At 32.3% G+C, this 72089-nt stretch overlaps 3 protein-coding genes and 1 long non-coding RNA gene across 4 annotated transcripts; 2 read left to right on the forward strand and 2 right to left on the reverse strand.

Moving 5' to 3' along the window:
- Window positions 1-705: 705 nt before the first annotated feature.
- Window positions 706-3729, reverse strand: LOC107962249 (transmembrane protein 33 homolog). The gene is made up of 9 exons (XM_016898567.2): window positions 3477-3729; window positions 2754-2874; window positions 2525-2625; window positions 2164-2289; window positions 1964-2084; window positions 1782-1866; window positions 1259-1372; window positions 1123-1162; window positions 706-1001 (listed from the first exon to the last, which is right to left on the reverse strand). The coding sequence occupies exons 1-9, from the start codon at window positions 3651-3653 to the stop codon at window positions 849-851; spliced, it is 1038 nt and encodes a 345-aa protein (XP_016754056.2). The 5' UTR covers window positions 3654-3729; the 3' UTR covers window positions 706-848.
- A 25018-nt stretch (window positions 3730-28747) lies between these two features.
- On the forward strand, window positions 28748-35514 carry LOC107962248 (probable inactive ATP-dependent zinc metalloprotease FTSHI 3, chloroplastic). The gene is made up of 5 exons (XM_016898565.2): window positions 28748-30116; window positions 30924-31247; window positions 31565-31865; window positions 32492-34549; window positions 35071-35514. Exons 1-4 carry the CDS (start codon window positions 29016-29018, stop codon window positions 32683-32685), a joined length of 1920 nt encoding a protein of 639 aa, XP_016754054.1. The 5' UTR covers window positions 28748-29015; the 3' UTR covers window positions 32686-34549; window positions 35071-35514.
- Window positions 35515-36004: 490 nt separating this feature from the next.
- LOC107962246 (proline dehydrogenase 2, mitochondrial) lies at window positions 36005-39314 on the reverse strand. The gene is made up of 4 exons (XM_016898564.2): window positions 38690-39314; window positions 36671-37316; window positions 36337-36577; window positions 36005-36228 (listed from the first exon to the last, which is right to left on the reverse strand). Exons 1-4 carry the CDS (start codon window positions 39251-39253, stop codon window positions 36135-36137), a joined length of 1545 nt encoding a protein of 514 aa, XP_016754053.1. The 5' UTR covers window positions 39254-39314; the 3' UTR covers window positions 36005-36134.
- A 15703-nt stretch (window positions 39315-55017) lies between these two features.
- Window positions 55018-56111, forward strand: LOC107963483 (uncharacterized). Its single transcript, XR_001701935.2, has 2 exons — window positions 55018-55250; window positions 55656-56111. It is a non-coding gene; the product is annotated as an uncharacterized lncRNA (long non-coding RNA).
- The last annotated feature ends 15978 nt before the right edge of the window (window positions 56112-72089 follow it).

A 72089-nucleotide genomic window follows, 5' to 3' on the forward strand; every position in this document is an offset into this window, starting at 1 on the left:
GTTTTAAAATTTAAAATTTTAGGATCGAAAAAGAACAGAAATTTAGAATTTTTGCAATAGATAAACAAGTACAATTTGACAAATTTTTAATGCATTATTTTAGTTGTTACATCTTTTTACTTTAATCCTTATCTTTTTTACTCGGATCAAGATTTAAAATTTTTTCTTGTGACCAAAATGAAAGTGTAAACATGATGTAAACATGTTTAGCGCGAATAACTAGCCTCTATTAAAGATTTAATGCTTGAGTGATTAAAATTAAAGTGCCCTAAAAGTTTATTGACGAAATTGTAAGGATTTCTTTTTAGGTGGCAAAAAGGAAAGTGCTCTAACAGTTGAGTGGCCAATTGGGTAGTTTACCCTATTTATATTTTTTTTATAATTTACCCTATTTATATTTTTTTATAAAAGTAAATATTATTTTTTAAAAGATGGTTTATTTTTTTAATTTTAGTCTTATTAATATAAGATTTTATATCATTTTGGATAATTTTTTATAAAAAATAAATATGATAATTTAAATACCTATTTTTTTGAAAAAGAAAAACTAATTTATTTCAATGTTTAATAAAATAAAAATATTTAAAATATTAAATAATACTCGTTAATGCACAAAAATAATATATTTCAATATTTGAGAAGCACCCTCCCCGCCAAAAGAAAAACAGAAACGAAAATTTGCGTATAAGGTGGAGAAGAGAAGAATGAGAAAAGACTAATTAGTTGAATTAATGTATCCATCCATCCACACTCAAGACTGTTACTTCATCTATATCCCCAATCAGTAGTCTTCTATAACAAAAGCAAATGTAGAATGATTCATGTTTACGATATATATATTTTTATTACTATCTGAACCACCATCGTTGAATTGCAGAAACCGGAGAATTCAAAAATGGTGCATAACGCTGGACAAGAGGATTAACTGTCCTCCCAATCTTCACCCAAACACTTTGGTGGTAACCGGCACTAACCGGCGCATGGTACATTAGCTTCAATAGCTGCCACAGAAGGACAAAACACAGAAGGATTTTTCACCACTTGTCAGTAACTTCCAGATGACTGCTGAACAAAAAACTAATTAATGAAAGAAAAATAATGGGAGAAAGAAGCATCACAGACCTGCCAGTACATGAAAGTTTGTATGATATTGCGTTGCCACCTACAAAAGTTGATACCAAATTTCAGAAAATTAAAAAGGCCAGACTGGCGACGAAAATAAACCAAAATAGGAGAATTATATCAGTTAGCAACTGACGAGAACAAGGAAACAATTAGAAGGAAGCCGAGTCCAATCTCAGTATGTGAAGAGAGTATGTTAATGGTAGTCGTGTTTGACTCTACCCACACACAAGGATCTTCCAAATACTTCCTGTATAAAACAAAGGGAGTTAGTATTAACAGGGAAGGGATGAATAGACCTTCAAGCATCGCCATCTACATGCATATGCAAACAAGAATTTCATCACCCAGGTTTGAGGTGACATCAAAGAACGTTGTAGATCAAATTGAACTACTGTGTTGCTAGAAATTGATTAAGATGAAAGAAGAACAGGGTAAGTATGAATATTACCTATTGTTAATTATTAACATTCACGAAGAGACCGGAAGGTTTAAGCCATTTCATATTAACTGACTTTCTTTTAGTGAACATTAATGGTGTGATGGTATAACTAATTCAAAAGAACAGCCACAGACAACCATGCCAATCAAGTAAATTTAAAACTGAACTGGCACATTGTAGTAAAGCTGATGGTTTATGTATCTCAGTAAGGATCTACCTATACAAGGTGGAATGATTGAAATTACGCCTCAAGAACTTTGCGATGTGTTCAAGTGTTCGGCATAAAACAGGAATCAAAGCAACTACAATGAAGATCCAAATCAGTTCATCGTACTACATAGTAAAAAGAATTTAGTAACAAAATGGTTAAAAATATTAGGGGCGGAAACAAATGCTCACATTTAAGGAAAAGATGTGAAGTGACAAATGTAAGGCAGTAGATTAAGTATATAAAATCTTTAGTTGCAATAATTGACTGAAAATACACTTGAAGTGCCTGCAAATTCCACGCCCTTGGTCTCTGCATAACACATAGAACAGATTCAACAAAAGAACCCGGTATATTAAATCAAATGGATGATAAGTGGAATACGGTTTACCCCATATAGTGCATACAAAGAGTATAGAGAGGAACAAGCAGTGCCCACAAATGACAGCCGGTAAGCCCTGTACGAAAGACTTCTAGGAACAAGTGGAAAGATGGCTAGCACAGCAACAATAAACACCTGCAAGAAATAACATAAGCAAATAACCTAACAAAAAATATAGGCAGGAAGATTGACCTAAGCTACTAGATGTTGCAACTGATAAAATATTTCATAATGTAATTTATTAATTAGGCATTAACTGTCAATCCCCTCAACTCTTGTATCTATCTGGCAGAATGCAAGAATAAAGGACATAAAATACACAGCTTTCTCATTTAAGAAACATGATTAGAAATCAAGAATCACTTTATACCCAAGCATTGACAGAAAATTGTAGTGTTTGTCGATCCCAATGCATAGAAGTTCTATTTGAACCAGCAGCTGCTGATGCCCCTGAACTTATAGAGGCCGAACCTACACGAAAATTTTAGTTGAGTTCAATGAAGGAAACATCTCCTTAATAAGGAAGAGCAATTAGAAAAATGGACTACAATATTTAGTTTCTTTTTCCAGCCTCAGTTGCATTAGCAGTTATCTTTTACCTGCATTGCGAGGTCGAACCCCATTATTTACTGCAGACGATGAAGTTGAGGATGAAGCAGAAGACTTTGCTGATTGCGATGGTTTGTTTGATGGCATGGACTCTACCACAAGATCATGATCCTGTTCAAGAAACATGTTACATAAATCTTCAGATATAGATTGAACATGTTACTAGAAGATGTTGAAAGAGAAACATATTGAAGTGCGATAGACATTAAGCAGCTGTAAGTGTAAATAATTACAAGAACATGCATGTAAGCAACATTAACAGATAAAACAAATTCCATCCAAGAGAAGTGAATGATATTAAGAGTGAACAGGTTAGTAGACAAAATAAATAAATAAAACTCCCAAATCATTGATGAAACCGATTTTAATGGTTTTCAACCATCAGGGAACTAAAATTCCTCAGACAAAATTAAATTTAGTTAAAGGAAAAGCAATTCCAGATTTCTTTGTCTATTTTTTTTCCTTTTCTGTTTACTTGAGTAGCAAATGGCCCTTAAAAAATCCATAACTAACAAAAATTCATATAGAAATTCACATATCCTGAAATAACAAATAAGATACAAAAAAAATCAGATGGGAATTTCAATCAACTGCAATTTGCAGCGTAAAAGCACATAAGAGAAAAAAAAAACCAGATTGCAAATTCGTAAAGAAAAAAAACGAAAAAGTAAAATCTGAAATACCCAAAGCTGAAAAGAGAGGGAGAAACGTACGATATAGCGCTGGTAGAACTTGCGCTTGAAGTGATCAACAACATCAGAGCGAGAAGCCAAGTGAGGAGGAATCAAGATATTTGACCAATAATCTGCCCATCGGGGATCGTTCTCGTAGTCGTAGGCTGCCGCCGCTATTCTCTTAAGTTTCTGCGGATCTTCTCTTTCTTCTCTCATTCCTTCTTTTTTTGTTTCCAAGCGGTCGCTTTTCTTCTTCTGGTACGGTTGAGAAAGCAACAGACCAAGGTAGAAAAAGAATAGGTGGTTTTAACTTTCCCTTTAAGTTTAACCGTCATCTATCAGTCAAAAGTACTGAAAAATAAAAATTAAAGGCTAAACTCTGTCATTAATCCCTGTACTTTGCGAAAGTTTTGTATGTAGTCCTTGTAGTTCCCTGTACTTTTCAAATTTTAAAATTTCAGTCCTCACCAAACCATAATTATTAAATTCATTCAATTAAATTTTTCTATTTCTAAAATCTGATAAGATAAACATATTATGATATGTGTAGTGCCATGTTAGTTTTTTTTTCACATATTACTCACTAAAAATTCAGTTAATATATTAACGACATCTTTTGCTTCGAGATTAAAATTTCAATATTTAAAAGGTATGGGGACTTCGTTTGTCCAATTAGAGAATATAAACTAAATCTGCAATTGTACGCATAGTACATGACTAGTAATTGAATTTAGTCGAATGAATTTTGCTGCTACTATTTGGATTAGGATTCAAATTTTAAAATTCAAAAAGTATAGAGACTAATATTGACCAATTTGATAAGTGCAAGGATTGATTGATCAAATTAAAGTATAAGGATCAAATCCATAATATTTTTATAGTGTAGGGACTAATAATAGAATTTAACCAAAATTAAAAGGGTAAACTAGTTAGTTTGTTCCCAAAAAGATTTCATTTTAAACACCAACAAAAAAAGTTTGCATTTTAGTACTGTCATTAAAAACCTAATCACTCGCTTTAGTCACCAACTTTAGTAAATTTTTATTTTGGTAATGTATTTTAACTTTTAATTTCTTTCTATAGAATTAATTTTAGTTTTTCCGTAAAAGTGAAAAGACTTTGTTAATGATTTATCCCCTAAACTATACCACTTTTCTCACTTTGATATCTAAATTGTTTTAACACACTTTAGTACTTAAACTTTACTTTTGTTAACCGCTTTAGCCCTTGGGATGAAAAAATAATTTAACTAATTTAATTTTAATAAATATATTTAATTCCATGTAAATAAATATTTGGACAAAAAAAATGTGGAACATTTTTATTGGTCCATATGTTGACTTTTTTTTTAATTACGTTAGCTCCTAAGGGCTAAACGTGTTGATGGAAGTAAAGTTTAAATATCAAAGTAGAAAAAGTGATAGTGTTTAGAGGCCAAATCATAAATAATGCCAAAAAAAGAATATGGATTTGACAGGAAATCTCATTTTCTCTTTTTTTAATTTTATTTATATTTTCCTTTTTTAGAATTAATTTGAATTTTTTTCCTAATAAAAGAAAAAAATAGGGTTTTACTCGAAATTATATGCATTTTTATAAAGCAAAATCATTTCATCTTGTTAATTTCCTTTTCTTTCCCTTCTTTTAGATTAAATTTTATTAATTTAGTAAAAACAAAAAAAAACCTAGGTTTTTCAGGTGAACTATCTAGGTTTTTATCAAAAAAAAAATCTTTTTATAAGGCATTGAGTTATAAGGAAAAATTTTGTTTCATCTCCACAACTGAATAACTCAATTTCCAAATTAAACCCAGTTTTTTTTTCCTTTTTTGAAAAAAATTTAAATGAAACTAGTGATCAAAATTAAAATTTATTAAAGTTGGGTGATTAAAATAAGTGCAAAATAACATTGAATTAACGACGGATGACCAAAATGAAAACGATTTTTAATGGTAGTGTGATGTGAGCATCAAGGCCTAAACAGGAGATCATAAATGTAATGAGATTACTCTATCGCAAGGCCCAGTTACAAGGTCGAAAGCTGACAATGCAAAAGTTCATGAAGAAAGGCCCTACAAGCTCATTAAGGAAAAAGAAGATCAAATTTTACTTTCTTGGTTTCAAAAAAAATTAAAAAACCAAATCTTGGCCCAATTCCATCATATATAAAGATTTCAAGAATCAAGAAAATTAAGATTCCAAATATTAGAATTCTTAGTTCAAGATACCAAATCTTGGAGTTGGAACGCATTCGATCACACTGACGAGATTAAATGAGCCCAATCTTGCAATGAACGAATCAAGAATCCAAATCTTGAAAATCAACTCATTGGGATGTCCTCAAGTCCATCTTGGAGAATTAGCACTTAGTTGAATATTCGGCCAAATGTGTGAAATTGGCCATTTTAAAGATTGTTTTAATTTTTAGCTCGTTTTGAATTCAATAAGTGGATCAACATGGAAAATTCAGCCCAAGCAACCCATATTCATGCCTTGGTTGAATTCTCCTTTAATCCACACTTATGAATATTTATTTCATCTTTTTATCAAGTTAGTTAATTAGTTTCAAGTTTTAGTTGGCATATATAAGTTGTTAATTGGTTGGCGCTTAGTTGCCAATGAGTTGACATGCTTACCTTTACCTAGATTTACTCTATTCATACTTATCATTGGTAACCTTTTTGTAGCATGATCGGCCATCCCTTGTTGATTATGCATTATTGAATTAAAATACTCATTGATTTTTTTCTTTGCAAGAATTCTTCTTGTTTTGTTTTAGAAGTTATTTATTACAATCTTTTAGATTGTTGGGCATTGTCTTCAACTTTTGACTTGCCAAATTTCTCTCTTGGAGGGGAAATTAGAACTGTTTGAAGGTGTTTTTGAATATTTTCATTCAAAGGCTTCTTAGGGTGTCACATTTATTCCATCTTCATATTTCTATATTTTTCCATTTGACCACAATCATTCTTCCATCTTTGTTTTCTTTCTCATCAATTTTGTTCGGTTTCCTTAATTGATTATCTAATTGGTTTGCTTTCTCTGTTCGATTTTCAGATCAAGAATCTATCAAGGAGATTCGATGCTTATTGTTTCCATCAAGAACACCTCAACTTGAAAAGATCACTCTTAGTCTTAATCTAATTGTTTCTTTTCACCTTAATTGATTGTTCTTGCTTCAACTTCTCTTATTAACAATCTATTTTGGTGTCTTTTTTAAAATTTGTATTCGACCCCTTTTTTGTGGTTCAAGATTGGTTTCTTTTACTTCAAGAAACCCTAGTTCCACCCAATCTTGGACTCTTTTTTTTCCAATCGGTCCTTATTCTTTATTTCCCTTTTGTTTTTCATTTGATTTAAATGCTTGTCTAATATGTTTTGTTTCATTTGTCTCAAATCTGATTCGACAGCTACCTTCTCCATCAAGAATCGATTTTAGGGTTCTCTAGATCATTAGTTCTTGTGTTTCTTTGTTGGTTGAACCTTACTTTTAAGCCTTTTCTCATTTTTATTAAGTTCTTGTTTCTCTTTTTTTGAATCTATTTTTAATCATTCGTTTAATTTTCAACAACCTCGACTTTATCAACATCTTCTTAAGAGTGAACCTTCATTCAAGTGTAGCACCTCAAACCCGGCCTAGACGTTATGGTGGAATCTGGGTGTGTTACGATGAAGGGTTTTAAAACACGTCTTTTATGTTAAAATTAATTGTATTTCTTGATACCAAACATAGTCCATATTTTTGGAAAAACTTGTTTTTATTATCCTTATTGAAATCGTTATAAGTTATCCTTTATAGTTACAAAAAATTCACAGCGGAAGTTTGAAGATCGTTTAAATTGAAACCACACTCGTGTTTTAAAAATATTTGTTCACGTAAAACTGAAATTTTGTCAATCACAAAGTTTAAAAATCATAAATGCAACCAAACTAAAAATCCAAATCGAATAGTCCCAAAAAGTTCAGAGAGTCCAAAAATTACAAAACTCTCTTGAAAACCAGAAATTAAGTAAAACTGGTGAATAAGAATAAGAAAAACAACAGTTTTCCGACAAGTGGTCACCGCTGAGTCTCAGTCGCACTGACCCACCTATGTTTGAGGATTACCTTTACAGAACAGACAAATAGATGTTAGTTTTCGTAAACTCAGTGTGTAACCCAACAGGGATAGACATACAAATGTACACAGTAGTCTCACATGTAGAACAGATACAAATATAGACTTAAGTCCTTAGCAGAAATATATATTAGAATTAGATAATCAAGATAGATATACAAAATCCTACCTCCATCCTCTACACACCATCTCTGACCATCCCATCACACCATATGGGGTTAAAAACACCTACCCATCCTTACACACCATATAGGGTCGATGCAACATATAAAAGAATAATATGCGGTCAAGCTGCCATAAAATAGACGAAAAGGTCACCATATAGTTCACTTCCTCCACATATACAAATCTAACCCCAAACACAGACACAGAATATAGATACAGAAATAACAAAGTTGACATGTTCAATATGCTCGTATACAAATGGCATACATACTTATACAAAACAGTCAGACATACATATCAGTTTCCTACTCAGATTAGACTATCAGAATACCAAATCACATATAATAGGGTTTGGTTAGCTCTTATCGACCCTAGATAGGCCTACAGTCAATCGGAACAACCCATGCGAATCTAGGGAAAATTTTAGAATTTTGGGCCTACACATCCGTGTGGCCCACACTCCCAAATTAGCCTTGCCCGTGTGGCCCACACAGTCTGGCCCAAAACCTACACGCTCGTGTGGGCCCACACACCTAATTTGGCCTAACCCGTGTGGCCCACAAGGCCACACTTTTGCTGTCACACGGTCGTGTCTGGCACACGGTTAATCATACAGTCGGCCACATACCCGTGTGGTGTCGATATTCTCATTTTTTAACTTTTGCTAAACCTCGATTTCTCATGTTATCATCACACACCTGGTACGATTTTGATGCTACTGCAATCCCGAGCCCACCAAAACCTAGAAATAATATTTCAACGATCAATTCTAAATACCAAAACACCAATTATCAAAACCCCAATCGACAACTTAAACGTAGAACACAAACGAAAAGTTCAATCACTTATCATAATAGCTACAATAGCCCTAACACATTACACGATAGACGATGAATTTTGATCCCCTTGATTAGCACCTACTATCAAAATTCACATCATTAACATATCCAAAAACAACCAACAATTGCACATAACTTCAAGAACACTTACCAACCACAATCCAAGCAGGGGTCACAAAACCAACACACAGAAATTTGACGACAATTTGTGAACAATATAGGAGGAGGTAGCAAAAAAAGAGAAGAAACGAAAGTGTAGAGAAAGGGAAGAACAAAACTAACGTCAGATTTTTGGGAAGAGAGAAGAAATTTTGAAAAAAAATAAAATAAAATAAAATAAAAAAGATAATCAATTTGATTTTGATTAATATCTCCACTCCCCACTTACAACCACATCCTATGATATCATCCCCACTAACCACAGCCAACTACTACAGACTCCTAACTACCCCAAAATTCTAACTCCACGCAAACTCTCTCAGACAACCGGAGCAAAATTAATATTTACGCTTGCATAGAGAATCGAACACAAGACTTTAGGGTAAGCTAACACCTTACCACTTAAACTAGCAGACTCATTCTGATATTAGTTTACTAACAAGAAAATATAACCTAACCCACCAAGGATAAGGCTAGGGTCTAATAACAAAATTTGCCAAAAGTGGGACTTGAACCCAAGACCTCATACACACACCCAAATCACTTAACCCCTGAAGCAAATACATATTTTATGTCAGATATCACAAAAATAGGATTACATTAATCAGGGCATTACATCAAGGACCAAACCTTGCTCATTCAGAGTTCAACAAGATCTTGGTTCATTTATTCTTTATTTTTATCTTGTGATTATTGTTAACTTACTATTAAATCCAATATTCCTCACTTGGTTCTTGTTTGTTTCAGGTTGATTTCACACCAAATTCTTTCAATTCAATTTAGAGCCTTAGGTTAAATCCGTAACTTGGAAACTTTCTAATCCTACTCCGTTTGCCTTATATATAGTGCTTAAAATGTAAAAAAAATCGGTTCCTAAAATGAAAGCTTACGAAAGGTGGGTGACCAACAATGTGGTTTACCCAAACTTGAAAAGAAACTTCAAAGAAGAGAAAAAGTTATTTAATGATTTTAATTAAAAAGCTTATTGGTACAACAAACCCTCAAACATTTTCAAAAGAATCAATTAAGCCCATCAGAACCTTTTACACCTAATTGAGCCTTTGAACTAAAAAATTGGCGAAATAAGTCTTTTGACTAACGTTAGCTATTAGTATTTAATTATGGACTCAATAGTCTGCCGGGATAGTGAACCTCCAAGAGGTTTTGGGTGTAAGTCGGGATAGTAAACACGGGTAGTCTGTTGGGACTGGAAAAAAAAAGGGTAGTCTGCCAGGACATTAAATGTGGAGTCATACTGCGTAAAACCATAGCTCAGCTGTGGTAGCATAAGAGAGTTGGTGAATAATCAGGACAGTAATAGTGGGAAATCCCAAAGACAAGGAAGAAAGGTTAGAAGGAAAATGAAAGTGTGGACACACAATAGTTAGCCAAAGGGTCGAAAAAATCCATCAATGAATGGGAAACATAATAGAAGAGGGAAAATAATACTAGAATATTAGTTGTGAAAGCCAGTTGTTGGTAAAACAGGTTTGGAAAACGCAACGGAAAATAAATTTAGAGAAAAAACAGAGTTTTAAAATTTTTTTCAAAATAAGTAATATCTAAAGTAATAAACACTTAATCAAAATTGTACCTTTTCGATTTGTCTAGGATGAGCACTTCGACCGAGTAGTCTTCTCTGCTATCCTCAAGCTCACGTCTATCAAGTGTAGGCTCACTTTGAATCAGAAAATTTTTCATAAAATTACCAGTGGGGTACTTTCTTAATTTCTCTAAAATTTTGAGTCAAGTTGTAAATTAGAAAATTATCTCTAGAAATTTTCTGAAATAATCTCTTCAGAGAATTTTCTTTCTATAATTTTCTCTTGAATTCAAGTTTGTGTTAAATAATGACCCAATGCTCTCTTTATATAGGGAGAGTTTAGAAAGTTCAACTATGATTAAACTTAATCACTTTAATATTAAATTAATATAATATTTAATAAATATTATATTAATTTAATATTAAACCTTATTAAAATAATAGAGTGTTTATCTACAAGATAAACATTAAATTAAATTTAATATTAAGATAATCACTTTAATATTAAATTAATAAAATACTATTAAGATAAATATTAAAGTTAAATTTAATAATAAACTATTAAAATAATATTATTTTTAGAATAGTTAATCTGAAATCAAATTCTATGGTAGAGTCCTAGTAGGAGTGTAACTCTACCACTACTCAACCATCGAAGACCAAATATCGTCGGCCACCGAGACGCCGCCAGCACCGCCATGTCCGGTGATGCAAGTGCGACACTCTTACGGTACCCCGAACCGGTTCGACTACTACCGATTTGGTCCGGGTCATTGACGACCTGATCAATCCGGTCTAGCCACCGATTGGACCGTCGATTCAGTTTCACATACCAGACCTGATTTGACCAGTTTTTGGGTATTTGTCTCGGTTTTGGGCTCCTATACCCAATTTATGATCTCAAGTCCAAGTTTCAAGTTCAATTACCCATTAGGCCAATTGTCTGACTTGAACCCATTGGGCCAATTGTTTGACTTGAAAATTAATTTCCAAAAATATCATATTAGTTTTAATTAATTTGATTATTTTAATTTTACTTTGATGAAAATTAATTTTTCTAAAAATCACTTACATTTTCCAAATTAATGTTTCAAGAAAATTCTTTAATCAAATTCCCTAGTTGAACAATTTTCACGACCGCCTAATTTAATTACATATCGAATAATCGACTCAATTAAATTATTTCCAAAGTCATAGAATTTTCTTCTGATTCAAATGCAGTCCGATTGAGCTTTTGTTGAGCTAGCAGAGGGACCAATCAGATATATACAATTAGGCTCTAGCAATTGCAATTATGTCTAGAAGTATCGTTCATATAAGTCACAATTACTTAATCATAAAGTCAGTCCATAAGTACCATGATTAAAAACTCCTTATTGTATACTATTTATGAAAGCAATTCATCGAATTGCTTTGTCTAATGACCTCGTCACGTGTGTGTTACCCTCATATAATATCCTTGATTCCTTCGAGTTAAATCCGTTCACTCAATACAATCCTATTTTTTCTTTTTGTCACCATTGTGTCTTCTCAACGATTAATATGATCATTGTCAACAAATGACTATGATAATTTACTCTTTTAAGAACAAGTAACCTGCGGTCACGTTTCATATTTATCAACCCACACAATGCCAATAAGAAGATATCATTAACTCTTTAATTAAGCTATGAATTCCACTATTGCTAGTAAAGCCATGCCATACACAAGTCATGTACCTAATATACTAGTTACGGGTTCGATCATCTTTAGAGCATAAGGTTCCACTTATATCAAAGCACATGAGTTGCATACGCATGGTTAGCGACTAACTCAAGATTTAGGTAAATCACACCATGAACGTCACAAGTGAATTAATTCACAAATGGATTCAGAATTAATTCATCTTAGGTCTAGTCTAATGTATCATTCTACCAATGAATACATCTATATCTCTACTCATGAAGTTAACTGCTGTGATATCCAAGACTAGCCATCTCTCCAATTGGAATTGTAGACAACATAATAATCATTCTCAGTATTTGAATCAATGCTCACTTCGATTCTTTTATGAGATTGTGAACTTATTTAGATTATCTACTGAAGTAAGTTGTATTTCTCTCAATGTAAACGTTCTTACAATGTTATTAATTTTCAGTTAGAACTCAAACAATTAATGAACTAATATTTGTTTGTCACAATTTTGCTATGCATACAAAATATAAAAGACAGAAATACAAAAGACATAATAGTGAAATGTAAAATTCACTTTATTTATTTATTCATCATTCACATAAATAGAAAACAATTACATGTTTACTACAATATGGGCACATTTCCTAACACCAAGTGGGCATTTGGGTGGTAACCCAACAAGAAACAATAATTGGAGATAACTGTAACACCCCTTACCCGTGTCTGATGCCGGGACAGGGTTCGAGGCATTACCATACTTAAACATGAGCATTCATACAAATTCAGATCATAAAATTTTTCATTCAAATTGATTTCATTCATACTATACATATTGTCCCTTATAAGGGCCTACGAGACCCAAAACACACATCGGGAGCGGTTCGAGACTAAACCGAGAACTTCCAGAACTTCAGAATAACTTAGAAAATTTTTCCAATTTTAGAGAGTCACAAGCCTGTGTGGGAAGGCCTTGTGGTCACACACATCCGTGTCGCCTGGGATGCGCCTGTGTCTTCAACCCGTGTAACTCTCTGACTATGATGTCATCAACAAAATAAGGTCACACAGCAAAGTCACACGCCCGTGTGCTTAGACCATGTGGCGAATTAAATTCCAAAAATTAAGTGCAGACTTCACACGACCTGGGCACACGCCATGTCCTAAGGCTGTGTCCTTCACATGGCTGAGACATACGGTCGTGTCTCTGCCCGTGTGTTTACTACTGGGCATTTTGTTTTGCATAATTAGGGTGCAGGGGACACACAGCTGGATCACACGCCCATGAGGTAGACCGTGTGTCACACATGGCCAAGACACATGCCCGTGTGGACAACTTTTAGGCTTTTTTCCAAGCCATTTTCCACCCTCAAACACTCACATATAGACACTCACTTCATAGGATGCAACATGGCACATTTGCTCACTCAAACATTCATAATCATGATTAAATTGTAGCTTGATAATGTCAACATTTCACCTATTCAACTATCATGCTTTCATATGGCATTCCACACCAATTTAATATTTTTCTATCATCCTTGTTAACCTATTCTCAAGTTATACATTTGCACCACATTTATTGTATACACATTAATCATATTATATACTCTAAACACACATGCCATCCATCCACTCATCAACCATAATCAACCATAACCACATTCAAGCATAAACACATTTGTATATATGCATCGATAAATAGGGTTACAACCCGAAATAATTAATATGAGCCACCTCTCATGGCCATATACAAAATAATCATAATACCATCATAAGCCACACATTTGGCTAATCAATATGACACTTAACAAAAAGACCAAGTCCCTTTACAAGCCATACTCAAAATGATAAAACTAGCTATACCCAAATGTTCAATTGATAGTGTGATCGAGTCTCCGATCCGATCCCTGAGCTACTTGGTGACATTATAAGAAAAAGAAAGGAAGGGGGGTGAGCTTTAAAGCTTAGTAAGTTCACATGCAAATAAAATGCAACTTAAACAAACATTAATCATGCATTTAACATAACAAACACAATCTTGCATTTTATCAAATCTCATAACTTATTCTTCATGTATATATATACACATGTTCTTACCATGAGCTCGTAGTATTTCATGTCATTCACATGAGTTCGATGTACATATCTGTGCCCACTTGCACAAAATAACTTACTTTCTTGTTTTGATGCCACCATTAAGATTACTCATTGAACTTCTCTTGAACTACTCATTGAACACTCGGAATGCTATTGGATACATCAGAAGCTTGCACCTAAGTGCCTCATATGTAGCCAATGCTACTTCATATCTTAGACCACATGTTGCTCGTTTACGAGCTACTCACGGGATTACTCATACAGGTCGTCAGGTATCCGCAACACATGCCGGACTACCTCGCCATTAATAGAATATACGAGACCAGTACCTGAACGCCAAAACATGAGTCATACATATCACGAACTCAGACCACAACTCAATAAGTTTGGATGTCACATATATCATGAACTTAAACACAACTCAATGAGTTCAGATTACATAATTCCTAGTGACATGTCACTTGTATCCTAAACTACCCTAAGGTTCAAATGGGATTCTTCTATACCACATTTCTGTTGAGCTTGTTCGTAGTGTCGATTTCATTACTCATTGTTCTAATCACGTACTCATGGAATAATTAAGGCATCATTCATGATAAAAATATAAGCATTTAAACATTGGTACAACATCTCATTAATTATATATACTTACCATACATTCAATATCAAGCATTTAAAGAATGGTATATGTTGCATCATTTGCAAATGAACTTACCTCAGTACAAAATGATAGAATCGAGCTTAATTTTCGTAAACTTCGTTTTTCCTTTAATCAAGACCCGAATCACATTTTTCTTGATCTATAATGCCAAATTTAACTCATTCAATACACACATTACTCATATCGACTCATAACACATACTTTGGTAAAATTACCTTTTTAACCCTAACTTTTTACTTATTTACACTTTAGTCCCTAGGCTCGTAAAATGAAATACATGCAATTTCTTGGTTATCCAAGCCTAGTCGATTCATATTACATCTTACATCAGCCCATATTTTCCTTTATTCCATATTTCTACTACTCATTTTTACACATTTTACAAACAAGTCCTTTTTAGGTGTTTTCACTAAAAATCACGTAGCAAAATATGTTTATCACACATCAAACATTCATATTCCTCCATTAAACATCAAAATACAACCATGTTAGACATGGTTCAAATTTCATACATGAACCATAGCTCAAAATAATGGTAGAAATGGATAGATCATGCTTCAAAGACTTAAAAAATGCAAAAAACATCAAAAAGGGGACTAGAAAGCACTTACAATCAAGCTTGAAAAGTTAAAAACCCTAGCTATAGAACCCTTGTAAAATTCAACTATGTCTTAAAGAAGATGGACAAGATTTTCACTTCATTTTCCCTTTTTATTCTTTTATTTACCAAATGACAAAAATACCCTTAAGGCATTTCTTTCAAATTTTTCCTATTCATACCCATTTTTGTCCAATTTTTTAGAACTTGGTCTAATTACTATTTAAGGACCTCTAATTAATGATCCAATGCAATTTCATGCTTAAAGATTCTAGAACACAAGTTTTACAACTTATTCAAATTAGTCCTAAAGTCAAATTGGACATATTAGGCATAGAGTTTCCTCATGAAAATTTCACACAAGTATGAAATCATATCATAGACCATCAAATAATCATAAAATAATTATTTCTATTTCAGATTTGTGGTCTCAAAACCACTTTCCGACTAGACCCTAATTCGGGATGTTACAATAACGCACCAGAGAGGTTTGGAGTAGAGGTGAATGAAAGATGATTTAACCGATGATCGTAGATTTGGAACTGTAGAGGGTTCTTAGAGAAACCCTGTAAGATAGGGATTGAACATAAAGCACGTTGGTTAGTATATAAGGAAAAGAAGGGTTTGTCGAAACTCATTGACAAATGGGGATGTACCGAGTAATAGATATGTCTATCAAGACTACTCATATTCAATGGGAAGATTATTGAGAAAGTACTAGCCAAATGGCTTGTTCCATAAAGAACCAACTTAAGGGAGAAATCGTGAACACAAATGATCACTCTAACACTAGTTTACCAGGTACTGAAGGCCAAAACGGTCCACAGCGAACGGACATGTCACTTTTACGATCGTGGCAACCCGGATAAGGTGGGTTACAAGAAATTAATCAAATCGCTATTTTTCCCAAGTAAGGCTTAATTTTCCAGAGTGCCGGGGGAGCTCGATAGTTATCTCAACATATAGGATGTCTGCAAGTCATTCAGAACCACAGTAAGATGATGAGTCTGCCATAGACTAAACAGGTTTGGAATGATCACCAAGAGGGCCACATCCAAGGACCATTAGGAGGTTAGGCCTAAGGGACTACCTTATAAAGATATGTGAAAAGAAGAATTCACACTGGGATTAAATGAAAGAAAGTATACACGTAGAGGAAGGTTAGAGTCTGCAAGATGGCAAGATATTTGAGAAATCGTCAAGACTGTTTGAAGGTCGATAGGATTGACTAGGGGAAGATCACTTAATGATCTATTCACCAATAGACAGGTTCAAAAACACAATAGAGTCTTCATTTCAGGTTGAGAGAAATTTTCCAAAAACTAGTAGGGAGTAAATTGTATTTAGTTATTTTCTTTTACCGCCCCTGTGAGATTGGGGTTCATGTATGGGTAATCTAATTAAGAAACTCACTAAGTTCTTTTGGAACTTATAGAATTTTGAAAGGTAGTTACAGAAATTTTTGGGATAAGGAGCTTGATGAGGGACCAAGCCAGACCAAGTGGGATCAAGGAGCACCGTTAGTATAGTATCATGCACACAGGGATGGGGTACCTTAGAGGCTCTACCTTATGGGCCTAACATATTGTAATTGTATAGTCCCTTTGAGAGTAGGATTGTTGAGTTAGTAAACTCTTATTTTTAATTTAAGGTTTTTTTTTGGTAAGAACCAATATAAAAAGGTAATATAGTTTGTCTTTAAAATAGTTCAATTTAAATTAGTGGTTAGGATCAATCCGATTCAGTTGTGACACTCCATACCCAAATTCAACGTACAGTTCGGGTATAGGTGTTACAGATTTAATTGTATCAGAGCACGATTTAGTCTACCATTTGGACATAGGAATTGGAAGGAGTACCCCTTATGCACACAGTGTTTGAACCAGCTAAGTTCCTTGAGTTCTTATTTCATTAAGTTATTACGTGTCGAGTGTAGATATAATTACCTAAATTGGCAGATAGAAACAGAAGTAAAAACCAGAACAAATCAGGAAAAAGATACAAAACAAGTATAATTAAGTAACTACAATAATTGAAAGTACAATTCTTGTAAAAAATTTCCATTAGGGAAGAGATACAAAAGGGATTAAGCATTTTTATTCGCCAAATGAGTTACCGCCTCTATGGTGACTTTGCCTCATTCTTTTCTAATCTCTAGGAAGGAGTAGAAATGAATACGCCAGATTCTTAGAAATGAGAAATTCATGGGATCCTTTCTATCAACTTCTTTTTAGAACAAGAGGAATTGTTAGATTCGCATTAAAAGGACCTATAGTAGCAGGAAAACTTAGTCGCAAATTTGAAACCTGATGAGGAAGATCCTCGTGTTAAGTTCAAATGGGGTTTAAACATTATGGGTGAAGAGAAAGGTAAGTATGGGTGCCAAATGTGGTAGCCATTAGGGCTGGGTAACTCCCCCTATTGCAACTGCACCTTTTTGTCAGGATGTAGTTCCCACCCCTGCCTTATTCGTAAGTTATCAAAAGCTTGAATTTGAACAACCAAGAGGGGGAGGTGAGCGATATTGACATGGTCTCCCAATGACATTACAATAAGAATAGTAATAAACTGATCTTGGGGAGGAATAAAGAAGTTGAGGAAAAAGACTTCTCTAGTTTTTGAAGCAAAACGTTGCCTTTGTTCTGGATTGACTAGAAACGGAGATGTATAGTTCTCTGTGATAAAACAACTCCTAAGGGAAGAAAGAGGTAACTATTAACGTGCCTAGCCAAAACTTCCTTTAATTTACCCTAAGAATAGAGGCAATGTAAGGAAAACAGATTTCCCGAGGTAGTAAGTAAACCACTATGTCAAGTTCGGTAGATGTATTCTTGAAAATCAAGAACTATCGTCTTGTTTGTACCTATTAATGAGGATTTAACCAATGTGCAGGTAAGAAAGACAGAGAATAAAATATTTATTTTTAAGATTTTAACAATAGAAGTAGCCGGGGAACTGCATTCGAAAAAATTAAATAGATAAGAAAACAAAGATAGGGAGAAGATAGGTGAAAGATAATAAGATTGGTCTAGCCAAGGGATTTTAGGCTTATGAAATTCCCTCTCAATATTCTGGTCTATTTATACTCAAAAGTGTGTATTGAAAGTTGTGGAAAATTTAAGAATGATAGAGGAATCGTTTGAGCTCATCAATGCATATAGTACACTTGTTGGCATCAAGAAAAGGAATAATCCTTTAGTATTCCCAAGGCAAGAATAGTTTCCAACTATTACCCACTAGGGTGTAGCCCTTATGAAGGTAGAATTAGTTATAGGGCTGTTCTATGATAGCCTTTTTCGAGTAAGACTAACAAGCTATTGTTACTGTTGGAGCAGAACTCCGAAATCAGAGCAGTAGTTCTGGTACCCCGCCAAAGTAAAAGAGAATATGTTTTGAGGGTGAGCCTAGTTGCCCTATAACAGAGAGGAATTAAACCATTAGATAGGAAGAGTTAACGTACAAATTAATCTAGGATTCACAAGACTATTCGACAAAATTAAGGATAAAAAAATGACAGTCAAGCAGTGCTTACTTCAAAGCATTCTCCAAAATTTAGATTTAAAGGAAATTATAGACTAGAATACGACTAACGCTGAAATGATCAAGTACTCGCCAATGAGTCAGTATCTATAATTCGCTAAGTGTTGAGGGGATTCACAAAATTGGGCGAGGCAAGAAAAACACAAATGAACAAAAGGGGAACCAAGTTAAAGGTTTTAGTAAAAATGAAGGGTGGTTACTTCTATAAGCCATAAAAATGCAAAGATAATGAATAGTTTCTCTAAGTTTGCTTCTAGGGATGAGCGAGGAAATTTCAAGGATGGAATTTTTTTAAGATGTGAGAGTTGTCAAACTCGATTCCCTTTAAGTCTAGAAATTTAGGAATAACTAAGGGGTTAAATTGAAAGAAGCCATAAACTGGCGGCCTCTATTAAAAATTTAGGAAAACTTAGTGACTAAATTAGACATGGTTGAAATCCAGTTCCGGTTTGGTTGGATTGAAATCAGTTGGTTTGTTAGTGAGAGACAAAATTTATTATCAAATGGATGGTTTGTAAACGGTTGAAGGTCGTCTAAGAAGGGTTATAAATTGTTAAAAAATGACTTCTCAAAGAGAATTCTTCTCACATTTGTTTTATTTTCTTCTTTTCTTCATCTTCTTCCTTGGTTGCTCCAAAGAATAGATAGTTATGAGAGGCTCTACATGGAGGGGTGATCGTAATAGTTGAGTTAGAAAAGTAGAGAATCGAGTAAATTGATAAGGCATTAAGACCTTCGGTGTTTGTAAGTTTAAGAAATAAAGTTAATGACTTCCAGAACCATTTTAGGGGATCTATATATTTCTGGAAAAATTAATTTTTTACGTTGAAAAATGCTAAATTTAATTTATGGTCTTGGTTGTAATGCTTAGTTGTCAAGAGAATGGAAGCTCTAACATCCGAAAAAGCTAAGTAGAGGAAGAGGCAAAGAAGTATTAGGTGAGTTTCTGTACTCCATTTCCTGGAATGCTTAGCAATTGGCTTGATTCAACGTTAAGTTCTGTCATGATGAATGAACTCTGCTGATTGTAAATAATAAGCCTATATGAAACTTGTTTGATATATAGGTATTCGCTAAAGTAGTTCAATATACATGAAATATTTAGGATATCATTTTTAAAAGAATAGCGTACTCCATGATGATATGTAAGTGAAATGTATATATTGCATGATTATAACGGTGGGAATACACTTGACAAGTTAGATGAAGTTAAGATTTGGAATAAGAATTTTTGTTAGATACCGTCATACGATATTGTTGTATGAAAATCGTGATAAGTGAAGCTCCAGGCCTTATTGAGCTGACACTGTAGTGTTTGAGCATCAATGTTAGGGATGACGAAATGGAGGAATGAGTTTAGGAATAGAGAAATTGGAATTCTGTTAAGATTCCTCTATCTGGGATTGCTGGAAGCAAACCGTGAGTGCAAAACTTCGGACCTTGCAGGGGGAACACTTCGGTGTTCGAGCATCTCGTGAACAAAATATTGCTAGAAAAAATTTGGTTCGAAAACGGTTTTCTTGCACAGTGGAAAAATAAAAATTTTAAAAATCAAGTCAGTTTGTGATATTTATAGTTATAAACTTTTTCTTGAAATAATATTTGTGCTTTAAGCGAGATAGATTCTAAACGTTGTTGGCTTTCAACTGAGTGGCCTTCTCCACTATTCTCATATCATGAACTGCTTTGAATGTTGACTTAAACAATTACGAATCAAACACAAAACCAAAAATAATTTTCCTTACTTTCAGTAGGAAAGTAAATCTCTTTTTTATATCACCCGGTAGAATTGTTATTCCCAAAAAATAGAATTTATACTTAGAAATAAATTCTCACTATTTTCTAGTAGAATAACAATATCTCAAAAGTTTTATGTAACTTATTGTATTTTTAACCCTACCAATGCCATCTATTTATAGGGAAAGGAAGTGAAACCCTAGTTAAATTAGTAGAATGCATTTAATGTATATTTAATAGAAAAAACTCATCCTCTTGTTGAACTAGGAGAGAGAGGCAGCTAATTGGGTGTGCCTCCCCTCATATGTATTATAATGAGAGTTCGGGCCTCTCCTATATTAGGTTCAATTATATGTGATTCTTGAACTTTTAACCCAACACTTTATAATTTAATCCAACTCAGTACATGTTTTTCTATTTCTCAAAATAGGTAATATTTATTTAATTAATTTTAATTAATAAATTTTTATAATTAATAATTTTTTAAACTCGATTCTAATTTCATTAAAATCATAACAATTTTATTGTAAAAGAATCTATGAAAAATATATCTAATTTCTACATTCAACGGATTCACAATAACCAATTAATTTAATTCTATTTTGGAACTTCAATTAATTAAATAATAATTCAAAGAACCTAAATTAATTCTCATGCCATTTCCATACTTAGTGAGAAACCACGTTCATTTCTGAACGTAACTCGTTTCTCTATCATTTTTATCCATTTATATTCATTTGATTCAGCATTCAATTCATTTTTGGTTTCAACAAGCTAGCAAAGGGATCGATTGAACATATGTGATTAGAGATCAAATGATTTATAATTAAATTCCAGCTTTTCGCCTATTAATTATAAGCTTATTTAATCATGAAGTCATTCCACTATAGTATCGTGACTGAGCTTTCACCAATTACATACCATTACGAAAGCTACTTGATCAATGCTCATTCAATGACATTGTCATAAGTGTGTTACCCTCATAAGATATCATTGATCTTTTTGAGATAAATTTGTTCTCCCAATATGATCCTATTTTATCTCGTTGTAGTCATTACATCTTCTTTCAAGAAAAATCAACTACTATCAAATAGTAATTAAGTCAATCATCACAAAGAAAAACAACCTGTGGTCACGTTTACTTTTCATCTATCATGTAATGTTAATGAGAGGATGCCATTTACTCATGTCTTGGGTTATGAATTCCACTATTGTGAATGATGTTACATATTGCAGAAGTTGTATGTAACACCCTTAACTGGTCTCCGTCGCTGGATTAGGGTTACAGAGCATTACTGTACAATTGGAAACTTTTAAACTTTAAATCATTCAATAACTTACCACATTATAATCCATTCACATACATGTATACAATCCCTAAATCGAGCCTTTAGGGCCCTAAAAATAAATTAGAAACAAATCGGGACCAATTTGAAACAAAATAGGAAGTTTAGGAAAAAGATGCAAAATTTGCAAAACAGGGGTCACACGGCGTTGAGCCTCACACGGTTGAGACACACGCCCATGTCTCAGGCCGTGTAACCTTTGAACTAGGGACACACGGCTGTGTCCCAGCCCATCTCCTCACTCGTATAACTCTCTGTGTAGGGTCATTCGGTCATGTCAAACGCCTGTGTACCAAGTCGTGTAACTCTCTAGGTTGCGCCACACGCCCATGTACCAGGCTGTGTGTTAGGCCATGTAACTCACTGACTTGAACCTTTTGAAAATCACGGATGACACACGGTCGTGCTGCCAGGCCATGTGCCTCACACGGCTAAGTCACATGCCCGTGTCTCAGGCTGTGTGGACCCAAAAATTTACCTAAAATTAAGTCAATTCAACTCATTTCATGAATAACCTTTCAACCCATTTAAGCACACTTTAAAGGGACCTAAACATCAATCAAACATACATCAAAATGTCATTTTCCGAATTTAATCAATCAATATGTCATTCAAAGGCACCACAATTATATCAAAACAACATATACCAAAACATGTTAACATACCTAAATCCATGCATAAAGACCTCATTCTATATTATGCCTAAAACACATTATAAATGACCATTTCAAGCTAACATTTTTGTACCAAAATGCCATATACATCTATTATAAAAAAGTGACCCCAAAGGACTTACCTAAACAAGCATTAAAAGTTCATCAACCATGCATTAACATCAAAGTATAAACATACTAAATTTTACCATTTACATATTCACCAAAACATCATAACATCAAAGAATTCTCCTATTACATGACACTTTAACCAACTTCAAACAAGTACAAAATGACTACCAATGTGTAGATGATAGTGTGTGAGCTTCCAAGCTGATCCAATCGATGCAATGATTCTAAGAGTCCTACTAGATCAAATCAAATGAATAAGCACGAAGAAACTTAGTAAGTTCTATAAGTAAACTCATTTTCTATAAAATACCAAATTTTCAGAGGATGTTAAGCTTTATTACACCGGCAATAAGCCTGTTAGGTACTAAACCTGGATAACACCGGCACTAAGCCTACTAGGCACTAAGCCTGAATAGCAATACGGTTCAACACTTAAACATCATTACATAACAGAGTTTAAAGATTAAATCACTAACTAGGAGTTTAATTCAAGTATACATAAACATAAAACGAACTTACAAGACTAGTTTACAATAATCGCAAAAACACAAGAACTACTCCGAAATATTTCCTTTTCCATGATCGTTAACACGTTCATGATCTAAAACAATAGTTTCATTCAATTAAGTACTTCTAAACTTAAATTAATCCATAATTAATTTTATGAAAAATTATGAAATTACCCCTAACATTTTAATTTTCACGATTTAGTCCTTAAGCTCATAACTTGAAAATTAATTGTTTCAACAAAAATCCAAATTAACCAATGTTACAAAGAACCTTAAAATAATCCATATTTACCATCATTTCACAATAAAACCTATAGATTTTCACCTTTAATAATTTAATCTCTAATTCCACAATTCATCAAAAATCACTTAACAAACTTGTTTATTTTTCAAAAAGGATTCATAATCTATCAACTAATATCAAAACTAATTCAAAAACATTCATGGCAAGTCCCTCAACTTTTAACAGTTTTGCAAATTAATCTTCGGACTAACTAGTCTAAGCTAAAATGATCTCAAAAACATAAAAATCATTAAAAACAAGACAATTATATATACCATGCATATTCACAAGGTTAGTCGAATGCTTCAAGCTCCTTTAATGGTGGTTTTAGGTTTTTGAATGGAAGCATGAGAAAGATGATTCTTGTTTCATCTTTTCTTTATTATTTTCGTTTAATTCAATTACTATATTAACCTTTAAAATCTAACAAAATTTCATTAAAACCTTTCCCATGCACATCCACTAACACATTAAATGGTATATTTACCACTAATGTCCTTTAGTTTAAGGTTTCATAACCATTTAACCCCTTTAGCTAAGAGAACTCAACTTTTACATTTTTTACGATTTAGTCCTCTTTACTTAATTAATCATGCAAACAAAAAAATTTCTTAATAAAATTTTAATACGACCCTAGTATAATCCCGTAGATGCTAAATAAATAATAAAATAATAATTCACTCATCAGAATTATGGTCCTGAAACTATTATTTTCAACACCACTGAAAATAGGCTATTACAACTATACCTAGCATACCAGCTTTTGGTTCCTTATCTATTTGAACTCAAACTTTTAATTACATCAAAGGATACGAGTCATGCATGCATAGTCTATCATCCATTCAAGATTAAGGTATGTCGCACAATGAACGTCACAAGTGAATAATTCATAAGCAGATTCATGATTTATCCCGCTTGAGTCCAATTTGATATACTGTCAATCTAGCCTATCACATCCATGTCTCTATCTTCTAAAAGTCATCTACTTCGATGCTCAAGAAAAAAACATCTCCCCAATTAAACTTGATAGATGATATATTAATCTTTCAATCGGTTTGCTCATTTCCGATTAGACTAAGGACATGCTTAGAACCCGTTTAATAATATAAGTTGTCTTTCTGTATTATGATCTGACCATAATATCACTTAGTATTAGTTAAACATTAGGCAACCAGTGAGTTAATAGTTGCTTCTATTTTGCTTTACATGTAAAAATCACATAAGAACAATATACAAAGGGTATTAAGGTAATTCATGAATAATTTTATTAACCAATTTGTTTGAAAAAATTACAAGTGTACATAGATGAAAATACTACAATTAGAGCACTAGTCCAACAAATATTTCCTTAGAGGAGCAAATACAAACATTGAAGAGAGAACTATTGTAAGAATTCAAAGGGGTTAAACCTAATGAGGCCTTATGGAGTTAACGTTTTGGAATTAAATAAAAATTACTTTTTAAAGTTAATGATTTTATTTTAAAGTGGGATTATATGTATTAAATGCGAGAAAATTTGAGTTACTTATAATTGATTTTGAAATTTCTTTTAAAAAAAAGAGTAAAATTCTCTTTTGTGTTTACTAAATAAGTAATTTATTTATTTTTTGCAAAATTTAAAACCTTGATTTATTTATTTTGGAATAATATTCGATGTATTAATGCATAAGTTTTATGTCGTATCAATGAGTAATAACACAACAATTCATTATTGGAGTAAAAAAAATAGTAGAAGATTTATAAATAAATACTACTAATTTTTAAGCATATTTAAATATTAATTATAACTTTTATATTTTTATCGAGTTAAGATTTTATATCAAACTAGAAATCCTATCACAACTTATGTGCATGGGTGGAAACCACAGATTTAGAATATAGATATGTATTTGAAAATAAGGCAAACTATATAAATAGTTACCCAAGTATAAACAATTTTCATTTTAGGCACAAAAAAAAAGTTTGCAATTTAGACATCTATGTTACATAATTAAATCATTTTGGTCACTCTCATTAAAATCTCAAACAAAAATAAATTTTTTTGTACATAATAATATTGTTTTAAAACTTACACCTTTGGTTTCTTTGTTTCATCATCATTATCATCATCATGTTCATTATCACCATCCTTTACCATAAAAAAGGGGTTCTACGAGTATTCTCATTGACATCATTATGCAAACTTTCATTTGATTGATCCAAATTTTCATTAAAAACTAATTTTTTAAAAACAAATTTATCAATAGTACCTTACTGTAATTTTTTAAAACTCTTTAGCACATTTTCTCTTTTTCCTTTTTCACTTCCAAATAAATGCTTTTTAGGTAATATTATATATAAAAGATAAATCAAATACTCAAGTAATAGTAAAAAATAAAACAATAACACCTGATAGAAGAATTCCAAGTTAAGTATTTGCTTTCACATTTGCTAATTCCAAAAGTCAAATCGAATCACTGAAATTCTATAAATGTAAATATAATAATAAATTACAAATAGACACTGTAATTAACAATATCCAATTATTTGTGAGGAAAATACAACTAAAAAAAATTAAATGAGTAACAAAAACAATTAAAATTTCAATTGCATAAAGTTATAAAGAAAGGGTATGTAGTAGTATATTGTACTATGGTTCACCAAAAAATGAATTGTATATTGTACTATGGTTCACCAAAAAATGAATTAAGGGGAGAAACTAAATATAATGATGACTTAATGACTTTTTTAGTTAAAGCCCAAAAAATGTCATCAAGTTGAGAATGAAAAGATTACAAGAAACAAGAGGAAGGAGGGAGAATTATACTTGCAACAATGGTAGATCTAGTAGACTACATATGGGAGGCTTTCAATCTCTCAAATATAATGTAAAAATTAATAATTTCAATTGATTGATGCTAATGATTGATGAATGATGTATTACTCAAATCAATGATGTATTACTCAAATCAAGTTTGGCTTTATTTAATTTGTAGAAACTTTCTCTCGTTATCATGATTGTAGGAAAATAAAGAAGGTTGAATGCTAGTAACGGTTGATTTTTTGGGGAAAATTGAAATTTTTTTTTAACTTTAATGACAAGAGTTGAAATTTAGGAATTAGAGAAGGTTTGGAAAAGCTAAGGAGTTGAAAATGAAGTATTTATGGCTAAGAATTGAAACTTTTAGACATTTAATTAATTTATTTTAGTTTAAAGATTTTTTTATCATATTAAAAGCTGAATAAATAATTTTTTTGTCCCTTTTAGATTTGGACTTTGAGCGGCTACACTTCAAAATAACCCCAAGGTCAACCTGTTTATATATATATATGCATTTCCATTGATTTGTTTGATGTTTGTTTATATATAATTTAATCCATGTGTTCAATACATATTCTTGAAATAGTTTCTAGCTTTCCTTGTTGAATTATTAATTGGATTAACTGCCACTCTTATCAATCTCGTTATTGAAAGCATTACTGATTATAAATTTCTTGACATTGTTAACTTCATCAAGGAAGAAAGGTAAAGGCTTCCACATCCATAACATAAAATCTAAAATGGATGAATGATTTGATGATTATAGGTATAGGGTTGATTTTTCTAATTGGTGTCAATTTTGTGTTCACCTTGGTTGCTTGCAGTTTTGTGGGTGTTTTTCACCCTAACTGTAATTGCTCCTAGAATCTCTGAAATCAAGGCTTATTTTAATGGAGTTGACGCTTCTGACATATTTGGTGCTACACCATTGCTTGCTAACGTTGGTGAGTGGGAATCAAAATAAACTTATGAGAAATTAACAAAGGCTTCAAGGTATGTGTCAATGCTATTTTCTTTAAGGTTCTATTTGCCCCCACCTATATTATGGTGTGCAAAAAAATTACTGACAAATAAACCCCGAGGATATAATGAAACTCAATGACTGTTTACGTTTTTCACTGACGTAAACAACCCACTGAGCACTGAGTAGAGCATAGCAAGGATATTAATTTCTATAAAAAATTTCTATAATAATTCTTTATAGAACAATTTAAAAATATAAAAAAATGGTGGGAGATCAGAAAGAAAATTTTTTCAATTTTTTTTTTGTTGTTATGGAAATGAAACTTCACTCCTATTTATAAAAGGCCTCATGTCTCTTTATAGAGACATAACTACTCAAATGAATAGTCATGTCTAGCAATAAATATAGTTATTCAATAAATATCTACTTGAATAATTATACCTATTTTTTAATAACCAAGTGACATAACTTTTGATTACTTATAATGTTTCATTTGCAATTATTGAAACACTATATATATACATTTTAAAAATGTTCCAAAGATAACTACATTTATTTGTATACATAAGAAATGAGAGGAGGATGGATGGAGAGGTGGAGAGATTCTGGCATGGTGATGAAATAAAGAAATTAAATGTGTAAATTTTAAAATAATAATATTATTTAACAGTTCAATTTAGGATTTTATTGAAAATTTTTTATAGTTAAGTGGCCACTTATGTATTTATCTTTAAGCTAACATACAATAAACAATGAAAGATATGTTTTTAAAATTAATTAACTATAATAACAAATAAAAAAATTAGATTAAATTATGAGTAAAATGATATTTAAACATATAAATATATCAAATAAATAATATTAAATACACTACAATTTACTTATAATGGTTTTGTCATCAATTTTGAGTTAGTGTTGAATTCTCTTATGATACTAACTGAATTAACAACATTATTAATATATACAACTGGTAGAGATAATAAATAATGCATATTAAAAATGTATAAAAATATCAAAATAGAGTTTTGATTGAGTGGTAAATTTAAGGTTTTACTGAACTAATTTGGCATGGGTTTAAATTGCACCATATGTATATTTTTCTTGATTTTTATTAAAATAAAAAGTATAAAATACACTTGAATAATATAACTTATTTTAATTATGGTAAGACATTTTTATAATTTACTAATTAAGTTGGTACCCAGTTGATGCATGATATATTTAATCAAAGATTTTATTAATAGAATAAAAATATAAAAGATTACAAAATTCTAAATTCTAAATTTATATTTAAATAAAATTATTAATATTTATTTGTAAATTTATTATTATTATTATTTGATTTATATACTTGGAAGTGTAAATAGAATTGAGAAGTATCATCTATTCGAATTTTTATTAGGCCGGAGCCCTTGAACCGTTGCAAGTTTTTTGGGCCACAGATACACCGTGTTTATCTGATCAATTCATCCAACACTTGAGGACCGTTAGATCTTTTGCAAAAGAGTGTTCAATCTTTGCTCAAAAAAAAAAAAAATCCCACATAGAAATATATCTAATTTAAATGAAAACAAATGAAGATAAAGTTTCCTTCCTCCTGTTCATTTCATTCCTCAGTTCCATCCCATGTATAATTTAGAAGCTCATCCATCCAGGTAATAAGTAAAGCCCTTCTTTGACTCCAAGCTACCTAGTTTCTGATATCTATGTACCTTTGGTTGGTTTTCTCTCTCAAATTTGCTGTTGTTGATGTACAAAACACATGGCTTGTTTCAGTGTTGTGTGCAATAATGGGGTTTTTGTTAGTAAAGAAAACTTGGTGATTGATAGTGGAAAACCCAAGTCTATCTGGAGAAATATTAGCTTTTCTGATACTTCATTTTGCTTTCCTTCACTTGGAATATATAGATATAACCATTGCAAAACCCAGAATTTGTTCTTTTCTGGTCATAATAGCTTTAGGTTAATTAGAAATGGAAGAAGAAATGAGGTTCCTTCTTTGGGTTTTCAAGTTTGTTGCAAGGCACCCAATGGGTTATTGATGAGGGGAAATAGTGGAGATAAGGAAACCCAATTTGGAAGAAGAGGAAGTAGTAATGTAAGAAAGAGATTTTCACTAAGGCTGCGTCCAAGGTTGCGGTTGTTAGCAATAAGAATGAAGAGAGTTTCGCTTAGGTCGATGTTAAATGGTATTGCTGTCTTTCTAAGAAAGAATATAAGAAGAGTTAGTCTATACAGTATAATATCTCTAGCGTTGGGAATGTGCTATTTGTTCTTGAAATTAACTGCAGTGCCATCTCCTAAGATTGTTCCGTACTCGGAGTTTATAACTAGCCTGCAGAGTAGTTCTGTGACCAAAGTTTTGCTTGAAGAGGGTTCCCGTTGTATATATTTCAATATGAATTCTAAAAGTGCTGAAAATACACAATCTGAAGAAGAATCATCAGCTGGGAATGATTCAATAGAAAACCTAACTGGTATGGCTGCAAGAGAGGATAGTGTGGTGGATGGTAGACAATTGCAAAAACAAGGTCTATTTAAGAAAATTTCAAGACCTAAAACTTCTACTTCTGCATGGATGTATTTGACAAGAAAAATTGATCATGACGAAAAGTATCTTCTTAGTTTGATGCGAGAAAAGGGAACAACTTATAGCTCAGCTCCTCAGTCAGTTCTAATGTCAATGAGGAATACTTTAATAACTATAATATCCTTGTGGATTCCTTTAACTCCTTTGATGTGGCTGCTGTACCGTCAACTTTCTGCTGCTAATAGCCCTGCAAGGAAGCGGCGACCAAATAATCAGGTTGTTGGGTTTGATGATGTGGAGGGAGTTGATACTGCTAAGGTGGAGCTTATGGAGGTAAGCACTTCTCTATTTCCACAAAATGGATATCATTTTTCCGCCTTCTCTTCTTTTAATATTTAATGTCAATGTATTCATGTGCTGGCCACATTATGGAATTCATGATAGGGATGCAGTTTTGCTTCTTTTCTAGAATTCATTCAAATTTGTTCTGAGTATTATATAGTCTACAGAAGGTAGAAAACCTGCCGGGATGTTCCCATAGTTTTCATTTGTGATTTCCTTTAGGACTGTCAATGATGTCAGTTATTGATTACTCTCTTTGTATTATAAATATGTCTGAGAATATGGCATCTACCTTGCTGCCAATTTTTGTCCTTTAATGGTTTAAAACTCATATCCTCACATATTTATATTTCTTATTAAAAAATATGTTAAATGCACCTAGACATGAAAGAAGTTGAAGAGCATCCCCTTTTGATGCATCTGGATGATCAAAGTCTTTTTTCTGGGTATTGACACAGGAAAATAGTACATGGAGATCTCCTTTTTATTACTATGATCTCCTCGCCTTGGTTTTATTTGCTTTGGAACGCATTTGAGAATTCTTTGATGATACTGATAAGAATTATTTGATGATATTTTTGGTTAGCACAAAATCATTTTTTTTTTGGTTTAACAAGTTCTATATATCTTCTGATCATTTCGCTCTCTGTAGTGCAACTACTATTTTTCTGGGGTATTGTTGTCTATTGTCTGATGTTCCTTGTAGCTATTATTATTACAAACTAGGTTTACTGAATCTCTGATGAATAATGAAGTAAATTTCTGCTGGCTATTTTCATTGACACATTCTTTTTGTAGGTAGTTTCATGCCTTCACGGTTCTGTAAACTACCAAAAACTGGGAGCAAAATTACCTAGAGGTGTGTTGCTAGTGGGTCCACCAGGAACAGGAAAGACATTACTGGCTCGTGCAGTTGCTGGAGAAGCTGGAGTTCCTTTCTTCAGTGTATCAGCAAGTGAATTTGTGGAATTATTTGTTGGTAGAGGAGCAGCTCGATTCAGAGATCTTTTCAATGTTGCAAGGAAATCTGCACCATCGATTATCTTTATTGATGAGCTTGATGCAGTTGGAGGGAAGCGTGGTAGAAGTTTCAATGATGAACGAGACCAAACATTGAACCAGGCAATTTAACATTCAACTCTATTTCCATTGCTTATGTGTATTCACTTCTATTATTAAATTCTTTATTATTCTGATCATATTGGGACTTCAATAATCAATTTTATCACTTCTGTGTAAATATTGCACTTTAGAATCAAACTATCTTTTCTAAAAAAATAAAAAAATAAATTTGTCCAATGAGTATTATTTAATCTGAGGAGCTGTCCTTGGATTTCTTTAAGTTTCATTTTTGAACTTATAATAGAATTTTACATAAAATTTGGAATTTTGGATCTCCAGCTATTAATGGGCTTTTAAATTTCATTTTGCTGCTGCAGTTGCTGACTGAAATGGATGGATTTGAGTCAGACATGAAAGTAGTTGTAATTGGAGCAACTAATAGGCCAGAAGCACTGGATCCAGCCCTCTGTCGCCCTGGTCGCTTCTCAAGGAAAGTGTTGGTAGGGGAACCAAATGAGGAAGGACGGAAAAAGATTTTGGCTGTACATTTGAGAGGAGTTCCTCTAGAAGAAGACCCACAACTTATTTCTGAGTTAGTGGCTTCACTGACCCCAGGTTTTGTAGGTGCTGATCTCGCGAACATTGTCAATGAAGCTGCTTTACTTGCTGCTCGTCGAGGTGAGAAGCTGATACATAGCTTTATCTGATTTCAGAGTGTGGTGCCTCCGCTGCCAGTTACATTTTGAACTTTCCTTTTTGTCGTTTTCGTTGAGCATCATAGAATCAGACCCCCTACAATCATTCCCAAAATGTTTTAATAACCATACCAGTCATCAAACCTGCAAGGGGCCAAGATTTTGGTTTAATTGGTTGAACTGGTTTGACTTTTGATTCGAATAAAACATTTATTATTATTTTTATGTTTCAGTACTTGGTAAGTAATAAAAACGGTGATAATGTAACTAAAAATGCAACTGGCTCAATTGTTAAGGCTTAAATGTCTGAGGAAGTGGTCTTGAGTTAAAGATCATCACTTAAATAAGTTTTACAACATATAGAATAAGAAAAACCTGTTCAATAACCTGTTTAATCTAAAGCCAGGAATCCTAGATGGGGCAGACCACTAGTTTTCAGTTGAACCGGTCCAGTCTCTGGTACCCCACCTCACAACCTGGCAGTGTGCACAGACCTTTTATCTTATTTATTTATTCTTTTTTATGCAAATAATATTTATGATTGTGCTATAAACTCACTTTCTAGACAACAAGGATGAACTTTTTGTATCACTGTGCTTGCTTCTGTAGGTGGTGAAACTGTGACAAGGGAAGATATAATGGAAGCTGTTGAGAGAGCTAAATTTGGGATTAATGATCGACAGCCTAGTACCATAGGCAAGGAGCTTGGGAAACTTTTTCCATGGGTGCCCTCCTTAATGGGAAAGAGTGATCCAAGACAGGATGGCTTGCAAGGGCCTTTGGGCTATCAAACTCTAAGCTGATAAGTGCTATTTTTTTAGTGCTTGTACTGTAATTCGTCGGTTATATGATTCTTCAGATGCTTTTTAGATATGAATCTGAAAACAGTTTTGTTTTATTTAAAATATTTTTGGAAGAGATCTGTATTGGAAACGATGGAATAGCTGCTTTGCCTCTTATGATTCAGGTATTAGCGTCCAGATGTCCTAACAATGGCCTCATAACCCATCAGCAATCCATCTTATTGATGTTTACTAGGTAAATGGCTATGATCACACTGATCATTAGCCTGTAGAGATGATCAAAAGTTTGACCATTGAGCTTGTTGTTCACTTTACCAAAACGTGATAGTTAACAACAACTTTTGTTGTGTGATGGTCTGGTACTTCGTTACTGACAAAAGTATTGTTGATATCCCAAATTTTTTATTTAGGATTTAAATGAAACAGAGGGTGTTAATTAGCATTATGTGTATATTTATTCTTCTGGTCTTCTGCAAAAATTGATAAATTCAATATTGAAACCCCTTGATTACACCATAAATAGAACTAAGCCCCGAGATGTGAAAGAATGTTGACCACTGATTGTGGCTGGCTGCTGGAATTATTTGACCACTTAGCAAGCATGTGGGGTAATTTTCTGCTACCTAATAATTGTTCAACACTTGTAACATTGTGGTCTGAACTTTGTAATAGCTACTCACTATAATTTCAAGCAAGGTCAAGTTGAGAATTAGACTGGAAAAATTTAAAGCCATAACCGCCTAGCTAAATTTTCCAATGTATTTCTATGTCTAAAATTACTCTTATTTTGACAAGTTACTCTTATAAACATGGTTGTGCTGCTAATTTCACGAGGCTACTATATAAAATAAAAAAGCAATTATCAATTAGCATGTTATCTTTCCTTTTGCATTCATGTGTTATGAGTTTGTTTTTCCTTGTCTCTCTCTTTTTTTTCCTTCTCTTTTTATACATTTCTTAAACTTGGAATAAATTAGCAAGTTTGTTAAGAAGTTCCAGAAATACATTCCACTTGCGACAGAGATTCAGCACTGAATCAAGTGTTGCTTAAAATTCTGATGTTCCTTTCCCTACTCATTTAATACTGGTTTTGTTAAAGATCGTATTATCCATGTCTTTAATACACTTTTTTTGCCAACTTAGTTTCTCGCCCCTTGATCATACTTTCATATTTTGTTTCATATTGTCAGTTTAAAATTCAAGTATTGACCATAAAAAATTTCATCATTTCAACTGATAGTTTCTGTTGCAACCATTGCAATCATATTAACTTTAGTGTCTTCATTTGTCCATCTGTTTAATGGTGCACATTACTAAATTTTGTTCTTTCTCCCTTTGGAAAGAGGAATGTTTTACTTCCTCCCTCTTGTTGATATTTTCCCCTATCTGGTGGTATGAATTGGAAGCCTTAGATTTGATTTTGTATTTAATAGCATAAAGATGCTTAATATGCTCGTGCCTCTTTGGTCAATATGTTCATAAGACTTATTAGTTACTGTATTGCTTTAAACCTTCAGTTCCAGCATTTAGCTTCTATTAGTTCTGGGCCAGGATATTTCTTCTATAAATCCCCCCTCTTGCAGGATAAAGTGGGTTTGAGCCCGATCAAATCTGCTCAAATTGCAAAGAGAAAGCATGCTAGGAAAGCTACAGGCTCCAGCAATGGGGCTGGGATTTGAACAAGGAGTGGCCTTGGCAGAATTGCCTTGAATCGCAATACAATAAGCACACAGATGCATAACATAAAGCTGGCTTTTTCTCCTCTTTCTCTCTCTCTCTCTCTGCAGAGAAATTAACCTTATGCTCAGACCTGCTTCTTCTTGTCATATGTGGTGTCTTTAGAGGTGGCAAAAGGCATGCTCAGGTCCAATTGCTTCGGTTTAAGTCTTCTTTAGATTAGATCATTTTATTTTCACATTATCTTTGGTTTTGGTCATTTTTAGTCTGGTTATCTGGAGTTTGGATCAGATTTAAGTTCGAGTTAGAATAAAATTGATAACTAAATCTGTAATTTTAGTATTAAGTTCAGGTTGTTGTGGATTTTGATGTAGAGTCATTTCAAGTTTGTTTTATTTCAGGTTAGGATCATTTTAGGCTTAGGCTTAGGCTTAGGTTGTTTGTATTCAAATTATCTAGGATTTGGATTTACTCAGGTATGGGTTTTGACATTTTATTAGATTCGAGTTTGAGTGGAGGCTGCTTCGAACTTTTCTGGGCCAGTTTTAGAGTTCCAATTTATTTGGTCATCTTGAATTACCATACATATATGACAATGATTCTAGATCCGCATCTAGATTCCACCAAGACAAACAGCTTGAATTCCTTTTCAATGTGAAAAATCTTTCTCAAGTTACACATTAATCTCCCTTTTTATATTATATTCAGGAATCTCTGCTTGACAAATGGAATCCTAATCAACTAAAGTGGGCAGGGAGAGTGGAATCTTCAACAGCCTTTTGTTCAATAACATCCAATGGTGAGTGGTTGGTTTGCATATTGCACCTTCATTTTTCCATACAGGAATTGCGTGCTCTGCTAGTCATAATCACACTAGTAGTTTACCAGTTGATTGGGGCTCCCACTTGGCCATGACTTTGATATGCACTTGCAAAATTTTATCATAAGCTTCAACATAATACACGCATGTGCTTATCATGAGATGATTTGTATGAGTGCTTTCTATTTGCTAGTAATACTTCGTGCATTTCAGTTTTTGTCGGTTTAAAAGTAAAAAGTGCAAGGTGCTGGATCTTGACTCTGCTTTGTTTTCTATCAGTAGAATGATTATTTTCTGATAATGGACGAATAATAAAATGAACGGTTGTTGGATCTTGACTCTCTGCTTTGGTTTCTATCAGTACAATCATAGTTTTTGTGATAATTTACGAATAATAAAATGAATGGTTCCATTTGGCTTGGCTTCCACTTCCTCTCCTGTTATCTCCTATTTGAGTATGGGATTTGAGCCTACCCACTAATTTCGATTAACATTGGAGAATGTATTTATAATATTTTTATTATATGGTGATCAGTAGTGGAAGTGATCAGTAGTGAAATAAATTCCACTACTAATTGATAGAAAATGGAGTAAATTTTGATTTCTTGGAAGTTGAAAGTTATTTGTTCTTTTTTCTTTTTGGTACTATATCCTTGGAGGCACTGTTGTTTCCTATTCCATAGGCAGGATCATAGGAAGTGGTGGCGGGGCTGGAGCTGGGGCTGGGGCTGGGGCTGGGGCTGGGGGAGATTTGACTCTGAATTCAGGTTTAGGGATTAGGGTTCCGATTTTTTTAACTAACATTGTGGAGTGGCATTGATATGATATTCATCACCAAAGGTTACATTTATTTCTTATTTTTCTACATTATTGGCGGAAATTGCAATCTCATAAGAACAATATAGCCATCCCTGGAAGTGAAAGCCATTGTTTAACCCCTAGGTTAAAACATTCAATGTGTTCCTATTTCTATCTTCATGCTACTCGGAGATGCCATCGCTGACTTGGCAAATTGCAGCTTCTTAAGTCTTCTCTTCAACTCCTTCCTGCATGTAATTAGATAAGCCGGAAAGAAAAAATTGATCAGTATCACATCACTTTATAGTTCCATGGAGCCTTAGCTCTCCCTTACTAAAAAGCTTAAAAGAGTTTACCCCATGAGTACACTATCAAGGCTCGAAGTCGATAACAGTCCTCTGTTCTCTTCGGCCCTCCTTAGAAGGTATGGCATTACCATATCTACAGGTCCATATGGTAAATACTTGCTAACTTGAAACCCTGCATTTCTCAAACCAAAAGAAAGAGCCTCTGACATTCCATAGAGCTGAGCAAATTCTAGCTTTTGGTTTCCCTTCTGAATTCCTAGATCGCATGCTTTTGATGCTGCCAGTTGTCCTGTTGATCATTTGTTGGCATTTTATTCGTTAATCAATCCTGTGTCTTGAAATCTCGTATGAGGAATGAAAATTTTGAATTATAGTAAATTACCTGACTCAACATTATGAGTAGCAAGAACAACTGCACCATAGCCATCAGCAATCCTCTCAAGCATAAAAGAAGCACAGTCATTGTAGCATGCATGTGTCTCCCGAATGCTGTTGTGAATCGGGGAATCATAACCTAACAAAGAAGCTAATTTGCTTTCACTGGACATATAAGCACCCCTTACTAGTTTGAACCCCATTGGAATCCCCAGACTTTGTGCAGTTTTGGTTGTCATGAACAGCCTCTCTTTTGCATCTTTCAAGTATGCTTGAATTGTACCGAAAACAATAGGATTATCATCTTGGTTATACATGATTGCTGAAGAATATGTGAAGTAATCAATGGCAGGTTGTATTGATGTGTCCTCAGCATCGATTGTCAATGCCACGTTATCTTGAACACACTTTTGGCAGAGTTTTAGAAGTCTCTGGTGCGCTAGTTGAAGGTCTGACTCTTCTTTTGGGGATAATGGTGCAGGCTTTTCAAGTGTGTGATATAGAGCACTAGAGTCTGAGAAAATTGGTAAAGTGTTAAGTTTCCATGGCAGATAAAAAGAAGGGTCCTTGTATTGCCACCTCAGTAAGTCACTAACTCTCTTTAGCAGGCCGATGGGGCATATTGCTGTTATCTTTGCTATGACAAAGCTCACCTGTAGATTTAGGGGACAAAGAAGTAAGATCATGGTCAGTCAAAAGTTTGCTAAAGTTCTAGGAAAAAAAAACATTAAATAAGGTGGTCTCCAACTTTGGTGCTTCGTGTTTGACACATATTAGGACATGAGTATGATATGATTTTAAGAAATTAAACATACCCGTGTTCGACCCTAAACTCATATCGAGTCATAACTGTCCGTCATACCAAAGATGTTTCAATATTCTAACCAATCATATCATGCAAGTAGGGGGAAAAAGGGAAAAAGAAAAAAGGACATGCACTTTCAAGTGCCTTTCTTGGAGTTTATTTATGGGGAGATTAAGGAAGAGATAAACTTAGTTGAGCCATTCAATCCTTGCAATTCTTCAACAAAGGATATGGCGGCTGCTGAGATCTATCTACTGTTTTCTCAACACAACATTTCCAAGCTGGAGTACAGCTGGAAAGCTGCTTGTGACAGAGACATACTGAATGCTCAAATCCTAAATGTTGGATTCCTTCCTACAGAATCATTAAACACAACTTCCCTTCCATCATTAATAGCCGAGAACTTTTCCTAGGCGTGGCCAAAAAAGAAACGAAAGGATACACGTTTAGCCAGACAAGTTGTCTATTGTTTTGTATGTTGTCGCTAGCAAAGGCAGTTGTCACAACAACCACCGATCCTTTTCACCAATGCTCTCTACTTTCTCCATCATACATGACTGCAAAAGATAGACCAATAACCTGCTGGCAATCAAGTGCCCCCGTATCACAACTTTGTTTATATGCGTACATACGCACATACGGCTATATTTTTTTCAACTTTGTTCTATTATTAAACGACAAAATATTATAATGATCCTACAAAAAAACTTCGATTTTATCATCATCAATTTTTTCTTTATATATTTGGACTTTTGGTGTTGGATAGTCATATTAAATCTTGACTCTTAATGAACGAGCGAGCTATCTAGTAGTAATTTTGTGGGACCGCCTCCACAACGTAAAGCTCACGTGCATGAGGATACAGCAATAAAAGGGTGGTGTTTTATATGTATGAAAAGGAAATTCAAAACTTTCAAATTGAAACATCTTACGATTGATAAGAGGGAAAATAAATATGAATACTAGGGAAAATCATATTTAAAATAAAAAAATTATATTCACGTGTTTAATATTTGAGTATAAGCAGAGTATCTAATCTTTTAAATAATTAAAAATATTAGTGTCCGCAGTTAATCCGAATATAATTAAAACAGTTAAGTGGAATGCTAATAATGGTTTTGAAGGAGAAGATAAGACCTTGAGAATCGTAGAGGTTTACGTGTTGGGAGGAGAATAGATGAGGATAAGAAAGATGGCTAAATCGAAACCAAAAATACTTACAGACGAAGCTGGAAGCGACTTGGCCAATTCAACACTCCCAAGGGAACCTTCCAAATTTCGATCACAACCGGCGTTATCGCTCGTATGCTCCACCGCATAAACCAGCATCCCTCTGAAACCCTTGTCGTGGATTCTCCTCACACAGTCCGCCGCCTCCTCCGTCGTTTCACCCGCGCAGAAGTGTTGAAAGAACGTATGTTTAACTGTTTTCAATATAGCGTCACGTACCAAACTTGTTTCCATGAGCCTAGAATTCATAATCCACATGCCGAAATCTACGAACCGCTCGTTAGCAGCCAACCCGAGGTTGGCCGCTGAACGTAGTAGGTTCAAGGTAGGAATGGAACCAAAAAGCCTTTGGTGATCATCAAGGTCTAGGGTTGCGTTTGTAATTGATTCTTGTTTAAGGGAAGTCGGCTGTTTTTCAACAGCGGCGGGTTCAGGCTTTTCGTCAAAATTGAGAGGTGCAACGGCGGCGAGGGAAGCGGTGGAGGCTGAGTTAAGAAACCTAGTGAATGAGGGGAAGGTATTGAGGAGCTTTGGTGAGAGAAACTTTGTTGCCATAGAAGGGAGCGAGCGGACAATTAGAGAATATAGTTTTTGACTTGCAAGCTAAGTTATGGGAGTCTGAAACAAGAGGGGAATTTATAGACAAAAAATAATGTATCTCTAAATTATTTTACTTGGTAATATTGGTTACAGTTCTAACAATAATTCAAAAAGGAGGTTTCTTTTTATAATTATAAATAATAAATGTTTGTATATTTATAATTATAATTACATCCATAATTAAAATAAAGTGTTATAAAACACAATGGATTAAGAATTGGATAGAGAAAAAATTGAACCTATACACTCAAGGCCTCACAACTTTGCAAACTAAGGCGTGATTGGCAAATATGTTATTAAAGGATAAATCCTAAACAAGTTGACATATTGATGACTAAGAATGCAAAATCTCTATCTATCTAATTTATTAAAGCCGCCAATACATTTCATTTCTTGTCCCAAATTATATTTCGCTTTTTAAGATTAAATCTATTAAAATTTAAAATGTGATGAACGCATTAAATGGGACATGCTTATTAAATATGGGATACATGTTGGATGTCACCTAACATGTGACTGAGAGATTTAGAATAACTTACAACATTATAAGAAATTTGCTTCAATAATTGTTGCTAGAAATAGATTCAATTTCTAGTATTGCGAGGTTAGAACTTTAATCTAGTAAATTGCGTGGCTTTAGGCAATTGCTTGGGTTCAAATCTGCCTAAGTCAGTCTTACACTCGGAAAATGAGAATTCTAGCAGAAACTCTCTATAAGGCACCAAAGTAAATCAGAAGCAAACTCAAAACGAAAAAGTAACGAATGAATAAAAAAAGCCACTGAAAAATAGCACACACCGAGTGTTTTAGTATATGCTCTTAAAAGTATTCTATTACTTTGAAGATTTACAACTGAGTGAATACAAATGAATGAGGGGAAGGCTTCTATTTATAGTTGAGCTCCCCCAAATACAACGGTACATATCGAATTACATCGACAACTAAGATTCGTGCCTATCTACAAGATGAGAGTCTTAAGAGATATAAACTCTATACATCTTTCTCCTTTAGGATTTGCATTAATTACGCTAGTAACTCTAGTTTTACTTGAGTGCTTCACTGAGCTAACTAGACTTCAAGTAGATGGGCTTCTCCATACGTTCCATGAGTCGAGCTAGTTTATGCAGGGTAAATGAGCCACATTTGATCAATTGACCTCCATGGGATGTTTAGTGTCCAATGGTCACAGGCTTTAATCTGCGGCTCGTGACATTCTCCCCCACTCATTCTCGTGATGCTCTCATCACATCCTTAGAATGGAACTAGCTTAACTTGTCTCGAAATGGTCTTGATGCCTCAACTGATTCTCGACTAGTCTTTCTATTGGGTAGTTCTACGCCTTGAATTATATCTATTTCTTGTACATCTCGTTCGCAAATGTCCACTACTCTTACTTGCCCTCGTCATGACTTGTCTCGATCAGGATCCCCTTGATCCTCACAGATAGGCTTCGACACCTTCATATTGAGTATTGGATTAACCTTAAGTATTGATGATAACATGTTTATTTTACATATTTTACGTGCTCAAATCAATTAATTCTTGCTAAATTGGTGGTTTTATGTTTAAATTTTGTCAAGAATGAAATTCATATGCTTTAATTCAAAGACAAGCATAAAATGATTAAATTGGAGCATGGGCAATAAAAGAGGGGTTGAATCAGAAATTTAGAAATATTTAAGGGCTGGTCAGATTTTTGACTTTGTAAAAGCCATATATAGAAAAGAAAATATGATATTTTATTTCATGTAATTAGTTTTTAGGTGGGTTAGACTAATTTTAATATATGGTTTATATATAAATAGGGTGTATGGTGGCCTTTGAAAGACACACCTTGAATACCTGGAAATTGAATAGAAAAAAATCAATTCATTTTTTCCTTTCTTTTTTCACGTGTGCAATACATGCATCTTCTAGTTTTTTTCCATTTCAATACTTTGGCATAATTGCTTCTGAAGTCCCTTTCCCTTTTCATCTTCCACTATTTCCGTTAAAACCATTTCCATACACCAACCAAGTATGATTAATTTCATACTTCACTAAACTTCTAACTTAGCTTTAGGCCGATATTCTTTCGGGTCAAGAATTAAGAAATAAATCCGCACTAAAAATCTTTCATAATGGTATTCACCACCTCTCCGGAATATGGGATAGCGCAAATTCGTCCTTTAAAATCAATTCAATTTCAATTCAAAAGGCGCGCGTTGGGTTAGAGTAATTTTGGCATATAGTTGGGAAGTCGAGTCGGTCGTCCTGAATTTGAATTCTCGCGAACAAATTAGTGTATCTTGGTGGGGCTATACTAGTGGGATTTTTGTCAAGGGAGATATTGATCAAATTTAAACGTCCCGCACAGTTGAGGCCGTTGATCCGAGTTGAATTCTTCAAAACGCAAGGCTTTCAGGGTCTTAAATTGTGAACGTGTGTATCGCGGTTATACAAACGCTAAGAGTTGATTTGTAGGTCGTACCGGAATCAGCTATGAAAGGAAGAATTGGAGGTTAGGATATTCTTAATCGCTATAACCAATTTATGGTTTGGAAGAGAAAATCTATTTTCAAGTATTGATTCGGAAACTGAAATTCACCGAGGCTAAGGCTAAGGATTTATATTTATGTTTACGTAATTCGAATCCACTTTATTATTTTATTTTATTTTTGATTAATATAATTGTTTATTTTTTCTATCTCACTTATTTAATTTCTAAACATTTTCAAATCCCCTAATTTATTTTATTTATTTATTTTTCAGCAAGTTTTTTTTGAGTCGTCGGCACAACCATTGCCAAGACAAAAATCCTATTCACAAGAAAAAAAAGAAATTAGATAACAATAATCAATTGTTATGGATTCGACCATGCTACTCTTTACTACTGTTTAGAGTTATTTTATCGTAGGAATTTTTATTTGATGGTTTTGACGCCTATCAATTGTTGCTAACTTTTGGCTTGTAAGCCCCTTGACTTACCCATTTCAGAACTTTTGTGCCTTTGCCAAGCCAATAGTAAGTCATAATAAAAAAAACACTAGATAAGTATATGAGATGTACCTCGCTCATCACATTTACTCGATTTAACTGTCTAGTTTGCATCACTACTTTACCCCCAAAGTTTGAAGCACAACCTACCTCTTTCATAGATGGTAGCCCTACTAATACCTTAATAGGCTTCATATTAGTTTTCTACCCCTCTAGCATTTCCAAAGGAGTCATTGCAGCACTCTGATCTACCAAGCCAATATTCCCGTCACATGAAACATCCTGTGCTAGTTGGATTGCCGACAATATCTTGGTTCCACCCCTCATGTCTTGATCACTAACACAACGCATTGTTGTTGTCGCGCATCTAAGATACACATATAGTCGACAAAATGAATCACCAAAGCATTAATCTTGTCAATGAAATTCAAGCCAAGCATGAAATCGTAGTCATCCAAGTAAATTATCTCAAAATCTTCTATCACATTCCAAAAATCGAGTTAGTAGAAATTGGGTTAATGAACCGAAAGTGGTCACGTCTGAATTTTTTTAAGAGGACCTTTGCGCATTTGATAATAAATAAGTATCAAGTCTAGTGATTTAGTAGTGGTGGAGCTGTCCTTGAAGATATGAGTTCAAATCTTTTTCCCTACATTATTTTCTAATTGATGCAGATTTGCTTCAAACTTTAGTGAATGTCACACCATGTTTTTGAATAAATGTTAGATTTTTAACAAGTGAGTTGGCTTAGTGATTAAGAGTATAAATAAATTCCATTAGGTCTTATGTTCAATTTTCTATATCCTCATTATTTTTATTTAATTTTGGTTCATAAAACCTTGGCCAAAGTTTCTGTTAGGATTTTAACCCGATTAACTAACGAACAAGAAAATAGCAGAATAAATTGATAAATTGAACACACAAATTTAACGTGGAAAAACCCCTCTAAAGAGGATAAAAAACCACGGGCAAAGATAATTTTACTATAATGACAAAAGAACGAAGAGTACAAAAGATGGAGATAAAAACTAAACCCCAAAAATTCGAAAATAAAGAACCCACAAAACGTAAACACGAAATTCTCTAAATGTGTTATGAGTTCTAATTTCTAATGGGTGTATTTTCTAAGGTTGTAAAAGAGCCTATTTATAGGCTAAATTCATAGATCAAATAATAATAAAATAATCTAAACTAATCAGTGTTTGATTGAAACAAGTAAACAAAGTTTAACTGAAAGACTATTTTTCAAATTTAACTGAAAATAGGAGTCATATTTAACAAATCTCCACATTGACTCATATTTCCACAACGCCATCTTTGCCAAAGCCCGCCACGAGCCTATCTTGAACTATGTAGGGAATTAACTGAGTCGAATTTGTGCTTAGAAACTGGAAGACTTCTAGCCTTCGACTTGTACACTGCCAAATCAAAACTAACCCGGGTTTGATTTTCACAAACACAGTGCCCTAACTTTTCAAAACCTGCATCTAAAAGAGAACCTCTCTTCAACGAAACAGTCATACCTTTTCCCTCCTATGACCGAGTTGCCTCCACTCCAAACAAGTTGACTTCAACTCCGTAACGGATGAGGGACGTCCGATTTCACCGGTCACTGTATAACCTTTCAGAATATAAAGACTGCCGGTTCTTTTACCTTTTAACAAAACGAGAGCTCCACGAGATACTTTAATACAGCTCGACTCGATGTTGATTTTGCATCCTTTCAAGTCTAAAATACTTAAGGAGATTAGATTCTTTCGTAAATCAGGTACATATCTGACATCTGAGAGTGTCCTAATCGTCCCATCGTGCATCTTAATTTTAACAGTACCAATACCAATTACCTTACTAGATGAATCATTTCCCATGCGCACAACTCCACCTTCAATCGAACTGTATGTGGAGAACCATTCTCTATTGGGACACATATGGAAAGAACATCCTGAATCTAAGACCCACTCGGACGTGAGCTTGGTGTTATCACTTGTTCACACTAACAAGAAATCATTCCCATTTTCATCGGCCAAATTAGCACCAGCTACATCTTCCTTGTTACTCTCAGCAGCTTTTTTATTTCGCAGTTTATAACAACCTGCTTTGACGTGACCTAACTTTTTACAATAGCGACACCTTTTATCTCGTTTCTTTGATGCTACCAAAACGGAAGCTTGCCTATGTGTCTTGCTATCCAAATGAAGCTCATTGTCGAGTTTGTTTCTACTCAACAAATGACCCCTCACATTTTCGAACGAGAGTTTGTCTCTGCCATAAATCAGGGTCTCCCTGAAAGACTTGTATGAAGGGGGTAAAGAGCACAATAATAGCATAGCCTGATCTTCATCGTCAATATGAACCTCAACATTCTTTAAATCATTTAAAAGAGTAATGAATTGACTAATGTGATCTCTAAGAAGCTCACCTTTGTTCATGCGAAACGTAAATAGACGTTGTTTTAACACTAAACGGTTAGCCAGAGACTTATTCGCATAAAGAGTTTCTAACCTTTTCCACAAGGCAGATGATGTCTTCTCCATCAATACCTCCTGCAATACTGTATTCGTGAGGCACAACTGGATTGCAGATAAAGCCTTTTCATCAAGCTCTTCCCATTCTATTTTATTTAGATTCTCAGGCTTTTCCCGATAACAACCTTTTTCAAGCCTGATTGAACTAGAATTGCCATCATCCGAACTTGCCACAGATTAAAATTTGTCTCACCATCGAACTTCTCAATTTCAAACCTTGTTGTTGCCATCTCTGAACGGACTGATCTATTAAAATTGAACTAGCTCTGATACCACTTGTTAGGATTTTAACCCGATTAAGTAACGAACAAGAAAATAGCAGAATAAATTGAGAAATTGAACACACAAATTTAACGTGGAAAAACCCATCCAAAAAGGATAAAAAACCACGGGCAAAGTTAATTTTACTATAATGGCAAAAGAACGAAGAGTACAAAAGATGAAGATAAAAACTAAACCCCGAAAACCCGAAAATAAAGAACCCACAAAACGTAAATACAAAATTCTCTAAATGTGTTGAGTTCTAATTTCTAATGGGTGTATTTTCTAAGGTTGTAAAAGAGCCTATTTATAGGCTAAATTCATAGATCAAATAATAATAAAATAATCTAAACTAATCAGTGTTTGATTGAAACAAGTAAACAGAGTTTAACTGAAAGACTATTTTTCAAATTTAACTGAAAATAGGAGTCATATTTAACAGTTTCTATTACTGTCCACTCCTAGTTACCATGCAAGAAAAGATTCTTTCCTCTTTTAACTGGTCAACTTTCCCCTATAAACTTATTTTCACTCCACATGTTCCCCATGATCCACTTTTCATTCCATTGCCCCTCAAAGCTTCCATTTTCTCCCATTTACTAAGCTTGAATCTTCCATCCCACTTAAGGTAGCCACCATTCACATTTTTCTTTCATTTTGTTTTTTTCTCCTCTCCTTTTGGCCGTTCATTCTCTTTGCTCCTCCCTTTATCACTTTTTGTTTTATTTTAGCCTCTAAATCTCCTCTTTTACACCATTGATTTCCATTCTTTTCACCACCACTTGATATCATTCTCTACCACCAAACCACCACTTCATCACCACCGCACACTATCGTTAGTCACCATTTTTCACTGATTTTTGTTTTCTCTTCACTTATTTAGTAATAATTGATCTATTAATCCTTCTCTCTTAAGTTCATAGATTATTTCTATGTTTTAATTTATTCTTTTCTTTTATTTGGATGTTGAACTCCCCTTAGATAAATCTCCTCTATCGAACGATTATTCCGACGATTTTTGATCTCTCCAACTTAATCTTAGTAACGTAAGTATCTATAGGGAAGACCCATATCAATTTCTCCATTACTTATAACTGTGTATAAGGGCTGATTTTTACGTGATTATTTTTGAAGGGTTGATTCAATTATTCAAATTTTCTACACCCATAAGAAATCAATCAGATTTCTTCATAAAAAGGAAATAAGAGTAAGTTCTCTACTCAAACTCTTAAGAGTTAAAGATTGAATTCATGACCAAAACTAATAACTTTATTCTTTAATAAATCATATTTTCAATCAGATCAAGTGGGAGATTTGTCTTTTTGTCCCATCAGTAAAAATCAGAGTTTAGATCTAGTGAAAAGGATAATCATCAAGTGTGGATTTAACTTATCAAGAATTTAATTATGGATTTATCAATAATAATATTTATTAAGATTGAAACTTTGATTAAGATCTATATGTTGTGGAATATTGGGGTTACATTAAGTATTCCTAAGAGATGCTAAATCTGAAAAAGGGGAAAACACAAGTAAGTATTTCAAACTGACTATTGTGGTGATATTATGTTATAAGTGATGTAATTAAATGATTAATGTGAAATTATATGTATATACCAATTCCCATGACATGTGATTTTATTACGAAATTGATTATGCATGATATATATTTTAATCATGCTACTGATTTATTAACTGAGATTTGATTTGCATGTTAAGCATACCGACTATGTTGATCTTAGATTTGATTAGCATGTTAAGCATGCATATTGAAAAATTTTGTTCATATGTCATATCACATACATGGGTTGAGATGATTATGAAAGGAGGAAGACTTTGTTAGTTTTACTGTAATATTGAGTGGCTTGACCACAATGATGCAGCTTGACTGCAATATTGAGTGGCTTGGCCACAACGTGGTGTGTTATTAGATGGATGAGTTCTGAGGAACTCTTTATTGGTGTGTAGTGGAGATGGGTAGGAATGTTTTTGAAAAACTTGCATTGATTTTTGAAAAAACTCTGCATTGACATTCTCATGCACCTTGATATATGTGAGTTGATGTTGAATATAGGTGCTGCAATATTCATGAAATGCATGTCTTAAATATTGTTCCCTTTGATGTTGAATTCACACTGAGCTTTAAAAGCTCATCCCTTTAAATTTTCCTACTTTTCAAATAACTCACGATACTATCGGAGGAGTTTCTTGAATGTTTTCACACATAAATATTTTAAATTAAGTTTAATACTTATTTTGGGATTGTAATAATTTGTTTATGAACTGTGGCATGGGATATTACCTTGGGGATTTTTATTCTGTTTTGCATGACTTGATTGCATGAAATTAAGTTTTAAAAACTGCATAAATTAGTGCTTGATAAGATTATTTATGAAACTTGGTTTTTATTAAAACCTGACAAACACACTCTTTTTCGCCGCGACAACGAAAATAAGTTTTAGACAAGGATACGACTTAGTTTTTGACGTTTTAAATTGTCTGTTGATGTTTTATCGAATTTACATGAAATAATGATTTTTAAGAAAATATGATTTTAGCAAAATTTTTCATTGCGATTTTTATAAAAATCTGTCAATATTACATTTTTTCGCTGTGATTTTGAGAAATGAGTTTTTAATAAAATTAAACTTAGTTTTCAAGATTACTAATTAAAAGAAAATTTTACAACTTTAGAAATAATTTAATCGAGTTGATTCATTCGATGTGGAATTAAATTAGGCAGTCGTGAGAATTGTTTAACTAGAGAATTTAATTAAATAATTTTCTTAAAAAAATTAATTTGAAAAATCTAAGTTATTTTTAGGAAAATTAATTTTGATCAACTAAAATTAAATTAACCACATTAATTAAAATAAATATGATATTTTTGGAAATTAATTTTCAAGTTAGATAATTGGCCCAATGAGTAATTCAACTTGAAAATTGGACTTGAGATAAAAAATTGGACCCTAGAACTCAAAATCGAAACCAAGACCCAAAAAAGGTCAAACTGGGTATGGTATGTGAAATCGGGCCGACGATCCAATCGATGACAAGACTAGACTGGTCGAGCTGTCACTGGTCCGAACCAAACCGACAACAGCCGAACTGGCTCGGGTGCCATGAGGGTGTCACACCTGTGATGGCACCACCGGACACGACGGTGCCGACGACGGCGATAGTGGCATTTCGATGGCAGGCAGGTGGTCCTTCGACAATTAAGTAATGGAGAAATCACACTTCTACTGTGACTCTATCGGATAATTTCATTTTAGATTAATGATTCCAAAAATAATATTATTTTAATAGATTTAATATTAAATTTAATATTTATCTTAATAATATTTTATTAATTTAATATTAAAGTGATTATCTTAATATTTAATTTAATTTAATATTTATATTGTAGATAAATATTCTATTAATTTAATAGATTTAATATGAAATTTAATCTAATATTTCTCTTGATAAGTATTATATTAATTTAATATTAAAATGATTTAGTTTAATCATAGTTGGAGTCTCTAAACTCTCCCTATATAAAAAGAGCTATTGGTCATTATTTTACATACATTTGAATTTAAGAGAAAGTTGTAAAGAGAAAATTTTCTGGAGAAATTATTTCAAAAGATTTCTAGAGACATTTTTCTTATTAACAATTTGACCCAAAAGTTTAGAAAAATTATGAAATTGCTCCACTGGTAATTTTTGTTAAAAAATTTCTGATACAAAGCGAGCCTACACTTGGCAGACGTAAGCTTGAGGATAGCAAATAAGACTAATCGGTCGAAACGTTCATCTTAAACGAATTGAAAAGGTACAATTTTGATTAAATATTTATTACTTTAAATATCACAACCAAGTTCTTATTTTTGGAAAAAAATTTAAAACTCTGGTTTTTCCCTAAACTTATTTTTGACTATGTTTTCAAAACTTGTTTTTCCAACAATTTGTATCATGAGTCAGGTTGTGCTCTATCTATAAGTATAAACAGATAATCAAAATATATTTATCTTCTTCTTGAATGATTCAATTACATAGAAAGTGACATTCTTTAGGTCTTATGTATATTTTGAGTTATATATGAGAATGGATGTGATATTATATATTTGTTATATAATTATTATTTTTTTAACACCCCAAACCCGGCCTAGAGGTTATGACTAGATCTTGAGAAGTTATATTAACTCGTTTAAGAACTTTCGATTTAATTAAAGTTAGTATGCGTTTCGAAAATATAAAATTTGGCAAAACTCTCACAAATGTTTAGTAAAACTTAAATTCAAAATCACTTGTCTCAAACCCAAAATTTTAATTTTAAATCGTCTATTTTAAAAATACTAATGTTGTCAGGTTATTTCCAAAACTAAGGGAAACATTCGTTAAAAACCATTTAATTTTTTTATAGAAAAACACTTAAGTGATTACTTAATCTTTGCATCGAAAATTTTAGAGTTTTAATTTTAGAAACCGGATTCTAAATTTGGTAAATCGTTTGATTTTGCAGTTTCATGTTAAAATACCAAAAAGACTAAAGATCAAAGCAAAAATCCCAAAACAAACCAAATCTAAAAACTTAGTCCAAAATTCATAAGTTAATTAAAAATAATCAAACCAACTTAGGTGAGAAATCAACCGAATTCCCACACGCTGTCTGGTCCTAAGATTGAAAATCACCTGAAACGTATTAAACAAACGAGTGAGCTAGAAGCCCAATGTGTGACTTGGCCCACAACCTGAATTTTACTTATAATATGCAATTATCATAACAAAATTTCATATATCCAGAAACAAATATCATTTTAGAATGTCATATCAGATCAGAACAAATCCTACCCTCATCTGCTACACACCAACTCCGTCCAACCAATCACACCAATAGGACTACATGAATCCATCCCTCTAATCACACCGGGTCGTGGTGGTATGCCACTCATAATGGTGTAGTTGAGCTACCAAACATATATTGTGATTTAATCGTTAAAATTACAATAATACTGCCTAAAACACTTCCTCTATCATCAAAACCCACCCCAATGCACATGCAAAACCATAATAACATACGTACATATCACATAGTTGAATCAGATATCATATCAGAACAGATAATAGAATACAGATGTTACACATGCTTTACAAAAATAGTTATGCTTTCAAAAATTATCGACACATATATTATACATGTAAATCACATACCGAATGTAACAACACATATACCTTATTTCAGGTCTTTTTTAAGCTAAATGAACCCCATAGAGGGTTTAATTACGAATTGTAGATTAAATCAGCCCAAACTAATAATTCTAGAAAAATGGGCCGCACGCCTGTGTGGTTTCACACGGCCCAGATGGCTAGCTTGTGTGTCTTACACAGTCTACCTGATTTGCTAGTGTAATCGCACACACCCATGTACCCTACACGTCCTCCCTGATTTGCCTATGCAATCGCACACACCTGTGTGCCCCACACGGCCTACCTATTTTGCCCGTGTAATCGCACATGCTCGTGTGCCTCCATACAGCCTAACACACTGGCAGCCACACGATCATGTGGCGTACACAGTCTGCCACACGGCCTACCACACGACTATGTAATGAAGAACAATTTCAAATTTCTTGGGTTTTTTTTTTCCAAATTTTCTAGATTTATTCGTGGGGGTTTTGAACTAGAAACACACACCTTATTGTTTTTCCGGTGCCGACTTAAAAGTAACACTGTTAACTCCTATTGTGACACCAAAAGAACAAATTAACACCAAAATATCAAGTAATCTAATACAATTTCAATGAACGCAAAACATTCATTCGGCTAAAAATGCTAGAAAAATCAGCCCTTGCCTAGAAAGCAATTACTAAGGTACTCAATTTGTCGGAAGAGATTTATGTAGCTCGCTATCCTTCCCTAACTGAAACCCCAAAAGAAATAATCGAAGCACAATCGAACCAACAAGCATTCCTCAAATAAAACCTTACCAAAAGAACATCCTTTTTTTACTAATAACAACAATGGCAAAAAAACACAATACTTACACATCACTTACCACAATTTCGGAACTCCAAATCATTCACCAAAGAACAAAATCCAAAAACTAGGCAAGACAAAAGACAGAATAATGACGAAAAACACGTATAAACGATCAAAAAGAAAAGATTAAAAGCTGCAAAGGAATAATAGAAAAAAATGAAGAAAAAAAAAGAAGAAAAGAAAACTGTGAACAGTTCTCTAACATGAAAATGCAAAATGGAAGAGTGGAGAGAGAAATGGCAAGTTGAAGGAGAAAAATAAGGAAATTCCCTCATCACTTTTTTTTAAAACTATCCTACTAACTTTTATTAACTATCCACATCATATTTTTTTCCTCGAGTTTAAAACAAAAACTAATAACTTTCACTTTGCATACATAGGGATTCAAGCACAAAATCAAAGGGTAAGCTGAATCCTTACCACTGAACCAACAGGCTCATTCTTGACATCAGTTGAGCGAAAATAATTTATAAATTAGATGTTCAAAAATTGGGACTTAGAAAAAATTCAAGGGAAAAGATTCGAACCCAAAACCTCAGACACACTACTCACATCTCTTAATCATTGAACCAAAACAAATTACTTGACATAATTTTCACAACCTTAATTCAAAACCGGACGTGACCACTCTTGGTTTCACCAACCTAAGTTCTTCTAACCCGACTTTTGAGATGTGACATTTTTTTGCCAAGGTTATGGTTATTAGGAAATAGAACCAAAGAATGCCTTGTGGTGAAAAATTGTATAATTTTTGTTTTTCATTTATTTTCTAGAAATAGAACCATTGAGACAATGACTGACAATTTTATTTTAATTACCTATCTCCTTATATTTCTTCTTTATAATTGTTTGTAATATTTATAGTGTGTTATACTATAATTGTGATATATATATGTATGAGATGATCCATAGTTAATCGATTAAAAAATAAGAAGTGTGATAATGAGAAAAAATTGTGTTGTATTGTTCCATTCACTTCTTTAGGTTATTCGATTACTGTGAGAAGTGTGGTAATAAGAATCTGCATGTCTAGGATTGGCTCTGGTAAGGAAAGACTTGGTTTTTAAGTGGTCAAATATGACTCACCTCCCTTTCCTGGGACCCTGCCTGGTGCATGGTTCACATTCACTTCTTTTGTTTTTCCCTTAAAAGAAAAACTATGGAGATTCAAAATTGTTTTTTTTTTATGATTGATTGATTCTTGTGAATAAATGAATGTGAATATTATAAAATTTTCATAGCATGTCATGCATATTCATATAAATTTGGTAAGAATGTCATTAGGACTATTGTGTGATCATTCTTGAAATTCAAGATAAAAACATTACATGCTTTTAAAATATTAAGTGAGAGAAGGTCCTTGAACAAGACCTACGACCTCCATTGATGGCCCATAAGTGGTAGCATGATAAAGTTTCAAGTTGGTTCCTACCCTAGCCACACCCCAAGGTAAACTTTATCATATGGGTTCATTGGATGAGATTTCCTTTTAAGGACAACTAGTTATGCATGACTCTCAATGAGATTGTCTCAAGATGACTCACAAATGAAAGCATGTTCATGATGGGTGTTGAGTAAATGCTTACAAACAAAAAATAATCTTTTATTAAATATTTTCCCAAGAAATGATATTTAAGCTAGAGATGATGGTCAAACATTAAACGATTGTTAGTTCGTATGGAGTCTTGAGAATTAAGATTAATGAACTGATTATATGTAATTCATGTTCTTGATAGTTAATCATGGGACCCTAAGGCAACATGATTGATGAGTGTAAGAATGATCGTAGCAATGAAGAAATGTTTTTCAAGGTTTTAATACAATATGCATGCATCATACTACATTTTTTATATGTTGCTGAAATGAAAATATTTGCTTAATACAAAGATAGTAATTAGTGAATCTTTATTATTTTCCAGTTTAAATATGTCTCCTACTCCTCTTATTAACATTGTCGAAACCATTTTTTTAAATCGGGTTTTGGAAAATGGGAATCGACTTTAAGAAAAACGAAAACGAGAGTCGCCACCAATCTTTTTAGGTGTGATTGGATCACCTTTAAAACATTTTGTTTTAAAATCATTAGTTTTGGTCTATGTAATAAAAAGAACGGGTTCGGGAGTCGGTTACGTACAAGGAAGGATTAGCACTCTCGTAACGCCCAAAAATTGGTACCTAATTAATTATCAAATGTCTTTAAGGTCGGAAATTTAAAAATTTTAAGATACAATCCTCTTTAAAATATTTTGATTTTGAAAATTGGGATTCACTTGTATCAAAATATTGATACTAAGTTAGCCTTTTTGGAAATCCCTATCTCGAAACAACAAAACGCCACATCCAGTAAGTTAGGACACAACACTTTGAAATTCCAAGATAGTTGCTCGTTTTTTGAAAATCTTAAAAAACTTAGAAGGGTACTTGACTATTCGAACTCGACGAGAAAAGTTGCAACCCAATAAGTTAGGGCACTACTTTTCTCGAAGCTTCCAAACAGCAAGCATTGCCTTTTTATTTTTGAAAACTTTGAAGTCTTGTTTTTAAAACCGATGCATGAAGGAGCATATTAACATAACATACGAGATAACATGTTATAATAATAAATAAAAGCGCTATAGCATAAATATCATACATTAACTAACATATATATAAGAAATAAAACATGGCAAATTTTAAATAAGTAAAATATACATAAAACACAATATATATTTAAGAAGAATAGGTAAAAACACATAAACATGTAATTCAACATATATTTAAACATATTAATAAAAATGATGCATGATATACAATTTGACACACACATATATATATATAAAATAATATGCCAAACACTCCACATTTAATTATGAGACCAACATTTAATAGATTGACATAATATATAAAAAAAGGATTGTGTATATATATTAAAATATAAATAAAGTGAGTAAATTTTTTTAAAATGAATGAATTAAAATCAAATTTTTGGCAATGTAACGATAATACATAATAACTTTAATTTTAGGGTTATAATAAAATAATAAAATATAAACACTATAATATTATACTACGTAAAATATAAGATAATGAACATATTTAATAATATATGAAAACATAGTAATTAATAATGAATTTTGAAACAGTATAATAGTATATAAAACACTAATTATATAGTCTTGGATAAAAATATACATAGGGTTAAAAATATGAAGGAAATAATTAATAAAATATTTAATATCAATTTAATATGAAAATAATAATGTGAATAATAATATCCATGAAAAAAAATATATAATAGATAGTAATAATATAAAATAATATATTGTTAAAATGCAAAATAATATAATAATATAAAATATATAAATATTATGTGATAAAAATATAATATAATAAATAGTAAGTAATGATATATGTTAAAATATATATTAATATGATAGCAGAAAAATATGAAGTAATATAATATGATAAAATATAAGTAAATAATTATAAAATACGTATATTCATCTTAAAATATAATATATGTATAAAGTTTAAATAGGTTATAAATAAGTTAAAAGGGATAAAAGGGACTAAAATTGAACATGAATAAAAGTCAGTGGCTAATTTAAAAAAAATAACTGAGGTTGGACCTAATTGAAATGGCCACTAAAACCCTGGGGATTCATCGGGAAATTTTCCCTTGTCCCTAAACGGCATCGTTTTAATCCAGGACTTGAAATAGCTATTGCAGGGATTAAATTAAAACTAAAACAAAATATTAGGGCTAAATCATAAATAAAATAAAACATAATTGTAAACACACAAAGGGTGGAAGGACCAATTAGGTAATTAACCCAATCTTTGAAAACACGCGGATCCTTCCCGGGTAATCGGGTCAACACGCGGATCCTTAGCTTTAGAACAACATCGTTTTGAGCTTATTAGATTAAGCAGAAACGATGTCGTTTCGTCCAAACTATATAAGGCCGATTTCTTTTATTTGAAATTCATTTTAGCCCGTTTCTAAAAAAACGAGAGAAATCTCTCTCAAATTCCTCTGGCTCTCTGAGCTCTGGTCTAGGAACCATCACTGCTCATCCTTGAGCTCCACTGTACGAGGTCTTCACGTGCCGACGCGCCATCCTAAGGACCACTACTCACGGTGGCTAAGGTTCGAAAAACCCTTCCTTTTCCCTTGCAAATCATCAGGTAACCCCTTTTTCTTTTATTTTCCTTGATTATATTTTAAATCTGTGTATTCATGCCAAAAAACAAACAGGTAAATAGAAGATAAAAAAAAGATTCGATTACTTTTAAAAAAAACGAAAAAATTGCCTTTTATTTCTTCTGCTCTTAATGAATACAACTGTTTGTAAATCTCTATCTCTCTGTATTTTTTTCTCTCTGTATGTGTAAAAAAAAACTCTATTCTGTATATGTGTGCTTCTCTGTCTTCTTGGGTGTAAATCGCTGTCTTTTCTCCGTGTCCCCCCTTTTTACAAACTCTCAGAAAGGCTTTATAGCCTTAAACTGACATATTTTAGGAAAGAAATCACAAGATTTCTTTCCATATCCTATTCTAATCTGCCTACGAATTTCTTTCCTTTTTCGTAGGAAGATCGCGAAGATCACGGTAGTAAACTCGTCGGCGTTGATGGAGGCATGAAATCTGGTGGTGAAGAGCCCTGAGTATGCTGAGAAGTCCCAATTGGTAGCTGAGGAGTCGTCTGGGCTGTGCTTAGAAAGTGCATTAATGGCCTCGATTTGGGGAGCTGGACAGGCGCTCTCCGAGACTTCCAGAAGATGTTGCGGCGCTAGGGTTTCTAACCCTATCTGAAAGTCATTTGGGCCCCTGCTGTTTGGGCCTTCAGGTTTATTGGTATTAAGTGTCTGTTTGGGTCGGTTGTAATAGGTCTATTTTAAGTTTGGGCTACGGGTGAATTTGGGTACACGGGTAATGGGCCAGTTGGGTTTTAATTTTTTGGGCCGTGGTTAGTGGGTTTGCATTTTGGATTCTGTAAAAGGACTTTAAAATGGACATTTTAAATAAATAAATACTTATTCATTTAATTTTTATTCTGTTTTCAGCCCGGTCAAATTTGGGCTATTACAAACATTCTTACTGAGAATAAATTGAATGGGGATAACATTCGAGAATGGAAACAAAACTTTTTGATAGTTCTTAGCTGTGAGAAACAAAAATTTTTCCTTCACAAATCTTGCCTACATAAAGCTCAGCCCAAAGCTAGAAATTAGTAGAGAGATTCTGACTCAATTGATCGATTTTATATTTTAGCGAGCATGAGTAGTGTGCTACAAAAACAATACGAGAATTCTCGAGTTGCTTTTCCAACACACTGCTCATGCTCGCTAACATATAACATCGAGTAATCGAGTTAGTATCTCTCTAGCGATTTTTCGCTTTGGGCTGAGCTTCAAGAAGACATGTTTCATCAAGAACGAATTTGTGTTTCTCACAATTGAGAGCTATTAGCAAGTTTTATTTCCATTCTCGAAAGTTATCCCCATTTAAATTATTCTCAGTAAGAATGCTAATAAGAAGAGTATGAGAGATAGTTGAATTGAAAAAAATAAAGATTCACTAATTACTATCTTTGTATAGAACAAATATTTTTATTCCAGCTACATATCAATAATGTAGTATGATTCATGCGTCTTGTATTAAAACCTTGAAAAAAATATTTTTTTCCGTTGCTATGATCATTCTTACACCCATCAACTATGTCACATTGGGATCCCATGATCAACTAGTAAGAACATGGGATTACATCCAATCGGTTCATGAATCTTAATTCTCAAGACTTCACACGAACTAATGACCATTTAACATTTGGCCATCATCTCTAGTTTAAATATCGTTTCTTAGGACACTATTTAATAAGAGATGATCTTGAGTGTGTAACCATTGACTTAACACCCATCATGAACATGCTCTCATTTGTAAGTCATCTTGGTACAATCTCTCTGAAAGTCATATATGACTAGTTGTCCTTAAAAATAAATCTCATCTAGGGAACCCACATGATAAAGTTTACGTTGACATGTGGCCAGGGTATGAACCGACTCAAAACTTTATCATGCTATCACTTAGGGAACATCAATGGAGGTCGTAATTCATGTTCAAGAACTTTCTCTCACTCAATATTTTAATAACATGCAAGGTTTGTTATCCCAAATTTGAAGAATGATCATACAATAATCCTAGTCCCATTCTTACCTAATCTAAATGACATGCTTCTTGTAACACCCTGGAATTTGGGTTTAAAAGTTTTGAGGTTATGCTTAGGGTCAGTGAGTAAGTTGGGAAATTGGGTTTACTTTCGCGTTTTAGTATCAGAATGAGCATACTGGTTCGGTGGTAGTGGGTGTTTTAGTTTACCTTTGGGTTCCAGGTTCGAGTCCTCATGTGTGTTTAGAGAAATTAATTTTACTTTAATTTTGTTTTTAAGTTTTAAATACTTATTTATAGTTTTCTTATTTTTAATTTGAAAAGAGAAAATACCCTAATTTTGGCATGTTCATTTCCCTTATTCCCACTCTCACGTTTTTCCCTTCCCTGATCTCCTAAATATCTGATTTTAGATTCTTTTGGGTTTCATACACATTTCTTTTCTTTCGTTCCTTAATTCTTTTTGTTTGTTCTTCAATTTACTTCTTTTACTCCAATACTGGTGTTGATTTTTGTCTCGTTAGAGGTTAGCATGATTTTTCATTCTCATTTCAAATCATATTCGAGTAGAAGTGTAAGTGTGTGGTTTTGGTATTGATCAATTTTTCTTCTTAGTTGTGTTTGTTCTTTCCTAATTGAATTCCTTTTTAGGTTGTTGTGTTATTTGTAATCAGGTTTCAGAATGATAGTTGGGGCGCGCCAGTCGATTGTTAGTGTGTTGGAAGCATATGTCAGGTGTGTTTCTAAGTTAAGTGGATAACAGTTTAATTGATAGTGAAATGCATGATCTTTAATGGGTTTCAGTGTGTGATTTCAGTACTGTAGGTGTTAGGGATTAATTTTTTGAGGAAAATCATGATTTTTGGCCTGTTTCGGTGTGGTTTCGTGAACACACAGGCAGTGTACACGACTATGTGACTTAGGGAATTAGGGATTTTTGACGTTTTTTAGTACCACATGGCCATGTGGCGAATATTTGGGGATTTTTTCGATTTTCAAACGGGCGTGTGCCTTGGACACACGGCGATGTCCCTTAGCCACACGGACGTGTGAGATCTCTACACGGCTGTGTCTACTCTACACCTTATTTTGGCACTTTTAGACAGTAAGTTACAGGGGCTACTCACACGGCCATGTACCTCGGACACATGGGCGTGTGTCTTTTCCACACGGCCATGTGCAACTTTCACACGGGTGTGTGTCTCTTTCCAAATGGGTGTGTAGACCTCTACACGACCTAGACTCTTCCATACGGCCAGGGCACACGGCTGTGTGGCCCTGTTTCGCAGATTTTTGGTCTGTATTGTAATTGACCCGTTTGAACTCCTATGTAGTCCAACATTCGTTGAGGCCTCTGTAAATGTGTTGGGACTCTATTTTTCGCTTAGATTCGAGAGTGTATTTACAATTATAAGATTTAAGTTAATTGTTTGTTTATGTGTTTAGGTGATGTGATAAACGAAATTTGAGGTATTTTTATTATCGTTACATATTAATTGTAATGCAAGTAAAACTGATTTTGAAATTGATCGATTGAATATTAGTTTTTGTATCTGTGAGACAGTCAGTGTTTGATGTGCTTTCATACATTTACGAAGAGAAGGAAGACTAATTCGACAATCCAACTACAATATTTCTGTACAGCAGTTTACCGTATTATCTTATGCATATGTCAGCTCCGCTGCATATCTTTGTTCCATATATGTGGTGTGTAGGGTGGATGGGCCTATCAAGGTCCTATGTGGTGTGCAGGGTGGTTGGGCTTGCTATAGCTCATTTGTGGTGTGTAGGGTGGTCAAAGAGGCGTTTGGTTGGTAGGCGGGATTTTATTTGGATACGTTCGTTTCACATTTGGGTATAAGTCTGTCTATTTGATTGTGGGATTAATTGCGTAATAACTTGAATAGTTCAACATGTTTTTGTACTGGTGTGTTTTGGAATTATAACTCTATGATACGGTTGTTTTTCACTCGTAAGATTGATTATTTGATATAAGTTATTCATTCTCTGTCCGTGTGCACGTATCAGAATTATTCGCTTCGCTACTTTTTCAACTACTATTTGTTTTAATTTTGGACTCATACTGAGATCGCATAGCTCACCCCCTCTTAGTTTCTTTCTTTCAGGTAATTCTCGTGTTTTGAAGCTAGACTCAACAGTTGGAGGTCTCAGAAAGATATGGTTTGATTTGGTTTAAATAAAATTTTCATAAGTTTTATACGGTTGATTTTAAGATTATCTGTAAAGTGATTAAATAAATTGTGGTATGGGTTAAGGTTTGAACTTTTCATTAAACAATATGATATCGGTTTTGAACAACATTTCGAAAGTTTCATGTACGGGTTTTAATTGGGATTTCTGCTATTGTTTCAAAGTTCGCACACATTTGAGAAAACAACACATTTTTCTCACAATTTCTAATTTGGAAATTTTGAATTACATTTGGCGAAATTAATGCATTTTGAAACTGTACAAGAACGTTAAATTGTTTTATTCCTAATTGTTTTTAACGCCACCTAACTACTGTTTCAAAACATAAATTGTTAAACGCTTTAGTTCAATTTTAGCAAACTGTATGTGGACTAAGTTTTAAATAATTCTTTTTGTAAATTGCTTTAAGATCACTTCGGTGGTCAATGTAACCTCTAAGATCCGGTTGAAACTTCTAGGCCAGGTTTTGGGGGGTTACACTTCCAATATATGTATCTATGCGATGAAAATTTTATAATATTCACATTCATTTATTCATAAGAATCAATTAATCATAAAAATAAACAATTGTACATTTTTTATTCGTTTAGGATGAACTCCTAGACCGAGTAGTCTTTTCCGCCATCCTCAAACTCATGTCTGTCGAGTGTGGGCTTGCATCGAATCAGAAAATTTTGTACAAAAATTACTAGTGGTGTAATTTTAAAATTTCTCTAAATTTTTAGGTCAAGTTGTAAATAAAAAAATCTCTAGAAATTGTATAAAATAGTCTCTTCAGAGAATTTTCTCTCTATAATTTTCTCTTGAATTCAAGTGTGTGTAAAATAATGAACCAAGGCCTTCTTTATATGAGAGAGTTTAGAGAGTTCAACTACGATTAAACTTAATCACTTTAATATTAAATTAATATAATATTTATCAAGATAAGTATTAGATTAAATTTAATATTAAATCTTATTAAAATAATAGAACAATTAAATTAAATTTATATTAAATTAATAAAATACTATTAAGATAAATATTAAATTTAATTTAATATTAAACTATTAAACTAATATTATTTTTGGAATAATTAATTAGAAATCAAATTCTCTAGTATAGTCCCAATAGGAGTGTAACTCTTCCACTAATCAACTATCGAAGACCAACGGCCACCAGCCCCCAGGATGCCGTCTTCGTAGTGTCGGAATTGCCATTTTCGATGATGTAGGTGCAACAACCTTACAGACTCCGAGCCGGTTCGACTGCTGCCAGTTCGGTCTGGGTCAGTGACGACCCTATTGTGTTAAATCCATTCACTTAATACAAAAATATTTTATCTCATTGTCACTATTGTGTCTTTTTAATGATTGATATGATCACTGTCAACAAATGATTGTGATAAATTGCTCGTTCGAGAAACCCGTGGCCACATTTCATATTTATCAATCCACACAATGCTAATGAGTGAATATCATTAACTCTTTAATTGGGCTATGAATTCCACTATTGCTAGTAAAGCCATGTCATACACATGTTATGTACCCAACATACCAGCCATGGGCTCGACCATTTTTAGAGCATAAGCTTCCACTTATATCAAAGCATATGAGTTGCATGTGCATGGTTAATGGCTAACTCAGGATTTACGTAAATCACACCATGAATGTCACAAGTGAGTTAATTTACTAACGAATTCAAAATTAATTCATCTTGAGTCCAATCCAATATATCATTCTATCAATGAATACATCTATGTCTCTACTCATGGAGTCAACTGCTCTGATATCCAAGATTAGTCATCTCCCCAATTGGAATTGTAGACGACATAATAATCCTTCTCAGTATTTGAATCAAATGCTCACTTCGATTCTTTTACAGGATTACAAACTTATTTAGATTATCTACTGAAGTAAGTTGTCTTTCTCGCAATTTAAACATTCTTACAATACCACTTATATTCAGTTTGAACTTAGAAAATCAATGAGCTAATATTTGTTTGTCACAATTTCACTATGCATGCAAAATATGAAAGACAAAAAAAAAAGAAGAAAAAATACATAATAGTGAAATGTGAAAATAACTTCATTTATTTATTCATCGTTCAAATAAATAGAAAAAAATTATATGTTTACTACAATATGGGCACATTTGCAAACATTTAATGCCGCTTACAACTTAGGGAATATGGCTGTAACACCGCAAACCCAGCCTAGACATTATGGCCGATTCTGGGGATGTCAAGTGATAGCGTGTTGAAACTAAGTTGTTATGATAAAGCCATTTTCATTTGTTTACTCTTGTTAACTCCAAAATCCTTTCTTACTTAATCGATTGTTTTAAAACTTAATTCATTGCGAAAGCTTAAGAAATTATTTAATTTATGAAAAACCAAGTTAATTAGGTAAATCCGTCCATTTAAGAAAACCCTTTTTTGTTTTAAAGAAAACCTTTTGTTCGTTGAGATTGAAGTTTAAAACCCATAAACAATTTAAAATCCAACATAAAGTCTAACAGTCCAAAAGTTCAATTTACATAAAAAATTAACCCAGAAAATAATTAAGAATTAAATACCAAAGCCAAGTTAAAAGTTTAAATACGTGTGGCCACCGTCGAGTCCTCTATTGCACCGATCCGTCAAGTCTGGGGATTACCTGTGCACATTAAATAAAAAAGGTGACTTTACGTAAACTCAGTGTGTAATCCCATAGAAATCAAACAACAGTACCATAGTGCACAGTAAAAAACAATTCAAGGCCTAAGCTATTTTCAGTATCAGTAGCAGTTTGGGCCTTCGCCCATCTCAGTATCAGTATCAGTCATGCAGTTTTCAGTAACAATGTCTTACCCAACCAACCTCTACACACCATCTCCCTCCAACCCTACACTCCCTGTGGGGATTAAATTAACCTTCTTATCCCTACACTCCAAATAGTACCGAAAGCGGTACAAGCAGTAGTTTGAAGTTGAGTTGCCAGTATATTAGGCTTAAGAGCCTTTCAGTACATTTCCTCCAAATAATGGCATCCCAACCCAATTCAATGCAACATACAATAGAATGTCATGCTATCACAGATCTATCAGATACACATACAGTTCAGTATACATGCTCGGTACATAATTGACATAATCAATTTCATATAGAGAAGGGTCTAAGTAGTGCTTATCGACCCCACGGAAGGTTCACAGTCGACTTGGGTGACCCGTGCAACCTTAACACACATTTCAGTAAAAATGGGCTCATACGCCCATATGGCCTGCCCGTGTAGCCCATACGCCCAAATTGGCTTTGGCCCGTGTGGCCCACACGGCCCAAATCAGTCTAGCCCGTGTGTCATACACGGCCTTCCTAGCCATCACACGGCCGTGTCTAGTGCGTACGACCTAACCTCGTCGATCACACGCCCGTGTGGCGTCGATAGTGAGGTTTTTAGCTTTCATCAAAACCTCGTTTTTAGTGTAATCGAGTATGCACCTGTTATGATTTCGCTCCTACACATAATCCTGTATCTCTAGAACCTATAATAGACATTACCAAGGCCAATTTTAGCGGTAGAAACGAAAATTAAACCAGGAATATTTCACAACGAAACCTTAATATTGAGAAAGTAAACTTGGTCACTTACCGACAGCAAACCGAAACCCAAAACATTCAAATCTCTACAGAAACACCAATCGCTACTTGATTTTCACCTAATTCGAAAGAAAAACAACCCTTTTTCAAAAATCAACTACGGAACGAGAGAAAGTGGCAAAATGAATACTTACCGAATCGAGCGAGTTCAATCGTCGAACACGATGGAGGCAAAAAAGAAAAAAGAAATCAAAGGAAAAGAAGGAGGAAACAATGAAAATTCGGCAGAAGAGGGATGAATATTCGTCAGAACGATGGAAGAAATTTTGGGGAAGAGAAAATAGAATTTTGGATAAATCGAAATTAGCAAAAAGATTTTGATAGAATTCCCAAAATCCCTTAATTATCTCACCACTACTCCTACTAACCTCCAACTACTCAAAAACCCAGTTTAACACAACTCTAGCCGGAATTTAGAGCAAAAACATCATCCATGCTCGCGCAAGGATTCGAACACAAGACCTCCAACACACCAATGCTCCACCTAACTACTAGACCAGCAGGCCCATTCTAATAGCATTTTACAAACAATCGAATAAAAACTTATTGAACAAGGTTAAGGCTTTATTTAGAAAAATACCAAAATTTTGCCAAAGACTTGGCTTGAACTTGGGATCTCACACACACACACCTAGAACACTTAACCACTTAAGCAGACAAATATTTGTGTCAAAACACCCCAGAATCAAAAACAAAAAAAATTTGAGGCATTACAATGGCGCTTAGATTGACTCAACTCTTGAAGGAATTATAATCCTATGAGTTTATACTGAATGGTGGTAAGCTGGTTTAGGAGAAACCTGAGGCAAACTTAGCTATGAGCTCCTTGTTCTCTAAGGGAAATCAGAAAACTAAGGGAAATAGGAAATCAACTAAGTATTTGATTCCACCTCAGGTGGATTGGAAGAAGACTACAAAGTCAAAAGATCCTAAAAAGATCAAATGTGTCTTCTGCAACAAGAAAGGGCACTTTAGATCAAACTGTAAGGAGTATAAGGATTACCTATTCAAAAAGGGCAAATGTATGAAGCTCTTTGTCGTTGAAGCTTGCTTAGTGGAAGAATCAATTGACAACTGGGTTATTGATTCTAGAGCCACTAATCATGTGTGTGTTTCTTTACAGGGGTTCAACGAAACGAGAAGTTTGCATGACAGGAGCCTCTCATTGCGAATCGAAAATGGAAGTTATGTTTCAGCTGAAGCAGTAGGAGAAGTTATTTTACATTTTGATAATTTTAGGAAGATTATTTTAAAGGACATGTTTTATGTATCTCATTTTAAGAGAAACTTAATTTTTGCTGCATGTTTATTTAATGATGGTTATTTCGTGACATTCAACAAAGTGATTACTATTCATAGAAATCGTTATTTGATTTATAATGGATGGATGGAAAACAATCTCTATTTTATCAAATCAAATAACAACCCATTGCTTCAAACTAAAATGGTGAATAAGAAGCTTAAAACTTCTCACTTTAATGAAGGGTACCTATGACACTTAAGACTTGGTCATATTAACCAATAAAGAATCACTAGACTCATGAAAGATGGTCCCTCAAGTATGCTTAAGCAAATTAGTCTTCCACAATGTGAATATTGCTTGGAAGTTAAAAAGACTAAGAGGTTGAGATGGCTTCATTCGACCTATTTTCAAGTTTTTTAATATGATTTTGTATTTTCTTTTTATGTAATTTATGTGTTGTTTTAAATTAAATATATTTACTATAGTATAAATATTAAGAATGTTAAAATATGTTATTAGTTTTTGTATTATTTATGTATTTGAAATTTAGTTTTTTTTTTGTTTTTAAAAATTTAGTCTTATTTTTTCGATTTTAAAATTTAGATTTAATTATTAACATTGTTAAAATCTTTCTGTTAAATGTACTAGTGTGATGTTTTGAAATGAAAGGAATACTTATTCAGTAGTCCTATAGCAAAAAAATTGACATTGAATTGAATCTAAATTTTAACAATTTTTTTTAAAACTATGTCAACAATTAAACTTGCATTTTAAATAAAAAAAGTAGAGGGGCTAAATTCCTTTAAATAAAAGTAGAGGGATTAAATTCAAAAAGTCAAAAAGTACAGGGACCTAGAACATATTTTAACCTATTAAAAAATATGTTAAGTTGTATAGGTTTAAAAGTTTAAAGCTAATATACTAAAAAAAACCCCTTAAATTACAACACTTTGTTTAAACAAGTCCTTAAACTATTTTTGTAGTTAAATAAGTCCCTATCCTATAATTTTTACTCATAAAAGCCTTTGATTTAATAATAAAGTAAATCTATTTTGAATTTCAAACTTTTATCTTAATTTATTTTTGATGCAATAGAAATCATATACACTTTTAACATCAAACTAAAATTTAAAAGAGTAATTGAATGTGTTATATATATAAGCACTTTTTAAAAAATTAAAATATTATTTTTTTACTTTAAAAAATATTATTTTATTTTTATTTAATAAATTATTCTCATCAAAATTGCATTAACGTAAAATAAAAATTAATTTTAAATTTTAAAATATTTTTACTTTAATATTAAAATTAATGTTTTTTTTGGGATAAATTTGAAAAGTTAGGGATTTGGAGTAATTTATGGCTATATGTCTTTTTTTAATATTTATGATTTTACAAAAAAAAAATTATATTTATGAGAATATGTCGTTTTAAATATGTAATTATTTTTTAAAACATCAATTAATTCTTTTGATTTTTTTTATATATAGTATTTATATGTCAAATATTTATCATGTATGATGATTTCTAATATTATAAAATCAAATAAGTATTTCAAATATCATTGTTTTTTAATCTACATTGTGGGTATGATATTTCAAATATTTTTATATGTGAAATATTTTAAATACACATACAAAAATAGATAATGCTAAAATTTACTACACTAGTATAAAAATAAATATTACACGTATAAAAATTATATTTACTAAAAATAACAATATTTGCAATAATTATTTGATTTTATAAATAAAAGAGGTATTAATTAAAAAGATGAATTAAAAATAAAAAAACTTAACACTATATTTATTAATTATAATCACTAATTAAAAATACTTATAAGAGGAACCGAACCTAGAACTTAAGGAAAAAAGCACAATTATTTAACCATCTAACCAAAAAAACTAACGTCTTAAAAATATTAATTAAAATTAAAAAAAAATCTTAAAACAACATGAAATAAAAAATAGAAATGTAAGTAGGAAAGGGATCCTGAGACTAGAAAACAAAAACACTAACATTTAATCATCTCACCCAATGAGTTAAGTTGTCAATTTTCAGTGAAAACGTGCATTGCAGGACATATTTTCTCTTTCTCTCTTCAAAAACAATCTATTCTCATAAATATAAAAAAAAACCTAGAATTATAAATATTAAAAAAAAGGATATATATTTATAAATATTAATATATATATAATTGTTTAAAGGTTTTTTAATATATTAGCCTTACTAAAATTAAAGTTCATTTTTTTTATCATCGAATAAATATGGTTTTTACTAACCTTTTCTCCAACCCAAAATTTTATATTAGCATTAGTTTAGTAGACTATTTTACCTTTATTTACATTTAACTTTGCCAATTATATTTAATTTAGAAAATGAAAGATTTAGAAAAAGTGGGTGAATGGAGGAATAAAAATTCAGTAATTGGGTGGTCAAATGGCATTTTCCACTCAGATTTTATTTTATTTATTGAATAATGGTGGTGTTTTTATATAGAATTATGAGATTATGTTGAACAATACACTTAAAATTAGAGGGATTTATGGTTGGGTTAAATAGGTTGAGTTTGGACTTAATGGAGTCAATATCATATATAAATTTTCAAGTTTAGTTCAACTTGAAATATATAACTCTCAAATTTTAACTAAATTCATTTTCTCATTTAAACTCATTATATTATTATTTTTATATATATATATTTATTAATATTTAATTTAATAATTATATATTTTATTACCATTATATTTTTATTAAATTTTGATTGATATAATAAAAAAACCCTTCATATACTATTTTTGTAGTTAAATGAACCCTTAACATATTATTTTTACCTATAAAAGCACTTGATTTTAATATTAAAGTAAAAATATTTAGAATTTTTAAACTAATTTGCATTTAATACTATGTGACTTTGATGAGAATAATTTTGTTAAATAAAAATAAAATAATATTTTAAAAACTTTTGAAAGTGCTTATATACACAATACAATTTACTCTATTAAATTTTATGTTGATGCTAAAAGTGTATATAATTTGTGTTGCACTTGAAATTCAAAATGTTTGTACTTAAATATTAAAATCAAGGGCTTTTATAGGTAAATATCATAAATAAGAAACTTATTTAAGTACAAAAATAATTTAAGGGCTTGTTTAACCAAAATGTAGTTTTTTAAGGGTTATTTTAGTATATTAGCCTAAAAACATCAAGCATTTCCTAACAACTTTTTCTTTTAAAAATCCGAATAATCTTATTATAAAAAAAACTAAAATATTTTTTTCACCCTATTCAATCTCCTCTTATCCTTTTGTCAAAAGAAAAATCTCCTCTTCTCCCATGGTAACAAAATGAGGCATCTAGCTCAACTTGTTGAAGCCCAATCAAGTGGGCCACCCTACCACTTGCTATCTATCATCAGAATTTCAATGCTTTCCTATTAATTGCAAAATGCTACATGTGTCAAATATAAAAGAAAATAGCAAAATGAGTCAACTCAATCCTTTATCCAATTTATGCCATAAATCAACATGACATCAATTTAATTCAGTAATAACGAAAATATTTATTTTATAAAGTAAATTATATTATTTTAAATGTGTCTTTTTGTCATTTTATATAACTTTTATATAGAACAAAAAAAGTGTTGAATATGATAAGTTAACCATAAGGTGCAGTGCGGTAGTTGCTCACATTATCCTTCAATCATGAGGTTGAGGATTCAATCTTCACTCATGGAAATTGAGCGCATCTCATGGTCAGTCGTTTACCTCTTTGAAAAGCAACCACGGCGATAGAATTAGTCACTGTTGTCGGCGATAGATATCTTTTACAATCGAAAAAAAATAACTACTTCTCACTTAATGCAAAAAATATTAAATTGATTTTATTTTTTAAAATCTTATTTTTAAAATAAATTATTCTCTCATTTTATTAAAAATTTAAATATTCAAATTATATTTTAACTTTTATCCAAAATAAAATAAAAGATACCATATTAATAAGATTAAAATTATGAAATAATAAAATTTTAAAAATCAAAAGTTGTTATTATCAAATAAAGATAATTATATTCAATGCTCAATTTTTACTAATATATCAAATAAAGTGTTTATAAAATTTAATATTTACTTTTTCAACACTTAATTTTTTAATTTATCAAATATATTTTTAATAAAAAATACTATAAAAATATTTGTCTTTCAATAATTTTATTTTTCAAAAAAGATAGATACATTAAACTACAATTTAAAAAAAAAATGGATGAGTGGCTAAATTGTGAGCTTTAAAAGTTTTTAGAGCAAGTTGGTTGTCGTTAATTTTATATATTTTTATATACTTTTTTCTCCATTAATAATGTGCGTGTCAGTTTAATATATATGTTCGATGATCACAATAAATAATCGGTCCATTAGCTAAAAAATAAAAAATACATCTTCATAAATTCATTGGTTCAAATTGTTCAACATTTAGTAATAGTTGTGTTTGGTTGAGTGAAAAAAATAAAGAGATAAAAAGAGGAATTAGAAAAGTGAAAAGAAAATAAATTTTATATAGGTTTGGTTAGAAAAAAAAAAGTGAGAGAAAAAAAATAAGAGAGATTATCATTTTCCATCTTAAAATATAAAAATTAATCCTTCTAATTTTAAATGATAAAAGCAATGCTGGAGCCTAGTAGAGGCCCAAGTGGGCCATGGCCCCCTAAGATTTAAGATTTTTGTAATTCCTCCTTTTATATATACTATAACCCTTCAAAAAATATAAAAGTAGGCCCTCCAATATTTTTATAGTATTAAAAATAATATGAAAAAATTATTTTTGTTAAAACTAAACACCAAATTTTCTTGAAGAAGTTAAATTATTCAAGAAAACTTTTGAATGATATGTTTGTTAAATATTTATTCAATATTTTACTTTAAATAATAATATTCTATAAGTATATAATAATATATATAAAATAAGAAAAGATGAACATATTTTTATCATCTTTCTTCTTCATATTTGTGCCTAGCAAGAAAAGAAGAAAAATAAATTCTTCATCATTTTTCCTCAAATTTTAAGTATAAGTATCTTTTTCTTCTAATTTTTCATAGATTTTGAATTTTTTAAGCTTGTTTTATATATATGTACCGATATTTTTTTAATCAAGTGTACTAAAAGTTGTCGTTAAAGGATATTGATTGAATCTTATAAAATTAAGTTAAATGTGTATGTTTTTGGATAGAAAATGATTAGGAAACGGTTTATAACTTGTTAGAAGTGTAAAAACGAAACAAAAATAGCTAGATAATATTATAGTAAGTTCCGATCAAAGTAAAAGGGAAGGAAGAAAACATTGGTCACTTTGTTTGATAGCTTGTGAAATAGTGAGTATTTCAGTGAAAACGGAATAAAAAATGATTAACTGAGTCGAAAGTTATGTGAATTTCGGATTAAGAAATTGTGAAAATATACTTGTTTTTGGATGATCAAATTTGGTATATTTTAGATGATCATGAATTGGTCAAATTTAAATTGAATCGATTGTTACGCTAGAATATTGCTTGTTTTAAATCGATTATCATGTTAGAATATTATTTTTTAAAATAAATTATTTTTATAGTTAATGTGAGGGAGAAAGGTTTCTTGTTTTATTGTTTCATGTCTGAGTAGGTCTTGATTTTAGGTTTTTTCAAAAATAAATAAATAAAAATTTCAAGATGCTTGAAGAAGTGTACCACCACTTCTTTCATTATTTATTGATGTTTGCGAACAATATTTAAACTCAATTATTAATACAACCATTTTTAAAAAGTAATACTTATTTATTTATTTATTTATTCTTGGACTCTAATACCAAATTTATTATTAAAATTAAATGTGTGCTCATATTTTTTAGATTTGGTCAGGAGCCGACCAACCAATAATGAGGCAGATGTATGCAAAGCGTAAAGAAATCCAAAAGGAAAATAAAATAATAACAATAAATTTAAAAAATTGAAAATGGACTTTAATACAACATGAATTTTGACTTAATTATATACTTAGAATTTTTATTTGATATTAATAACATAATTTTATATTTATTTATTTATTTCATATATAAAAAACTATATTTATTCAATAAAAACTTGAATTTATTGATGATAAAATTAAAATATTGTAATTACATAACTGCTATAATAAATTTTGATTTGATATGATTATATATGAATAATTAAATCAAAATTAATGTTCCTATTATGATTAAGAGGATGTCCATCAAGATCATCAAGATCAAGATAAAATTGATGTACTTTAGGACTTTAATATTCATTATAAGTAGAGTTTTATTTCATTTATACTTATTATGTCTATACATATAAACTTTGGAGAAGCATTGTAATCATCCCTATTAGAGTGCTCGCCATTACCCGTTCCTGGGCCGACCCGCTATTCGGCTAGAATTGACTCGACTCTTCTTACTTCAATAAGTATATAGCTCATTATCATATAGTTCACCTGCACAGTTCGCGTATGACTTCGCCACCATGCAGGTGAACTCATATTTTGGGGACTATTTGGAATGTGTCCATAGTGTAGTAAACATGTAATTATTTTCTATGTATTTGAATGATAAATAAATAAACTTCACATTTCATTGTTATGTCTTTTGTATTTTTGTCTTTCATTTTTTACATTCACAACGAAATTGTGACAAGCAAATATTAGTTCATTGATTGTCTAAGTTCAAACTAGTAATAAGTGTCACTGTAAGAACGTTTACATTGCAAGAAAGACAACTTACTTCAGTAGATAATCTAAACAAGTCTGTAATCCCATAAAAGAATCAAAGTGACCATTTGATTCAAATACTAAGAAATATTATTATGCCGTCTACAATTCCAATTGAAAAGATGGTTAGTCTTGGCTATCGGAGTAGTTGACTCCACAAGTAGAGACATAAATGTATTCATTGGCAAAATGATACATTAGATTGGACCCAAAATGAATTAATTCTGAATCCGTTTGTGAATTAATTCACTTGTGATATTCATGGTGTGATTTACCTAAATCCTGAGTTAGTCACTGATGTACCTCATGTGCTTTGATATAAGGGAGGCTTATGCTCTAAAAATGATCGAGTTGATAGTTGATATGTTGGTGTTAAACTAAGCTTTATTTAATAAAACATTTTGATATAACAAATTAAAAATGTTTTTGAATATAAGCTAAAATTGACAAAATAATTTTTAAACTTGAAGTCTAAAAGATAAAACTTTGAAACAATTTTAAAATTAAGTGCAACTTTGAAACAATTTTAAAATTAAGTGCAAATGATTTTAACCAAGTCAAAATGATTTCAATCATGTTAAAATCATTTTAAATGTTTTTTCAAACAAGTCAAATTTGCTCCAGGACAAAAGGTATCGATACCTTATAGATAGGTATTGATAATTTTGAAAATATCGATACCCTTAGAAAAATCGAGACCAAAAAGGCATTTTGTTTATAAAAACCCTAAAAATTATATATACCATGCTTTTGGTATCAATACTTTTGAAAAATAATTGATGCCTTTCTTAAAAGCGATACCAAAATAGTATTATGTTTCTCATAAACCCTAAGAAGTATCGATTCGGTATCGATACCTATTTCAGGAAGTATCGATAAAATATTTTTTAAGTATCGATTATTTCATTCCAACGATCACTGAATTAGCATTTATGAAAAAAATATTGATACCCTTTTTGGAGGTACCGATACTCACAGTTGCAGGTGGAATAAATGCTATAGTTTTACATTCCCAACTGCCATATTAACTTCACCAACAA

This window comes from Gossypium hirsutum, chromosome A07 (genome assembly GCF_007990345.1).
Source record: "Gossypium hirsutum isolate 1008001.06 chromosome A07, Gossypium_hirsutum_v2.1, whole genome shotgun sequence".
NCBI classification, from domain to species: Eukaryota; Viridiplantae; Streptophyta; class Magnoliopsida; order Malvales; family Malvaceae; genus Gossypium; species Gossypium hirsutum.

Bases quoted from the DNA above. Each gene is read 5' to 3' on its own strand.
- LOC107962249 (XM_016898567.2), bottom strand. From the start codon at position 3,653: ATGAGAGAAGAAAGAGAAGATCCGCAGAAACTTAAGAGAATAGCGGCG. The intron at 2,290-2,524 runs GTATAAAGTGAT...TATTTCTTGCAG, and splicing joins AATTTTCTGTCAATGCTTGG to GTGTTTATTGTTGCTGTGCT. The intron at 1,867-1,963 runs GTGAGCATTTGT...TCTTCATTGTAG, and splicing joins TTCACATCTTTTCCTTAAAT to TTGCTTTGATTCCTGTTTTA.
- LOC107962248 (XM_016898565.2), top strand. From the start codon at position 29,016: ATGGCTTGTTTCAGTGTTGTGTGCAATAATGGGGTTTTTGTTAGTAAA. The intron at 30,117-30,923 runs GTAAGCACTTCT...TTCTTTTTGTAG, and splicing joins CTAAGGTGGAGCTTATGGAG to GTAGTTTCATGCCTTCACGG. The intron at 31,248-31,564 runs GCAATTTAACAT...TTGCTGCTGCAG, and splicing joins GAGACCAAACATTGAACCAG to TTGCTGACTGAAATGGATGG.
- LOC107962246 (XM_016898564.2), bottom strand. From the start codon at position 39,253: ATGGCAACAAAGTTTCTCTCACCAAAGCTCCTCAATACCTTCCCCTCA. The intron at 37,317-38,689 runs GTAAGTATTTTT...CTAAATCTACAG, and splicing joins AGTCGCTTCCAGCTTCGTCT to GTGAGCTTTGTCATAGCAAA. The intron at 36,229-36,336 runs GTAAACTCTTTT...AATTACATGCAG, and splicing joins CTTGATAGTGTACTCATGGG to GAAGGAGTTGAAGAGAAGAC.